The sequence below is a fragment of the Rosa chinensis genome, chromosome 2 (assembly GCF_002994745.2).
Source record: "Rosa chinensis cultivar Old Blush chromosome 2, RchiOBHm-V2, whole genome shotgun sequence".
Classification (NCBI taxonomy): Eukaryota; Viridiplantae; Streptophyta; class Magnoliopsida; order Rosales; family Rosaceae; genus Rosa; species Rosa chinensis.
Window position 1 is genome coordinate 5,039,243 of NC_037089.1, and position 67,483 is coordinate 5,106,725.

The window sequence follows — 67,483 nt, forward strand, 5'->3', positions numbered from 1 at the left end:
GATGTAAATCTAAAGGTTGTTGAGTTTAAATTTTTTGGTCAGCAGCTGACCAGGTGAACACCACTGTGAACGAAAATGTTCACCTAGTCAGTTATTGACCAAGAAAATAATGATCAACCACCCTTGGATGTAAATCCAAGGGCAGATAGAATTATTATTAAGTTAAGGTGTTTTATTTTCCACCCTTGGATGTAAATCTAAAGGTTGTTGAGTTTAAATTTTTTGGTCAGCAGCTGACCAGGTGAACACCACTGTGAACGAAAATGTTCACCTGGTCAGTTATTGACCAAGAAAATAATGCTCAACCACCCTTGGATGTAAATCCAATGGTAGATAGAATTATTATTAAGTTAAAGTGTTTTATTTTCCACTCTTGGATGTAAATCTAAAGGTTGTTGAGTATAAATTTTTTAGTCAGCAGCTGACCAGGTGAACACCACTGTGAACGAAAATGTTTACCTGGTCAGTTATTGACCAAGAAAATAATGCTCAACCACCTTTGGATGTCCAAGGGCAAATAGAATTGTTATTAAGTTAAGGTGTTTTATTTTCCACCCTTGGATGTAAATCTAAAGGTTGTTGAGTATAAATTTTTTTGTTAGCAGCTGACCAGGTGAACACCACTGTGAACGAAAATGTTCACCTGGTCAGTTATTGACCAAGAAAATAATGCTCAACTACCCTTGGATGTAAATCCAAGGGCAGATAGAATTATTATTAAGTTTTGGTGTTTTATTTTCCACCCTTGGATGTAAATCTAAAGGTTGTTGAGTATAAATTTTGTGGTCAGCAGCTGACCAGGTGAATACCACTGTGGATTGAAATATGCTAGGATTTGGGAATTGGGGGTTTCTCTGGTTCTTGAACAAGAGAGACCGCACCGTTGAGCCTTTTGAAAACGACGGCCTCCAGAATTGCCAAGTATAAGTAGTGCCTTATTGGGCTTGTTATTATTGCGCTGGCCCGTATCCTCCTAGTCCTATTCAACTTTCACTATTTTAAAAAGAAAATTTAATACTTACTCACTCCAACTTTTGTTAGTTCACTTAGAATAGGAAAAATAAGACGACATGATGTTTATCGAACAAATTCTATGATCATTTTATGGAAGAGAAATATGTCAGTATATTATTATTTATTTATTTTTGTTGCAATTTGCAAATGTGTCACTATATTATGTTACTAAAATTGCTCTCAGAATGTTACAAAAACACTCGAATGAATTACATGGTTTTAGGGTGCGTAAAAATGTCTTATCTATACTGCATTTAATTATCTTTTCAAAAATTTAACCATTTTAAGAGGAATTGGCTCAATATAATAGACTAGCCTCTTGGCACGCACTACATGCGTGTTATTTGGTTTTATATAATTTTTATTTTTTAGAAAATTATGAAAAAATAAATAAAAACTGAAAAATAAAAATTGATGGTAAATGATTTCAAGTTTTATTGCTAATATCAGTTTTACCCTTCTCTCAATTTTTTTCTTTTTACATATTAATAAATCATGGATATAATAGGTAGTTCAAAAATTTAACTATATTTCAGAAATTAGCTTAATATATAAAAAATATATACTATATACTATACAATTATTAAGAGAAGAGATGTTGTAGCCAAAATCAAAAAGTTTGACAGAAATGACCTTAAAAGATTAAAAATCTTTGAGATTTCATTAAATCAAGGGCAATTATGACAATTACAAAATATATTTTCATTAAGAAAATTCACAAAATAAAAAAAATCTCAGCACTATCTTCTCTTTGCAATAATTGTTTTCTTCCATTATCTTTTCTTTTTCATTTTCAAGAAAAAAATATATACTTTAACACGCAGAGCATATATGAAGGAGGACTAGTATTATATTTAAGAGAAGAGAGTACATAACTACCCTTTATAAATTAAAATACTATGAAAATAAAATTAATTCAAAAGTTGTAAACCAGTAAAATAAAAATAAAATACAAAAAGAAACTACACACATTCTCTAGGTAAAACATTCTCATTTGTGTAAAAAAGCCTCATGTATACTATATCCGAGAGAACAGGCTTTGCTAGTTAAAATAAGATTTTTGAACCTAAATACCCCTTATGTATTAAAATACTATAGAAATTAATTAACTAAAAAGAATAAACAAGTAAAATCACAAATAAAAGAAAAGAAAAATAATAAAGAAAAAGGACATGCACAAACGCCCAACCCCAATTTAAAGCTTTTTTAGGTGATTTCCCCTACACTCATGAGTGTGTAGAAATTTCTCGTATTTAATTATCCAAACGCTACAAATTTATATTCCACGATAACTCACAAATTTGCATTTGAAAAGGACGGAAAAAGAAAAAGAAATTGATATTTGAACCCCACGCATGGTCCAATGTCTATAAGACTTATATGCTTTGCTTTTCATGCTCAGATTAAAAATTTTCCTTTATTCTGAGATTTCATACATTCTTGCTATATATAACAGAAACAGATGTATTGGCCCCCAGCAAATGAGTACAAAGAACATAACAGAGTAATTTCTCAAACTAAACTATAAGGCTGCAAAACTAATTATGTGATAAATATTTGTTACACTGGTTATTCAAACTTTAATTATAAATTTATCTACAAAAGGAGATTTAATACATTCTGTGGGAGAATAGCTTTAGCCCAAGCTTTCAACATCAATCACACACAATCTTGGTACCAGTAAGCCTTTCTCACTCACTCCAATTCCTTAAGGAAATCAACATTATCCACGAAAACCTGCAAAATGTGAGATGAATCAGACCTTGTAAATCAGGCAGGGCAATAAGCACCTATTAACTACGTTTGGTCTGAGTAAGCCAATTCCATAATGTAAGCACCTAAGTTGTACAGCCTCTACATTTTGGCAAGAAAGTTCACGTAAGTGCACCCTATATTTTATACAAACGTATAATCTTTTACTGATTCTTGACCTCTATATTGAAAGCCAATCAAGTATAACTAACAAAACCAAGAAAGGCATGAACCATACCGACTTCCAACCATCAGGGTCCAAGCAAGCAGTGATCTTTGTGTTAAGACCAGGTAATGGCCCCGGTTCCCGGGTAATCTTGCCTCCGCAGAGTTTAATTGCTTCAGCAGTTTTATAGACATCATCTGTGCCTACCGCTATCTGTTCAAATAACAAAATCGCTCTACAAGATTAGTACAAAAAAAGAGTGCCACAAAACCACGTATATCATTGTTCATGTGGTATGGCGAAACTGGACTAGAAACAAGCAAAGGCACCAGATAACAAAATAGTATCCCAACTATAACATGCAACACATTAAGAAATCACACATGCCAGAAAAGCAATTTCTTGTTCATAACAGATTGAAGAAAAGGGTCCATGTTCTACCTGAGCATAAGCATTTCCTTTGTCATATTCAGTGACCCCATAGTTGTATGTCAATTCCAGAACAGCATTTTTGTCTTCAGGGCCATAACCGAGCATTGCTATAGTATACTAGAAGTAATGAGCAGAAGATTATGTCATTAAGGTATAATCACCAATCCCAAAATCAAAGAAGACTCTTCCAGACTTCCAGAAAACATATTTCACAAAATCATCTGCATTAATTGAGAATATATGGTAGTGGCCATTGGAATTTGATGACAAGCCACAATTTGTAAAATTATTGGATGGGGATAATTGTCTTATTCTCATCACGATTCTCATTTTTAGATCTCATACTTAAATATCTTCAATGAAAGAGGCATTATAACCAGGCTTTCTCATCTAGATCGTGATTCTAACAAGTCTTTGGAAACTTCAGAGTACAAAAGGCAATATGTTGATTTAGCCATTTAGGGGAAAATGTAAGTTACCTTGTACTCTGGATTATCTCTCTTGCGAAGAAGCTCCATGCCAAAAGCCTAGATAGCAAGAAAGGAAATAAGTATTGTGAAGTAACAAATGACTTCCAAAACAAATTAGCAGGAGAGACAGCAGATACAAAAGCAAAGCATATTCTGCCCCAAACAATTCTCACCTTCTCGTAAAAAGCTATGGAACGATCAAGATCACCTACACGAAGCATAATTTGACACAAGGGCTCAGGTGTAGGCCCTCTTTCCAAGAGTTCAAACTTATAACCATCAGGATCTTCAACAAAAGCAATTACTGTATTTCCACCTTTCACTGGACCAGGTTCTCGGGTTACCTTGCCTCCCTTAGCTTTTACAAGCTCCACAGTCTTAGCAACCTAACCACAGGAGCACATACATTAAGTCCTGGAAGGTCCCCAGTTAAGAACAATCCCATACCAAAGTCATATATAAGAATAGAATAGGGACTTACATCCTCAACAGCAACACCAAAATGACCAAATGCAGTTCCAATATCATACTTGTCAACCCCATAATCTGAAAGTGTCAAAAATTGAAAATGGACATAAGAACTCTGCATCAGGACAAGTGCTTATTGAAGTAATTCACAACCAGGTTTGCTTGAGCTCCGATGCCTCAGAATTTAGAATTTGGGAGAAGTTGATGAAAATAGTTAAAGATTGTTTAACTGTAAGTGAGTTCGATGACAAAATGGGAATCCTCCGGCCCATATCCTAGAAAAGCATTTGTATATCTTTCCTCTGGTATGTCACGTTTCCGCAGCAATTTCATTCCCAGGCACTCCGTGTAGAACCTGCAGTCAAAACACAATTTGAATTGAATTCTCGTTTCCTACTTTCATAATCATCCTAATACAAGAGGACACATCAAATCAGCTACGCATGATGCACCGAAGAGAAGAGAGTTCATACTTTATGGTCCTGTCCAAATCCCCAACGCGGTATACAACATGGAGAAGCCTCCGTTTGTCCTGCTTGACCCACTCCAGGACATTCTCCGGCGAAGCTGTTGTGCTTGCTTGTGCTGCATTACCAGCAGACACCACCCCCATGGTTTTACCATCACTCCTCAACATCCTAGAAGCTTGCAAACCAAATGACTGCGACTGCGACACAGCTGTTAAACAATTCCAATTCATCAACTAGGTCCAAAACCAACACCATCTCATACTGTACAATCCACACACATTGTCATCAATTCAGCTCAACTTCACTACTATTTCCATGATCTAAACCACTAGATTCTAAGCTCTAAGCTCCAAGCTCCGTATTCAAAATTCCAAACTATATCAACTACGACTATAGTACTATACTAATCAAAACACTGCATCACAAAAATCAAATTCACAGCTTCGAATCCTCAATTAGAGCCGAATTCAGCTCGAAAGTTACCGATTCAGGGTTTGAGAGAGAGAGAGAGGGAGAGAGAGAGAGAGAGAGGGAAGCTTACCGCTACCGAGGTGGAAGAAGGCGAGCTGCCTCCGGGGCGGAGCGAAGGCGGTAAGGGAGAGGCCGCCGAGGCGGGAAGCTCCGGCGAACCTGAAGGTGGAGAGGGAGGGTCGGATGGAGGAGGCGGCCATAGGTATTATCCTCACCATGTCTCTCTGTGCCTGAGAGGCTGAGGCTGTGAGTGACTGAACTGCTAACTCTGCAATTTTGGGTTGTCGTTTTCTTAAGGAGGAGAAAAGGAGAATAAGAGAATAAAGCCCCCAGATGGCAGATGGAGTGGAATTAGAGAAACAAGGAAGATTCGAGTCGTCCTTTTAGATTTCTCAGAGGCTTCTGTTTGTTTTCGAGTTGGGCCGCCTCGGCCCAATTGGTGGTCTTGCTTTGCTAGAAATGAGAGAGCAGACGAAACGGTAACGGGGGAGTTGGGCCCGTCACCCAAATATAACAAGGTTTTGTTAGCTCCACTCTTGGCTGGTTTCTTTCTTGATTTGGGACCTGGTTGTGGCCCACAACTCCATATCCAAATCCAAAGCATCAAAACCAAGAAAGCATGGGGTACTTTTGTTGATTAGGTCTGAGAATTTCGTTCTAGTTCGGTTGGGTTTGATTTTGTTTCTCAAATAATTTGGTGTGCAATGAATATAGAATACGAAATTCAGTTGAACTTCGATCACCAATCTGGCCGATTTTCCATGTGATAGCAAATCGAACCATAGAAAATCTAGTTGTTGCTTACGGTGATTTATTAGTCTCTTTAATGATATACAATGTGTCAATGTACTTACGTATGTATGTATTTCAAGTATCACAATTACATACATTTGCAAAATCACACAAAAAAAAAATATAAAAAAAAACTGCGACAACTGTAAGAGAGACAGACAAGTTAGACAATGAAGAAATTTCAAGCTACACAATGAATATAGAATACGAAAATTGATCCAGGGTCTAATAATTTAGCAAAATATTCCCTTTGATGGAACACATATTGGGTAATGTCATGTCAAGCCGTCCAGGGTTTGGGTCCTAACTTTTTTGGCATTATGTTGTAATCTAGCTAGCTAGGATCATGTATAGGTCAGTGCACTGTGGAAATGGAGTCACGGAGGTCCCTCTTTCTCCATCTAGCCATTTGCGAAAGCAAGGAAGGGTCCAAAATCAGCCAAGTAAAAAAGTAGTGAAAAGAAGTCACAGATTCAAAGGACGACGGCTAACTAACCCATAGTACGCTAACTATTGCATGATTGGCTATGATATATATCTGGATCTCTCCGATTGGCTCAGGTGGTGTGGTTCGTCGCGGTGGCCATAAAAGTTGGCATAGAGTCCAGACGTACTGTGGGGTTGGTCTGTCTCCGATAGCCAAGTTTTAATTTGTAAAGCTCGTGTGACTTGATTGCGGAAAGAAATGAGACCAAGGCTCCCGAGTCACGGCTCGGATCACCTCGGCCTCACGAAAGTTATTAGTCATGCGCGGCGCCCTTCACGCACTAAATAGTAGCTACGTCGATCCATCTCCCTGCCTCTCACTATCTTTTATCTTTTTTCTTTTTATTATTGTTTGTTTGTTCGAGAGTTCTGTTACAGTACGTACCCCAGTTAGATTGGTTGATATTTGCAGTATGAGCTATTCTGGCAATTTTTGTATTCATAGGTTTCAGCAGCACTTTAAAACTTTTATGCTCCTCAACATATTTGTCCTTTATTTTGACTACAAAATTGAGTCTGACTCGCTTATACTTCAACATTACGTCTCTAAATTAAATGACAGATAAACTTTGAAAATACGCTAAATTTTAACCTTTAACATTAAAAATTGAAGTCGACACTAATTGAGATATTAGTAGAGATTGAGAACGATAGATTGTGTCACTATTTTAGTTACACAACGTACACTAATCCAAACCACAAGTTTTAAGCTCATTCATTCATTTTGTACTTATCCATTTCTTTATTTAGAAAGGTCGGCTTAAAACAACGACGCATTTACCTTTTCTGGGTTGTTCCCACTTCCCACCATGAGACGAGAATGATCATGCATGCTCATGTTTTAAAAGTTTCTTATTTCTTTTAGTCTTTTCCTTTGTATCTAGCTCAATTGATGAAGCCCCAAAAGTTAAAAGCAAGGCTGTGGAAGAAAGACGTGTGAATATTTAAAACCCAGAAAGAAAGAAAGAAAAAAAATTAGGAACAAAGCTATGGAAGTTAATCGAGTCCAATCCAGGACACATCGATCAATCTCCCTTTCAAAGAAGGAAAAGGACCGCTATAGGGAAAGTAATGTGATTATGAGTGAACGTGGGTGGCTCTCTCGTTCGTGTTTGAACTTTGAAGATGAAACAGTCATGCACGCACTCTTTTGATAAAGCTAGCGGATTTGAATTATTGCATGGAAAGGGCAAAAAAGAAGATGTCATAGGATGAGATAGGTTATTATTATGCGAGTCGTTTTCATGATGTGTCGAAAATTAAAACATTAGAATTAGAAATATAAGTAAATGAAGCAAACGGGATGGTATAAATGCCTTTATTTTTTGAAATGAGAGGGACTATACATTAGGGATAATGAAGAATATAACTGAGTGGTGATGATCAAGAAGATTTAGAGTCAGACAGCTAATGACCAAGAGCCATGAAATGCAAGATTTGTTCATCAGCCCACACTAATTAAATTTGATTGGACAATAAAATCAGGTCAACCTTGTCAGTTTACATTCTAAATTATTATTTTATTTTTTTATTCTGAACGGCAGTGTAACTCTCAAACTCACTTTTGATGTCAGAGAGATTTGAACTCATGACCTCCACGGTGTTAGTTAGGCTAGCTAACTAACAGGCCACGGCTCACCGCCAATTTCAAGAGTTATGCATTAGTTTCTTGAAAATATTCAAAATTCAAATTTTAAAATTCAAAATTTGGGCTCATTTGGTATCATACTGCATTTCTCAACCAAACTAAACAACCATATTTGTTTGCGTGTTCAAGATTATCAAACATTATGTATTGCTCACTTAAGAGACAGTTTTAAGGAACTGTGAGCGACAAATGCATCTCAACCACATGTATTAAATATAAAACCATAAATTATAATAACTTAAAACTATGCATTGATTTTCAACTGTCAGATTCACTTGTCCCTCACAGTTCCTTGAAAATTGTCCCTTAGGCGAGCATGCATTTGTATAAGCAAGCCATATTTATATAGACATCAAATCAAATAATAAATTTATCTACAAGCATAAAACTGAGAGTAAATGATGGATGAAAATTCAAAAGTTATCTAGAGATTTTTCATGATATGAAATATGCTCTAGATAACAATCTACCGTGTTTAACAATGTCTCTAAATAAAATTTCAAATTCATATTCAAAAAAGCAGACATTGTATAACGCATGGGACGAGACCTTAATTTTGTTATCGCCAATTTTTCATATCATCCATACGCACACTTCATCCAACTACATTTGGTCAAAACATCACATTCCTTCTTCATTCAATCTATTAAACGCCGGTGTGTTTGTTGTGTGGAACTAAAATTAAGAAATGAATTTCGAATGCATTAAAGAAAGGCATCTACACATTTGGGAAAGGCCGGTTTAATGAGTTTGGATTTGATTTGTTAGGTATCTCATTCCTCAAATGGAGGAGGATTTGAAAATCAAGTACAAGATCAGGTAGATTTGGATTTCCCTATTTTCCCAAACAAATTGCACACCATATGCAAATACACCTGATCCCTCCCCCAAAACACGACGACCCCTCACAGCGCGTCGCACGAGCGGCTGTCCACAAAAGCTGAAGACCCCGCACTGACACAGACTCAGAGGAGAAGAGAAAGGGCCTAATCCACAAAACGACGCCGTTGCCCCACCTGCTGTCTTCTCCACGCGCTCTCGATCCCAAACTCAGACCCCAAGCCAAAGCAAAGCACCACATACCCAAAAAATAAAGCTCCAAGCTACCCAAAGGCACCACATTTATGCTAAAACCACTTCTGGGGTCTTCTTCTCCATTACCCCATTAAGTCTCTGTTAGTCCCTGCATTTTACCATTTTCAGTTTCAGTCCCAGTCCCCTATTATATTATTGGGTTTCTTGTTTCGTAACTGTTTATTGAAATCACCAACCGTCACTCTCTCCAATTTGTTGTTGCTTTCTATCCAACAGTTTTTGGGTTATATTGTGGGTCAGTTTCTCTTCATTCTCTGAAACTGTAATTTTCCCGGGGGAAGATAAGGTTTCAGTGATTATGAGCTGGTTTGGTTTTGGCTGCTTGTTGTTTTGAGTGATGGGTTGCGTGTATTCGAGGGTCTGTATTGGAGAGGTTAGTAGTAGTAGTAGTTCAAGAGATGCGAGAAGGAGAGAGGCCCAGAATGCGAGGAGCACTGAGATCCCAGTTTTCTCACCCAACTCTTCAAGTGAGGAAGATGGTGAGACTGGAGATCAGTTCAACCAGGCAAACCATAGCAGAGACGCTGAAATGGGGATCACTAGGCTGTCGAGGGTTTCGGCACAGTTTCTACCTCCAAATGGGTCGAGAACTGTGAAGGTTCCTTCCGGCAAGTTTGAGTTGAGGTACTCGTATTTGTCCCAGAGAGGGTATTACCCTGATGCTCTCGATAAGGCCAACCAGGACAGCTTTTGCATCCACACTCCGTTTGGGACGAACCCCAATGACCATTTTTTCGGGGTGTTTGATGGCCATGGAGAGTTTGGAACCGAGTGTTCGCAGTTTGTCAAGAGGAAGTTGTGTGAGAATTTGCTCAGGCACGGTAAGTTTCAAGTGGATGCTGTCGAGGCGTGTCGCGAGGCGTTTCTTGCCACGAATTCGCAGTTGCATGATGACATTGTGGATGACAGCATGAGTGGGACAACAGCCATTACGGTTTTGGTTAGAGGTAGGAAGATATACATTGCCAATTCGGGGGATTCTAGGGCTGTTATAGCGGAGAGGAAAGGGGAGGAGTTGGTGGCGGTGGATCTTTCGATTGATCAGACCCCGTTCAGGGTGGATGAGCTCGAAAGGGTTAAGATTTGTGGTGCAAGAGTGCTTACATTGGATCAGATTGAAGGGCTGAAGAATCCAGATGTGCAGTGTTGGGGCACCGAAGAAGGTGATGATGGTGATCCGCCTAGGCTGTGGGTGCCGAATGGAATGTATCCTGGGACCGCTTTTACCAGGAGTATTGGTGATTCGATTGCTGAGTCAATTGGAGTTGTTTCCAACCCTGAAATTGTGGTTCTGGAGCTTACACAGAATCATCCTTTCTTCGTCCTTGCTAGTGATGGAGTGTTTGAGTTTATTTCTAGCCAAACCGTGGTTGATATGGTAAGGTATCTTGCTCTCGCTTTCTTGCAAATCAAATGTAGAATCTGTGACAGTTATACGTGTTTGATCCATTGGATATTTATAAGTTTATGGCCAAATCTTATGTTCAGTTGTTTTCTACTTTGTTGTTCGGTATATGAGTTGTTAGGTATATCTCATGTTCAACACAAATTGAAAAATAGTCATTAATAAATATGCGTATGCGCTGAACCTTTGATATTTGGGATTTAGAAGTTATTATCATGCAAGATGTACTGAATTCAAGAATCACAATAAACAAAAATTGAGGATAGGTTCAGAGTTTCTAAATTTTTGTGTACGCTATATTTTCTGTATCCAAGGCGGCTGATCCTAGAGTACGTTTACTGACAGTCACTTCTGAGGTGTTGGTTTGCTATTGCAAACCTGTTATATCAGCTGCTTAGAGTATTAATAAAAAACTAGAGCTGTACTGCTTCATCACATTACTCAATTTTTTAACTCACCTCTGATTAAATGCTATATGAAAGAACTTGTTAAGATGATGGTCAGCTTCAAACAGACTTATCAACAATAGGTCAGATAATGCAAAAATATAATAATAGGCGTTTGATCTAAACACTATTACAATCTTCCACATAACTGTTTTACCCCCCTCTCATAAACTGTGAGGTGACTGGCTTTTTGGGTTTATAAGTTACAATAGTTTGTAACATTTTTCTCTTAACAAGTATTCCATCCTCGCACAGAGTTATTTTACTAATCATTATAATTTTTTTACAGTTTCACTTCTCTATTTATTTTTAGTTTTCTTAATCCTGCTACTATATTTTATAGGTTGCAAAATATAAAGATCCACGTGATGCTTGTGCTGCAATAGTTGCCGAATCTTATAAACTCTGGCTGCAGTATGAAACCCGTACAGATGATATTACAGTGATCGTGGTGCATGTAGATGGGCTAACTGCTGTAAGGGGACTGTCCAGAATATGATGTTTTTTCATATTTATTGTTAAAGTTAGAAAACTGATAATATCTTATTCCCATAGACTGCTGTTGGTCAATCAGTACATCCTGGTTCTGTTTTACGGCCACCTGTTCCTCAAGTTGTAGAGGTTACAGGATCAGAATCTCCTTCAACCATTGGCTGGAACTCAAGGAACCCTCGCATAAAACATGATTTGTCAAAGGCACGTCTTCGTGTGATTGAAAATTCTCTAGAAAACGGGCAAGTTTGGGTTCCTCCGCCTCCAGCCCACAGAAAAACCTGGGAGGAAGAAGTACTACTCGATTTTTTGTCCTTCTTGCTTTCTCTTCATCATAGATTTGTATGATAGAAAAGAAATGGCAAATTTCTCTAGTCATGAGTTCTTATTTGAAGCATGGTTTATGTCAGGCACAAATTGAGCGAGCTTTACATGATCATTTCCTCTTCAGAAAACTTACCGACTCTCAGTGTCATGTTTTATTGGATTGCATGCAAAGGGTTGAGGTCCAGCCTGGAGACATTGTTGTTAGACAGGTTAGGTTTCTTATGTATAGTGTAATACCCTTGTGTATTTTTCTGCTCTCATACAAAATTCATTGTTTTTGGCATATGGATTAGGGGAACATACGGACTAGTGAAACCAACAATTTGGAAAGGATTAATATTACACAATCAATTTTTTTTTTTGAGAAGAAACAGCTTTTTATTAAAAAAGCAAAAATCGAGATACAGGGAGGCGGACAAGGAGTCCGCTTTAATGATCTAAAGAGGGCAGCTAGGGCTATAGGCCTAGCATCTCGTCTAATAATACTAATCAAGGCTTAGGGGCTTATACTACAGCTGCTTGCCAGTTAAGAATAATGGAAGAAAGATTGTAATCCTTGAATTCCTTAGAAATAGAAACCCATAAGGATGCCCAAAACTTGACTCTCTCCCACAGGTCTTCCTTCTCCACCCCTCCATAGTTTTCAAATAATCTTTTATTTCTTTCCATCCAGACCACCCAAACTACAGCTAGCACCCCACAACCCCAAAGGGTTCTGGTCTTTTTACCTTTACCAAACGCTATGGGGTTTTCTCTTAGCAAGTCATTTCTCTCTAATGGAGTTGTCCAGTCCACTCTTGCTTCCCAAAATAATTTTTTCCATAAGAAATTAGCCACTTCACAATGCACGAAGACATGATCAGCACTTTCCCCTTGAGCTTTGCATAAAATGCACCAGTGAGGAGAAAAACAACTTCCTGGTCTTCTCCTTTGAAGAACATCACATGTATTTGTCTTCCCCAGTACCACAAGCCATCCCAAAATCTTCACCTTAGCAGGGACCTTGACCTTCCAAATAAACTTTGCAGGAGGAAAAATTGGATCTGATCCACCACTAATTAAGAAGCTAAGGAAAGATTTGCAAGAGAATTTGAATGTAGTTCAATTTTCTTGGAATGCTTCAACAACATCAGGAATAGTAAATGCATATAAAATGTAGAAAATGAAATTTTAAAAACATTCTCATACTGGTTCTTATAAGCAGGAACCTTATATAAGCCAAGCATAATTATTACATGTGTGATATAGGACAAAGGTAACCCCCTGTTTTATAGAAATTTGATTTTCAACTTGGTGATCCTTAGATTACACATTGCCAAAACATAGCTTTTGCTACTAGTAGATTGGATGAGGAAGTTCAAAGGTTAACTTTAGTGTGAAATTAGTAATTCTAACAGTTACTATATTTTGTAGGGTGGTGAAGGTGACTGCTTTTATGTTGTTGGCAGTGGAGAATTTGAGGTGTCGGCAACCCAGGTTTCAAATATATCTTCTTCTGACTGTGCTTCATTTGGATATTTAATTCATGACGTCCAACAATTTGTGCTGACTGGATACAATTGTGACAGGAAGAAAAGAATGGAGAGGTTCCGAGGGTTTTGCAACGATATACAGCTGACAAACTGTCATCCTTTGGAGAACTAGCACTAATGTGAGTCAATTATTCCTATTTTTCTTTAATCTGTTAATGAATAAGCTGAAAACTATCACAGCTTCTGTAAATTTACAATATGTTTTACACACGTGATGTAGAAATGAACAGGTCTGGGAATTTATGGTTTCACACTCCTACGTGTGCTTTTGTCTCTTTTATTTTTCATCTTTTTAGTTATGGTGCCTGAGAAAATGGGACACAATAGCTTGATGGATTGGATTTTGGCTTGTCTTAATCTTTGTAATTCACCCTATCATACTGCAGGTATAACAAACCACTCCAGGCATCCGTTCGTGCTGTCACCACTGGAACTCTCTGGGCTTTAAGAAGAGAAGACTTTCGTGGAATTCTAATGTCAGAGTTTTCTAATTTGTCATATTTGAAGTTGCTTCGATCAGTGGATCTTTTATCCAGGTTGACAATATTACAGCTCAGCCATATTGCTGATTCTCTTTCTGAGGTTTCATTCTCAGATGGGCAAACAATTGTCAATGAGGTATGCTTTGCTTCGTTGAGGATATCCATTTACTCTGTTGTCCTTATCTTACAGATACTTATCGTTTATTTGCAGAATGAAGGCCTATTGGCATTGTACATTATCCAGAAGGGAAAAGTGAGGATTACAGTTGACGCAAGTTCAGTTAGCAATCCAGTTGTCTGCAGTCTCATGTCTGACAATCAAAAACAAGGTGATAATCCTCAGAGCGGTAAAGAGATCATAGTGGAGAAGACAGAGGGAAGCTACTTTGGCGAATGGACACTTCTCGGGGAACATATTGATTTGTTTAATGCAGTTGCTGTGGGGGATGTTGTTTGTGCTGTTTTGACAAAGGAAAAATTTGATTCAGTCATTGGCCCAATGACAAAGCTTACTCAGGATGATCAGAAGTATGTTGTATTCTCAGAAAGTCTCAGTTCATAAGTTTTAGATCAAACTTTTATTTTGAACTCCGTGGTTAACTTTGGAGCTCTCTGATGACAAATCAATTTTCAATTATAATCCTTCATGTTGTATTTGATAACTCAAGACTGTAGCTTAGCTCTGTTACTATTCATTGATGGAATCTTCTATCCCTTGTTGTACAGATCAAGGGATCAATCTTCGGAAACTTTAATGGAATCTGTTAAAAGTATTGATATCTCTGCTCTTACTAAAGTTCAGCTTGCTGATATGGTATGGTATACAGTGTCCACTTGCGGTCATATTTCCAAAAGTAAATTTGTACTCGTATCATCTAAATGGACGTTATGTCTTTCTTGTTCAGGAGTGGAGAAAATGTCTGTATTCTACTGACTGCAGTGAGATTGGGCTTGTTCTTTTAAGAGATCCAGGTTGGTTTTCTTTTTTTAATCTCATTTTTTTGTTACCTGGTCTTCTACCTACTTGATGGAAGTGGTTCATGTTAAACTGGGATTTCTTTTTCCTTTTTCGGGTGGGGGAGATCATTACTAACCCATTTATTTGGTGAACAGTTTCTGTGCCCTTTTTTACTTGGCCATGCAGTTTCTATGCCCTTTGTTAAAGAGAAACAAAGTTGTTTTTGGTTAGAAAAAGAGAAAGAAAGTTGATTGCATGTACTACACTGAATTAGATGCAATAGTTTTCAGATGAGTTTATTTCTCTATGAGCAGTGCGTAAACTGATGAATATACGTCTTGTTGACATTGATTGCCTATCAGAAAATTTGCTTAGTTTGAAAAGGTTTTCAAAGAAGAAGGTCAGAAAGCTTGGAAAGGAAGCTCAAGTATTAAAAGAGAAGGATCTAATCAAGAGCATAAGCCCTTCAGCTTGTGTGCCACAGGTTCTATCCACTTGTGTTGATCAGACACATGCTGCAATACTGCTCAATACATGCATTGCTTGTCCATTGGCCTCGATACTTCGCACGCCCCTTGATGAACCATCTGCCCAATTTTGTACAGCCTCTCTAATTACTGCTTTGGAGGATCTCCACAAGGTCTGCTGTCTGCAAGTAGCTTATTTCCTCCACTGTTTTTCTTTAACTCTTGATTTTGCTCGTAACATCTCTCTTCTGCATCTTTGCCCTTTTCTGTTTTACTTTTGAATTTCAGAATGACGTTCTCTACAGAGGCTTGTCTCCTGATGCATTAATGTTGGACCACAAGGGACATTTACAGGTAGGTGTACTGCTTTTTAGTCTAAATTTGTTGATAGTATCTGGATTAAAGCTGGAGATTGATGGAGAGAATTGGATGAGATTATCGTTAACTACCACCTTTTTCCTTTATTGTAGGTTGTAGACTTCAGATTTGGGAAAAAGTTGTCTGGCCAAAGAACATATACAATTTGTGGAATGGCAGACTTTTTAGCTCCAGAGGTAGTTCAGGGAATAGGCCATGGTTTCCCAGCTGACTGGTAATTATGTAACTTGGATGATGCATGCCATGTTTATCCTAGAACTTAAGTATTCCATAAATTGATGCATAAAGGCTTGAAAGGAAAATATGAGACGTATTGTGCAGAAAGTAAATAAATTCAGATCAGTTTGTATAGTCAGCAGTGAAATTGGGAAGATTTACAGAGGGCATATTCATATACTCAAAAAATTAGTGTTCGACTCGTGTGCAAGTATGATAATATATTCTTGCTATTAACTGTAACTAGTTTTGTTGATTAAGATTTATGGGAAAATTTTTAGAACAAGAAGCTAGAAGCAAATTTGTTTGGATATTTCAGGTGGGCATTGGGAGTCTTGATATATTTCATGTTACAAGGTGAATTGCCTTTTGGGTCATGGAGAGAAAGTGAGCTTGATATCTTTGCAAAGATTGCGAAGGGACAGCTTAAACTTCCTCAAACTTTCAGCCCTGGAGTTGTTGATCTCATTACCAAGGTATTGCAGAAATCTTTGGGTCATCTCTCCTATATAAATATATAATATATCGTTCACATTCTTACTCCTAATTAATAATGTGTTCAGTTACTTGAGGTTGATGAAAACACCAGACTAGGAAGCCAAGGTTGTGATTCTGTTAAAAGTCATCCCTGGTTCGATGGTATTGATTGGAAAGGGATTAGAGACTCCAGTTTTCCTGTTCCTCAGGAGATCACCTCTCGCATAGCTCAACATTTGGAAAGTCACTCAGACGAGTATAGTGCTCCTCAAGGTTCTCCGTCACACAATGAAGAAGAACTTGACATTCCGGAATGGTTTGATGACTGGTAGAAGGATGAAAATGTACAGGATTTTCAACCTTAGTAAAACAATATCGAGGTGGGGCATCTCTTTTCTGCTGTGAGATTGACTCATGGTTTTGCTGAACAATGAGAACCGCGGTCCCATTATACTTGACTTGATTTACATGTGATATTTCACAGGCTCCGCTTCTAATTAGCCATTGTTGAGGTCAGTGAATAGATTTCTTTTCTTTATTTATTTTTTCTTTTCCTTTTTTTGGATGCAAGTCCCCCTTCTGTAAATACATATATGTGTAAATAAATGAAGATCCTTCAATGCAATCATAGATTTCACGTTGCTTGTGTAATAGCAGCATTGAATTCTTATATCGTTTATTCAAAAGTAGTTTGTTTCTGATTTCCGAGCAGAAATTTTGAGTTTTGTAAAATTGGGCTCTCATTACCAACTGGTGGTCTATTACATCCAAAACTCCGAATAGCGATCTTCTTCTCCTCCGACATAGAGCATCATGTCTGAGCTAGTTATAGTCGAAGACTATACAGCAAGAGTCTTCAACTACATGAAGTGCCAATGGTGAAAATAACATTACGGCCGTTACATTATTGACAAATGTTGTTTCATCGAGGGGCCGTTGCAGTTTTTGGACCTTAAAGAGGGGACCTTGCCACTTTGCCCACTTCTAACTGTGTGCCGGGGGGCTTTTTGGATTATATAAGGCCTCGTTTGTTTTGCGGATTTAAGGACTTGAGAAAGGAAAGTTATTCATTTCCTTTGTTTGGTAACCACAAAGTCCGGAAATGCTTTCCTGACATAGGGGAAAGTTGAGGGTAAACTCATTCCACTCAAACTTCATGGGATTGAGTTTCCCATCCCATTTCCCAACATTAATTGCAATAATTTTGGACAATAATACCCCTGCATTAATTGCTTGAGTACTCTTGGTAGTGTTGAAAATTCATTATAGATTGTTTTTATTTTAAAATAGAAGGGTATTATTGAAACATTGATATATTTTTACTTTCCTTTCCTGCACCAACCAAACATCGGAAGGGAAATCAAATGGTCTTTCCTGGATGCTTTCCTTGCTTTATCAAACACAGGAAATGAAATCTGACAGGAACTTTGGTTTTCCTTCTCCACGGGAAAAACAAGGGAATTGATTTCCCTTCCGTGAACCAAACGAGGCCTAAGGGTTTGAGAGTCAAAAAGAAAGAGGAGGAGGACGGAGGTATTTGATTCTTGACGGTGTTTCCGTGGCTCGAGGGTTGGTAAACAAGGCCAAAGCAGGTGTTAGGTTTAATTAATTGAACAAGATCAATGTACTGATAAGTTACTTAAACTTGACACAGGGCTCATAGATCGAGTCCACTAGAATTAATTATATCTTTAAGACTAGCTTATGAATTATAATAAAACCAAACATATATACATAATTATGAGGCATCGAGCAGACAACTCGTAAAGACAAAAAAAAAACTAGAACTTATTTAACATAAAACATGTAAAGATGATTCATAGGTGGTTTCCTTGAAGACAAACAAAGCAGGCTCAGCTCTTGCGTCAATTTTTCATACAATAATATACAGCCTTGCAGTGATAAAAATATATATTACAACTCTTGCGCCAGCGATTGAGACAGGTTTAGAATCTTGTTTGAGGCTCATCGTATTATATTTACAATCATGGCTGACTTATAAAAGAAATAACAAACTTTCAGGGATTCTGAATTTCACCAGAAAACAACTACAGACTGACGATAACCTCGATTCCGTTTTCGTATTAGTTCGATGCTTTCGAAGAGATTAAGATATTTCATAATCAAAGTCATTTATAGAATAAAATGAATTAGCATGATTTATTTCATGGAGACCAAAGTGGCAATCAATTTCTTGTTGCCTAATTAATGAAGTTCCTTTCTTGGCAAGGAAGCTAAAGCAAAGCATATTTGAAAGTTTGATGAGAATGATACTGCAATCACGCAATGTATAAAAAAAACAGTTTGTGACCAAGGAATCCATAGATTAAAACAAACAGTGTTCGAGGGTGTGCCTGTTCCCTCTCTGAAGTTATAAACAAAACTAGCTAGTACCTAAAATCTATGAACTAATGATTGCTTCCATAAACAGAACATGTATGATGTAGCAATTACACATTTGAAGAATGTTGAGGCTGTTCAGACCTTTTCTCTCTATTGGCAAACCATTGGACTGTTCTTCTGGCAATCGGCAACCAAAGCCGCCTCATTCTTTCCTCTTTCACATTGTTACCAAGCAATGAAGGCTCTTTGGTTCTGTTCTTGATACCCCAGTTTCCAAATCTCGAAAGAGCAGTGATTTCTGACATTGATCTCTTCTCACCTTGATTCATAGAACTCGAGGCATGAGTTGGTAGGGTTGAAGCTGCTAAAGTAGTACTGTTTTTGTTCATTGTGCTGCTGACTTTGTTTTCGAACAATCTCTTCATCTCCATCTCCTCCCTAATCTTCATAATCTCATCATTTCCTGTCGCTTCCTTCGGCGAAAACTGCTCGTTGTTTAAACGAGCTGATGTGGAGAATCTACTGCTTGACATTGTATTAAGCATCTCCGAGTTCAAGAAAATGAGGTCCGAGGAACTCAGATTACTCCATCTGTTCTGGAACACAAAATCAGACACAACAATTTTGTGCTTGTGTCTGTGCAGGACCTTGTCATCATCATCATCCTCCTTGAGAATCCCAGCTTCTTCTTGGATCAACAGTTCCTCTCCTTTATCAACGCCCTTCTCCATTTTCCGAAAGCTACTTCCCACACTGAACCTTGAAGAGCCGCGGTGGTCTTCCTCTCTCTGAACAAAGAGCTCAATGTTTGAGTCTTCTCGCCGCTCTGATTGGCTATCCCACAAGACTCTCATACTGTTGGAGTATGCAATGAACGTGAGGTCCTCAGAACTGACCTTGTGCCTGCAAAGAGGACAGCTGGAGTGCTTCTCAAGCCAGTGATCGATGCAATCAATGTGGAAAGCATGCTTGCACTTGGGAAGCAATCTGAGGACTTCGATGTCTTCAAATTTTGATAGGCAGACTGCACATTCTAGCCCTTCCTTTGACCCTTTAAGATTAGAGAATCTGAAAAAGGGAAGTGCCTCAATCACTGTCTTGTCAATACCAGAAAACCGAGAGCTTGTGCCGATACGCCCCCCTTCCAAGTGATGGTTGCCATGAACAGAAACTCTTCTATGGCAGAACTTGGCATACACTAACAGAACAAAAGTCAGAGCAAACATGAGGGCTAAAATACCTATAACCACAGCAACACTTGGTTGAAAATTAGATTGATCTGTTTCAGAATCATAACCGCCTACAGATTGTGCTTCAGCATCCATGAATGGCACAGAAATAAAGAGAAGCAAAACAATCAAGCTCGAACGAAACATTGGAAAGAAATAATCTTGAAACTGACCCAAGATTCTAATCATCCTTCCCAAGCATTCTGTAAGCACAAAAGGTTTTTCAGCACATATTCATGCCTATATGTGCTCTTAAAAAATTTGAAGTATAGGGAAAAGGGTGAGATGGGTTTGTTTTAATGTCTATTCTTCCTGAAAGGGTATTATATATATATATATATATATATATATATATATATATATATATATATCAATCCGATTGTTGACTTACGATCAGTTTTCTTGGTTTCTTCTTAGGCAGCTTCTGGTGTGTCCTCATTTGATTAAATCAATTTTATATAAATTCAGTGTCTATACGTTAATATAGATACTTGAGAAGTGACGATAAGGTGGGGAGAAGGATTAATTTCATGTAGACAATGTTTGGCTTCTTATGGTAGGCTAATGGGCATTGCTTGCTTAATGATCCTGCAATATATTATTAGTATCACATGCAACATGATATCATAGTGATTTAAAATTTCAATCATTCATTAAGAAACCATTAAAGTAATGAAGTTGAAACGTGGTTTTAGAGGTAGAAAACTTCGTTAGAGCTTTTCACAGGTAATGTTTGTCCCCAATGTGTTCCGGGTTGAGTGTGGTGTTGGATTAGGTCGTCTTCCCAACATTGTGATTTGACCGAATTTACAGAGATTATTAAGATTTTTAGTGGCAAATGAAAGTCAAAATTATAGGTAGCGTATGGTGCATGCTGCATGCATTAGCAAATACAGCTAAGAAAGTCAAGATGATCGAGTTGGATTGAGGGATTTGGTTTAGGTGATCTCATTGCACAGGACAGCATTTTAGCCATAAAATTAACTTGGCTCCAACCAGTAATATTCAGACCTGAAAAGTACATATAACCAACCCTGAATTTGATAAGCACTTCCATTGAGTTGAAAATTGGGTTACTGTCTCATTAGTGTTCCATGGAACTGAACCAACTTCTCGAAGGGAAAAGCAAACCCTAAGATGTTTTTATATTTTATTTTTGGTTCGAAGATGAGGTGCCTCATATATTCTGTCAAAGATTCAGGTTTTTTACATTACCCATTTGGGAAAGTGAAGCTGTATCACATATAACAAATCTGCAAGCGTTTCAAGGACTGCACATGGAGGATGATGAGGCAGTAGGAAAATGCAAGAGTTAAATGACAGCGGCATGGCAGATAGTACGGAGACTAAAGAATAAGATAATGAAAATGAACCCCCCAAACCCAAACCACAACCATATTCTTTAAGCTTCTTATATTTTGACAATGAGATTCTCCATTTGTGGGATTATTCAAGGCCTGCTCTATACGCCACAAGAACACATCCAATGCACTTGGTAACAATATTCAATAAAAACCACTTGATAAGAATCGATAATCTTTGCAGGAAATATACAAGTTGTTGGTACCATAAGATTATATACTAGATACACTGACAGTTGCATACCGCTTGAATCCAGAGAGTTCATGATTTCTTGCAAGATCATTTTGAAATTCAGAAGCAATTTATGTGGAAAGTAATGACACCTTGCTCAAGAACTACTAGAATGGAACTGAAATGTAAGGCCTTACTATCACAATAGATTGATAGAAGAAGGTTATCACTACAGAAGTAAAGAGATGAGCATAAAAAACCGTTGCCAGGTTTTCCTGGCCAAGTGTAACTTATTAGTCTAGTTAAGCGTAAACATACTGCACAGAATCAGCTCTGAGCAGAGGCAGCAGGATTGCCATTTGGGACTGTCGCCAAACCTGTGCCGCTATCTGGATTAGAAGGCTCTTCACTTGCATGCCGAACAAAATCATCAGGGGACATGTGGGAACCGTGGCAAGCACAAACTATTTTGATTTGGTTTGCGCTGTATCTGTAAGTGACGCCAGAAATCGTCCTACCATTGGGGCCTGGACCTTTGGTAGAAACCCATGGTAGATTTGGGCGGGAACCAGAACCCCCAAATTTTATGTCCGCAGCAATTCCTGGTTTTATAGCTGAAAAATCAAGAGAGAAATCCTCTGCCATTGAGCGATCAGGTGCATCTTTTGTCCTTGGGTTCGTGCTGCTTACTTTCATGTCTTCTTCTGCTTGAGAAGAGGAGCCCTCTTCAGTGACATGCTGTTTTCCATCACCTTTTGCCCGTTCTAATCTCCCATCATACTGTGCAGCCTCAGATGTATTATGCGAAATTACTTGCATCACAGCTACATCAATACAAGAAGCATAATAAATTAGTTTTCAACCATCACCACTGAAAAGTGAAAGCAATAGTCAAGGACAGAGGAATGCTCCTGGGTACTGGGTACCTATACAATATGTATACAGGACACCTAAAATTTTCAGTCCACAGTTACCTGGGTTTGGTGGATTTCTGCCAGCATAGTGAAACTGCTGAGTATGAGGACCCCAAGAATTATCCTTATCCAATACTGGAAGCTGGACAGGTGAATAGCCAAACATAACTGGCAAGTTTCCAGGATTCATGGGTTGAGTCCCTGACCGTTCACTATTTGCAATAGGCATCACCTGCATCATTCCAGGAATCAGATGGCCTGATGTGCTGGGTGGACCAACAGGGTTAGAATCCTTCGGGAGAGAGTAGGGCATATTCATCATGTTTACTGATTGCACAGAAAATGGACTGCCATACGCCATGTTCCCAACCTTGTAATCATTTTCTGATGAAATATTAAACCTCTTCTGCCCATTTGGATCCACATTACTTGAATCAGCAAACCTGCGAAGCTCTTTTTGAGCATCAGAAGAGTCACCAGATCCAACAAATCGTTTAGAGCCATCGTCATGTTGGGATATCAGCCTTGAGGCTGAGCCCTCTACTTCAGAATCTGCCACGTCTTCATTTTCAGCAGTAGAGCCATCTTCTGTTATGGAAATATGGGATGCTCTTGTCTTGTCATGCATATCAGTGTAATGAGCTTCTCTCTCATGCTTCTTCTGTTGGTTCATCTCTTCAAACAAAGTCTTGCGTTTATTACCAGCATCTGTTTGTCTTTCCTCTATTTCATCAGGCTTGTTATTCTTTGCAGCCCAGACTCCTCTCCCATTCAAGTTCATTGATGTGTCTGCATCACCATTGGCCTTGGAGAGGTCATTAAAGAAGTTTTCCTTAGGTTTCACTGAATCACTTCTTTGAGAGCTACTACTTGACTCTTGCTTCTGAGCCCCTCCATGAAGAAAGTCTTTAAAATCATCTGCTAGTTTGTTGTCTCTATCACCTTCTTCCGCTCTAGTATTTGAGGAGGCACCATTTTTACCCTTGGACTTCACAGAAGATCCCCCACCACAAGATAGACCCAAGCTAAGCTCAAGTCCACTCTCATCCTCCATTTTTTCTGAAAAATTATTTGAAGATTTCTCTTCTGTCCTGTACTCTATGCAGGCTATACTTCACAGTATTGACACCAAAGCAACGGTTCTAAATAGTGAGTCCTGCAGAAAAGGCAATCTCATTACAGGATTCCGGTAATAGTAATGTTGAGAGCATCAGCCCTACTCCACTTCCCATACATAACAAAGACAAAGATCAGACAATGGCTTTTATCTCTGCTTCAGATTAGATCATTAGCCCGACAATCAAGTCCAAGCTTCAGAGTAGACTGAAGCCAGTAAACAGAACTTATTGATACTATATGAAACAAGAGCTGTTACAGAGGTCCTAGTCTAACATTTTCCACCCAGCTCCGGCAGATGGTGATTGCAGTCATTTCAGAACTATATATAATCACATAACTGACGAAAAACTCGAGAGGTCTTTTTGCCACAAACAAAGCAAGACATGCCTTCAGAACACAAACTAAACCAGTACATAAACGACAATTTACACAAACTTGTGCGATTAATTACATTCGCAATTTTACATTTTCGTGCATAAAGTGCGAAAACCAAGACTGCAAACATTACATTTTCCATTATTTCTTGTCCCAGGAGACAAATATATATATATATATATACACACACACACACACTCCAAGCAACTTACTTTAACAAACTACATACGGCTAATATGAGCTAAAACTAATCATTATGGGAAATAAAAACCATAAGTAGCATAAGACCCAATTTAGGGGAGAAACCCAGATCTGGTCATTATCATATTATGCCTGCTCTTTAAAACAGAATACAAAAACGATCGAACAAATACCCACCAAATTGAAAGACTGGAACTTTAACATAAAATTCAGTAGATTGAACATGGAGTCAGATAAGATGGGATAATCAGCCAGTTACTGTGATTAGATCTTAATGAATAGAATTCCCAAATTTCACCAAAAAAAAATAATAATAATAATAAAATAAACTTGTAACAATTAGCTACAGATTTAAACAACAAAGCTGAAAACTTTGCAAGAGTATTGATAAGGAATACAAATAAGGAAAGAGAAAGAGAGACCTGAATGCGAAGAAGAGAGATGATGGAAACCCCAATCAAGCTGGTTTAGTGGTTTCTACAGAGAGCAGTGAAGGAAGAGAGAGAGAGAGAAGCGACTTGTTCAATTTGGTACCAAAACCACCTCTTTAATTTTTTTTTTTTTCTCTCTCTCTCAATTTTTCGGGTTTATTTTTTGGCGCACGTGAATATCATGCAAAAAACACTAAAAAAGACAAAAATTTAACAGGTTAAAAACATGGCAAAATTTAATTCTTCGAATGTCAATTGTAATTAATTGTTGACACCAATCAATAATATCGTTTTCATCGATGGTACCACTTTTCATCAATTGTACAACTTCTTCGCAAAGTGGTACCATAAGTTCTCAAGTGATAATTAATTTAACAGGTAAAAACAGGGCAAAATTTAACTCTTAGAGTGTCAATTGTAATTAATTGTTGACACCAATTAACAATATCGTTTTCATCGATGGTACCACTTCTTCGCAAAGTGGTACCATAAGTTCTCAAGTGACAATTATTATATAAAATATGATACGTACGAAAAATGTTAACATATCATACATTTATTCTTTTTGTAACGATATATTTTTATTTTATTAACAGATACCAATTTACAGATGTTTAAAAATAAAATATATATTACACCGACATTTTGGTGGAGTCATAAAGTTTTCTTACAAACCTCGAACAAATTATAGAAATGTCATTTTCAACAGATTTGCTAAAATATTATATATTTTTACCGCATTTAGCTCATAAATAAATATCATGTTCCTCTGTACTTGAGACTCGTGCTCTCTTTTCTATTTTCAGTAAGATGCTCATCCTCGCCGTGAGACCCGAGCTCTTATTTTCGATGCTACAAAATCATGCATGTATAAGTAACGATCTGCAACGGAAGCGCATATATATATATGAACGAAGAATCTGGGATCACGTACTCTTGTATAATATAGCTAGGATGATGATACAGGTTCTTTGTGTCTAGCTAGCAGTTACTTGGTGAATTAATGTAGATAGTTCCAAGTAATCAAGTTCAGTTTTGGCCACAAGACATATTGATTTTTTTTTTTTTGATAAGCACTTTGATCGATGATGATGTTGCAAGTATATATAAGAGAAAAAGGATCAGAAGCAGTACGAGGTGTTGCAGTAGGAAGTCATTATTAACACCAAGTGTTACTGGTACGTAATACTACTAGTATTGTACAGTTGGATCAATACAATATATTGGTCGAAATTGTTTGTCGACTTCCTTGCATTTATGTTGTTCAGTGCAAGCTAGTGTGGTTGTAAGGCTTGGTTCGCTCTCCCTTGAGTCATTTCTAGTCCTCATTTTGTTGGCCGCTTCGTATGTGTTCTTGATGACCATGACCGGGGCCCCTCGTATGGAGAATGCTCATCGGATCTGTAATTTTTTAGGTGTCCGAAGTGGCAAGTACTTTGTCTCTGAGTTTCATAATGCGCGCCAGCGACCGGACCACGGCCGCAGGATGAACCAGTTGTGCTAGGGATGCACAATGACTTGGTCATGTTGCTCTTCCTCGCTCTCACCCCTCGAGGCTCGAGCTTACAGATCAGTACACAACAACTACACATGGGGTTCATTTGTGATTTCTACTATACTTCGTGTAGTAATGCTGGTACTACCCAAGGTTTTAAGTTTCTCCGAAACTGCTGAAATTTTCGTCGAAAAATATATTAAAAAATTCACACCAAAATTTTGTCTAAAATTTCTCTGAAATTCTTTTGTCATTGACAAAATATGAAATCTTAATTTATTTTTTGAAAAAATTTCACAAATGGTCACTCAATTATGACTCATTCAACACTCTAGTCACTGAAGTTTCAAATATATTACTTTGGTCACTCAACTATTACATTGTCAATCACTTAAGTCACTTTGTTAATTTTTTTCATTAAAAATACTTTTTGGGTGACTTAAGTGATTGACAATGTAATAGTTGAGTGATCAAAGTGATATATTTGAAACTTCAGTGACCAAAGTGTCGAATGAGTCATAGTTGAGTGACAATTTGTGGAATTATCCCTTATTTTTTTTCCAATCAAGTTGAAATTGGATACAACAAAACCCTCTTTGCTTTATCTGCTACCAAAGTACTCATGCTCCAACTCTCCAATCACATCATGATTCTATTTGCAATGAGGCAAATTATGGAAATGACAGGGGGAGTGGCAAATCATGGCACTACAACCAATATAGTAGTGATGATCATTCTACTGGTGCAAATCGTGAATACAATTCTAGAGCTAGGGATGCACAAGGAGACGCGATAGCCATTTGTCTCTAAATGAGTTTGAATCACGTACTTTCTTCAAGTCTTGACTCAATGGACATAGGAACTCAATATAGTGATAACCCTAACTCATTCCATTCTCATTATCCTCATCCTCATCATGAAATGAGTTCTACCTCATAAAGTACTTACGAAATTGGATCAAGCTCACAAGGTGGAAGCACATATGGTTTTTTTTTTTATCATTCTTCGTCCCAAATGTCGTATGCTTCATACAATGAAACACCATATTGGGTAATTCCACAATATCCGATATATGGATTGCATGTGGGAAGAGATCAACACACATACATTACCTATGTGATAAAGTACCAAAATCATTTTCAAAATTTATGTACTTGGGAGCAATATGCCAGTATTGTATGAAACTAAATGGGAGCAATTCAACCACATGGATCGAACTACATCGTAGTAGCTCTTATTACTAATACTTTATATTGATTTTGTTGTTCTTGCATTTTCATTCAAGGGGTTTTAGTATTACATTCCCCCCGTTGTATTTTTCTAATTATTAGTGAAAAAGGCGTGATGGCCAAGCTTCTCACTGGGTTCCAGCCATAAAAAAATAAAAAAATAAAAAAGAGTAAATCACATTCACATTGTCAATATACAAAACATTTATAATTACATATAGATAAAAACACTAGTTTAGCAACTCACTACAGTTTTAGTTAATTACTCGTCTATATTAAATATCGCAATTCTATTATTTATGTATAATTTTAGAGAAGTTATAATGTAAATAAGTTTATTATAGTTTAGTTTAGTCTATATAAAAGTTTCATTCATACAAAGTGATATCCCAGAACTTAATTAATTAGTATTCTCCATGACCTATCTCTCAATTCCAGAGAAACCCTAAAGTCGGATCTCCCGCTCTCTCAAAATCGATCTCGTTCGGCGGCGCCCGGACGTTGGTGTTGGCCTCCGGGCCTCGCTGATGTTTTGTTATTGGCTGCCAGACGGAGTGTTGATGCTATTGCTCTGAAAGTTTCTCCAGAAGGCTCTGTGCTCCTAGTCTTGGCATGGTGGTCTTGGTAGTGGTCTCTGGTGCTCAGTGGTTATGTGCGTGGGATGCCGGATTGTGGCGAAGCAAGATCATGGTGGGATGAGATCGGTGACTGCGGGTCGAGGTGGATTGGATTCCCGATCGGGCTAGTTCGGGATGCTGCGGGTCGTGGAAGCTTGGGTTGACGTAACTCCGTGCAGCTCGTGGTTTGGGAGGTGTAGGGGCAACATTGATCGGAGTAACACCGGTCGTGTACAGCGTGGTTGGGCGGCGTAAACTTGGTTTCCGGTATTGTGTTGCTGCTGGGTGAGGGACAGGGGCTGAGCCATGTCAGGCCAGTCTTTGTTGGGCTTGGAGTTGGGCTTTTGGGGTTATTTTTGGGCTACTAGTGTACATACCTCCAACAATATGGAGTATTTACTACATCACCAAGCATAAGTAACACCCTCTTTGAGACACCCACAGGCCATGGTGAGGCCCAACCGCTACTTGCATCTTGTAGCCCTATGTTCAAGCTACGCTACTGTATCCGGAAGTCGCAAATCCGCCGCCGGGAAGCCACCTTTTCGGCCTTGCCAAGTTGCCTCCATAATATGCATTTCTATACTAGAATAGTTGTTTGCTTGTCCCACATCTAAGAAAATGTAAAGGAGAAGCATTCCTTCACCTATAAAAGGAATGCCTCATCCCACTTAAACACCATTCAACATAACTCCATTACATTTCTTGTAATCTTGTTGGGCCGCAAGGCTCGACACACTAGTATAAGCTTTCAAGTGGACGTAGTCTCCCGCTAAGGCGGGAGGTGAACCACTATACTTCGCTTGTGTCACTCTCTCTCTCTCTTTACTTATCGTTAATTAGATCCCCAACGGATCCAAGCATTAACATTGGCGCCGTCTGTGGGAAGCCAACACAAAAGCTTCGTCACCTACCACGAACTTTGACCCGAAAATGTCGAGTCGACGCTCATTCAACATCAAATTGGGGTCGGTCAACGCCCAACATGGACGGTCAACGCCCAGCGGGGTCGGTCAACCCCCGTAGGCAAGGTCAACGCCCATCAAGGCTTGATCAACTTTTGGTCAACGACCATCTCAAAAAAGGTCAACGCTGAACTATTCACTTGGTCAACGCTGAACCACAACAAAAAAAAAAAAAAAAAATTGGCAAGTCTTCTCTGGACACCCAGAAAGCTTCTCTGGGCACCATGGCCATTCTTCGGTCATCGGCATCAGCGGCGCACCACCGCTACCTATGCCCAGCGGTCAGCAACCAGCAACCTCTGCTCCGCCAACCGGCAGTCACCGCTAGGCAACCTCCATTGCACGACCCAGTCATCAGCGGCAAATTTCATCCGCTGAGCTCCGAGCCCCGCCGAACTTCATCTCCGCTGAACAGTTCCGCCAAGTCCTCTGGACGCACCATGGACCGCTAACAGAGCCAGCGAGTCTTCCGCCAGCAAACTCGCCTTCTACTACCAGTAGGCCATCCTCCGCCGAGCTCCAGGTCCGCCAAACTCGAGCTCCGCCTAACTTTTCCTCCCCTGAGCTGCTCCACCGCTGAGCACCAGCGCCGAGCTTCACCAGCTTCCGAGCATCACCGTTCCGCTGGCCATAACTCCGCCGACCCGTTCCGCTGGACATAGCTCTGCCACCGCAGGATAGCTGCACCACCGGCCAAACACCGCTAGCCTCCACCAGCGGCAAACCCAACTGGCGGACACTCACCGCTGGCATTACCGCTGAACACACCGCTACAGCCCACCACCGGCCAAGTTCCGCTCAGCAAGCTTCACGGCCACCCCCAGCAGGCCTACCGCCGAGCGAGCTTTGCTAGCCAAGGCTTCACCGCTCCGCTAGGCACTGCCAGCAAGCTTGACTGCTACCACCGCTAGCATCCTCCGCCGGAAGATTACTCCACTAACTAAGCCGCTCCGCTGACCAAAGCGTCAACGACAATACCAAGCTTTATGGGCAGCCTTCTCTCCTTGGCTCGTTACTCCATCATAGGACTTCGCCAGGTGAAATACAGCCGAGCACCATGCTCCGCTCCGCCGGAAAACCCACTGGCCAACTCCGCCGAGCACCACGCTCCTCTCCGCCGGACAATCCGCTAGCCACCTCCACCGGCAGCGGCGAGCTCTTCTGCTGAGATTTCACCTCCGCCGGACTGTTCACCGCTGAACTTATCCGCCAACCTCCTCCGCTGACCAAGCTTCGCTGGAGCAAAATCTTCCGCTTGGCAACCGCCGCAGAGCTCCTCCGCTGCGATTCACCGCTTAGGGTAGGCACCGCTGAGCGACAACTCCGGACGACCTCCGCCGAGCCCAAAGTCATGGCCATCTCCGCTAGACTGTGCACCGCCGGACTGAGCACCATTCAGTTCTGAGTCTCCATTCAGTGCTGAGTCTCCGCTCAGCTGGCCAAAACACCACCGCTAGCACAAACAAAAACCACCACCGTTGGACTATAAACCCAACGGAAACTCAATCCTAGCGGAGGTTCAATCTCTCGGTCATCCAAAATTGGACACCCAACTGACCAAGCTCCAGCAGCGAGTCTTTCGCCAGCTAGTTGCCAGCAGCGGCCCCGCCTGTTAGCTCCATCAGCAGTAAAAAGCTCCGCCAGCCAGAGCCCCGCTCATAGCCTGCCCGGCCAGCGGCTCCTCTCCGCCCAGCTCCATCGAATGCTCCGTTGGCACCATCTCTGCTGGACACCACCACCAGTGACGCTTCCCCAACACCAGCGGCTAGCTAGCTCGCCGGCGGCGATCGTCAAGCAATCAGCTCTAGTGCCTACTGCACTAGCGCCAGCGGCAAGCCCATGTAGCGGTAGCGAGCTTCTGATCAACCAGTGGCAAAGCAAAAAGGCCTCAGTCAGCGGCACTTCCTTCCGCCGAGCTCCATCAACAACAACTCTCCTCCGCTAAACACTATCAGTGGCAAGTTCTTTCTCTAATATCCGGCAGCGGTACCTCTGCTCCGCCAAGCATCACAGCTGGGCAACCTCCAAGCCATCACAGATGCACTTTCGCAGCAGCACCAGCTATTTAGATAAGTCTTCTTATCCATTTATCTGGTTATTCACATGTAGGGCAATTGGTCAACAGGTGCATAATTGACAATTCCATGCCACATATAGCTTATGCGTGTCTCATGCAAAACTATGCCTTGACATGCACATGCTTTATACGTTGATTTCACGTGCATGCATGAACTTGTCATCAAGTTATCAGTACCTATACGTGTGCCACCTACTGGGGTAGTTATCACACAAACTACTTTGCCATATTTAATTATTTTAATAGCATGGCCACATATAATTGAACATGGATTATATTTTCTATACGCCTACACACGGCTATAGCTTAATTACTAGTATACATGCACATGTCAGCTACCACACTAGTACACATGCTTATATGTTCATTTAGTTGCTGCCTTGCGGTGTATGTGACATGCCATGCTAGATATGCCATGCTTCTTATATCGATCTCAAACGATCTCTAAGCATGCTTACAAAAATACATAATGATATTAGCATCCACATTACAAGTACATGCTATACACATATGCCATGCTTCTATTTAATTGCAACCCAATTAAATAAACATGGGACATAAACAAAATATTATTACTTGCTCTATGTGTTTATCATTTTTCATACAGATACAAACTTTACGAGTCTATGTTCTACGACCAACCGCCAGGCGGTAAGGCAACGCCTCATAATGACAATGACCGCTACGCGGCATTGCAGTCAAGTTTCTCTTTCGAGAAAACAGCTAGGGACTAGTTGACACAGCCCACGGCAGCCATTGATCCGGCAGTTAACCCCGACGCTTGGGTATCTAAGATTGGGCTCGCTACCCAACACCCTCTGCTCCGCGCAGCTCCCCTCATCAAACAATTTTCTGACCATCCGGAGGTCTATAGCCAGGAGTGGGGGACTCCTCGCAGGGCCCAGCAGGGGCCCACCCGAAAAGGGCAAAAGCGTTCGCTCCAATAATTCTAGATGGACGACGCACTTGCACTAATTATGCTTGATATACGGCACAAAGCTACGCTTTGGTATCAACCCGCAAGGACACCCTCCTTGACTGGGGACTTCGGGGACTTGTACATACAGCCCAGCATAATTAGCAACGGTCACGCTCATGCCTCAGGGCATCACCTTCGAGCTACCCGTTAATGCCTTCCCGGCACCCACGAGCTTCGACTCATGCCTTCTCGGCAACCCACGAGCTTCCCGCTCATGCCTTCCCGGCAACCCTTGAGCTTCCGCTCACGAGCTTTCCGCTCACGAGCTTTCCGCTCATGCCTTCCCGGCACCCACGAGCTTCCGCTCATGCCTTCCCGGCAAATCACGAGCTTCCCGCTCATGCCTTCCCGGCAACTCACGAGCTTCCCGCTCATGCCTTCTAGGCAACCCACGAGCTTCCCGGCAACCCAGAGCTTCCCGCTCATGCCTTCCCGGCAACCCTTGAGCTTCCGCTCACGAGCTTTCCGCTCATGCATTCCCGGCACCCACGAGCTTCCGCTCACGAGCTTCCGCTCATGCCTTCCCGGCACCCCCGAGCTTCCTCTCATGCCTTCCCGGCAACTCACGAGCTTCCCGCTCATGCCTTCCCGGCAACCCAGAGCTTCCCGCTCATGCCTTCCCGGCAACCCTTGAGCTTCCGCTCACGAGCTTTCCGCTCATGCATTCCCGGCACCCACGAGCTTCCGCTCACGAGCTTCCGCTCATGCCTTCCCGGCACCCACGAGCTTCCGCTCACGAGCTTCAGCTCATGCCTTCCCGGCACCCCCGAGCTTCCGCTCATGCCTTCCCGGCAACCCACGAGCTTTCCGCTCATGCCTTCCCGGCACCCCCGAGCTTCCGCTCATGCCTTCCCGGCAACCCACGAGCTTCGGCTCATGCCTTCCCGGCAACCCACGAGCTTCGGCTCATGCCTTCCCGGCAACCCCGAGTGTTTCGCTCATGCCTGCCCGGCAATCCTCGAACTTTACACTCATGTCTACTCGACACACCACACGTTAATGGAACATTGAATTCTTCTACCATTTGTCGCTTGTGACAAATCGGATTCTTTTCACGTTCCATTAATACGAGCGACAACCAAACAAACACAAGCGTTCAAGCATTCAACACTCACGAATTACAAACGCTTACCTCCGCAACACTCATACAACTTACATTTCTCGTATGCAATCCATATGCTCACACGACCATACGCGTTCTCGAGTTTGTACGTCATAAGCGATCGTACTCGGCGCCATTCGAGTGTATACATCAACATGTATCATGCACCCCGTACGTTCGTATATGCCAACGCATATAAGTGCAACTCACATTTGTTGCCCAATGCAACGAGAATCCTACATATGCCTGTTTTTTTTGTCTTTGTTTTGCAGGTTCACGAGTCCCTTCTTGCTTACGGAGTTCGGGGACTTGTAGGGGCTCCGTGCCGCCCGGTTACTTATGCTCGATGACATCGTGGTTATAACTCCCCAACCAAGAAGCTCCTCTTACTTGGGGACTTCGGGGACTTGTACATACCTCCAACAATATGGAGTATTTACTACATCACCAAGCATAAGTAACACCCTCTTTGAGACACCCACAAGCCATGGTGAGGCCCAACCGCTACTTGCATCTTGTAGCCCTATGTTCAAGCTACGCTACGGTATCCGGAAGTCGCAAATCCGCCGCCGGGAAGCCACCTTTCCGGCCTTGCCAAGTTGCCTCCATAATATGCATTTCTATACTAGAATAGTTGTTTGCTTGTCCCACATCTAAGAAAATGTAAAGGAGAAGCATTCCTTCACCTATAAAAGGAATGACTCCTCCCACTTAAACACCATTCAACATAACTCCATTACATTTCTTGTAATCTTGTTGGGCCGCAAGGCTCGACACACTAGTATAAGCTTTCAAGTGGACGTAGTCTCCCGCTAAGGCGGGAGGTGAACCACTATACTTCGCTTGTGTCACTCTCTCTCTCTCTCTTTACTTATCGTTAATTAGATCCCCAACGGATCCAAGCATTAACAACTAGGGTTTTACATAGTTTTTGCTGTTTAATTCCAATAATTCCCTATTTGTTTTAGGGAGTTATGCTTCTAGTTTTTTTTAGTAAGCGTGATTGAGTCTAGTTTACTCGGCCTATTTACTATGTATTAGTTAATAGTTTATAGGCTCTCTTTATGAGCGTGGAACTGTCAAATGATTGGACCTAATCTATGTACCACTGTGCTACTACCACAAACTCTTTTTCTACCCAGAGATGGTAGAGGGAGGATATGTAATGGTCCTTTCTGGCCTGAGATTTATTAATATATCGACATGATATTCTTTAAAATATATATATATATAAAATTTTCTTTCAAAAATATTATTTTATAAATGCAATTAATGTGATTTTCTTTATTTTTAACCGAAATTGAAACTTTCTCCGAAATTTCCTTAAATTTGAAGTACCGAAATCGAAACCAAAACCGAAATTTGAAACCTTGGTACTACCAAGGTTTTAAATTTCTCCGAAATTTCTGTAATTTTGAAGTACCGAAACGAAATTCATATGCTATATCATTTCTGTCAAAAGTTTCCAGAAATTTTCCGTACATTTCCACGAAATTCTTAATTTTTGAAATATCTACACACACAATATATATTTAAAAATTTACACCGAAATTTTGTCCGAAATTTCTCTAAAATTTCTGCTAAATTTTTATGTCACCTACAATGAATTTTTACTTCATACTTTTATAGAGAAAATATGAAATTATGATTTTGTCTTTCTTTGCAATCAAGTTGAATACAACAAAAAACCTTTTTGTTTTTATCTGCTACAAAGTTGAATGCTCCAACCATAACATGATTTTCTTTTTGCTTCGTCTCAAATATTGTATGCTTCATACACTGTAACATCATATTAAGTAATTCCACAATATCCAATATATGGATTGCATGTGGAAAGGGAACAACACGTACACATACAATAACCATGTGATGAAGTACGAAAATCATTTCCAAAATTCATGTACTTGGGAGCAGTATTGTATGATACTAAATGAAAGCAGTTCAACCAGCTAAATCGAACCACATCATAGTATCTTTTATATTCCTTTTGTTGTACTTGTTCATTTTCATTCACGGAGTTTTGATTTATGTTCCCCGCCCAGCCCCGCCCCACCCCTTTGTAATTTTCTACTTATTAAAAAAAGTAAATCATATTTACATTATCAATATACAACACATTATCAATACACATAGATAAAAACACTAGTTTAGGCGTTTAGCAACCTACTACAGTACTAGTTAATTACTCGTCCATATAAAATATCATAATTCTATTATAAATGTATAATTTTAGAGATGTTACATTGTAAATAGGTTTATTATAGGTTAGTTTAGTCTATGTAAAAGTTTCATTCAAAAATATCATTTTATAAATGCAATTAATTTGATTTATTTATTTTTAACAGAAATTTCCACCGAAATCGAAACTTTCTCCGAAATTTCCTTAAATTTGAAATACCGAAATCGAAAGCGAAACCGTAATTTGAAACCTTGAGTACTACTACTAATACCAGTAGTATTTATTCAAGCAATATCCAAGTTAATGCCGATTATAGGTGGAGTGTTGTGCGAACTTCATTTGCAGATTTGGTCATGGATATCTTCTCTTCTGAAACGGCCGAATGGAGAGAGTTATTATTGAGGGAAAGAATCCCGTGTAATTAGAAATGGAGTAATTGTAATATCCTAGATTAGGATTGTAGCTATTCTGATATCCTAAATTGAGAATTTGAGTTGTATTACCATAATGATCCCTAGAATTGTGGATCGAGTATTAGCATGGTGTGTATAAGGTGTAGGCAACTGTACTGACGAGAATTAAGAATTAAAACTTTCTTCATCACATCGTTTTCTTTATGGTATCAGAGCACTGACTCTGAGGCATAATCTAAAAACAATAAAACCAAAACCAATCCCTCAATGGCAGGAGACGACGTTTTGAAGATAGAGCAGAACAAGGATTCAACCTCTGCTTCACAGAGAAACCCCGAACCATGGGAGAACCCAAATCACCCCCTCTTTCTCCATCATTCAGATCAACCTGGTGCAATTCTTGTGTCACAACCACTGATGGAAGATAATTATACCACATGGGTCCAGTCTATGAGCATGGCCCTAACTATCAAGAACAAGAAAGGTTTCATCGATGGGACTCTCAAGAGACCAACACACAATCCTAATGAGCAGCAACAATGGGATCGATGCAATACCCTTGTCAAGACTTGGCTACTTGGAGCAATGTCAAAGGAAATCTCGAGCAGTGTCATTCACTATAAAGAAGCGAGAGGTATGTGGACAGAACTTCAGGAGCAATTTTCTCACACAAACACAATTCAACTATTTCACACATAGAATGCTAATCATGACTGCGAACAAGGTGCAAGTTCAGTTACAGCATTTTTCACAAAGCTTAAAAGTCTTTGGGATGAAAAGGATGCCCTCTGTACTTTTCCACTGTGCCAATGTGAAGCAGCTGTTAAAGTCAAAACCTATCTAGAAACACAGAAGACTATGAAGTTTATGATGGGACTTGGAGATGGCTATGCAACTATTCGAAGTAATGTAATTGGAATGGATCCACTTCCAAATGTAAACAAGGCTTATGCCATGAGAAACAGGCAGAGGTCTCTAATGGGAAGACAACTACACCACCTGAAGCGTCTGCCTTCTCTGTGAAGAAATTTCATTAAGCTGCTAATTCAACAGAAGGAGAGATGAAATGTGAGAAGTGTAACATGACAAACCATAGCACGAAAAATTGCAGGGCACATCTCAAATGCACCTATTGTAATGGTAAAGGGCATACCTATAAATATTGTCGTAGGCGGAAAAATGCAATGGAAGGAGGGCAGCGAGCAAGGGCCAACCATGAAGCCTCTTCTAATGACAAAAAAGAAGGGATGACAACCTTTCCCTTTTCACAAGAGGAGTGTAATCAAATGCTTGGCCTTCTAAGCAAATTTAAGACTGTTGCTAGCAACCAAGATGAGTATAATCAGCTGCTATGAGCCTTGAACAAGCCTAACACATCCGCAGTCAATCTTGTTGGTAACGTTCCCAATTATGAGGAGCTTTCAGGTATAAGTTTCAGTGTTTCTCGAGTCGGTAATGAACCAACATGGATACTAGATAGTGGTGCAAGCGATCATAGCGTTTTCCATCCTCATTTTCTTACATCACTCAAACCTGTTCATAATCGTCTTATAAAACTACCTGATGGAAAATTTGCTCATGTTACTCACATTGGGACAATTGTTTTTTCTCAACATTTCATCCTCCATAATGTTCTTTGTGTTCCATTGTTTTACCTAAATCTCATATCTATCAGCAAACTTGCATTTGATTCCTTTTATATCACCATTTTTCTTAGACAAGTTTGTTTCATATAAGACCTACGATCAGGGAAGACGATTGGGACGGGAACTGAGAGTGAAGGACCTTACTACCTCAATCTACCACAGAAAGGAACATGCAATGTGGTGCGCACCAAACCTCAAAACGTATGGAACCAAAGACTAGGGCACCCCTCAAGCAAAGTATTTCCATTGTTTCCTTTTCTTGCAAATAAAACTTGCGATGCAAATACCTGTTCTGTCTGTCCTTTGGCCAAACTGACCAGACAGCCTTTTCCATTAAGTGCTACATTGAGTGAATCTTGTTTTGATCTCATACATGTTGATATCTGGGGTGGCTATCATGTCCCAACATTTCTAGTGCACAATACTTTTTAACTATTGTTGATGATCACTCAAGAAGCACATGGGTTTATCTAATGAAACACAAGTCAGAAACACGCACTCTCCTTGTACACTTTGTTCACTTAGCCAAAAATCAGTTTGGGGAAAGAGTCAAGGTCATTAGGAGTGACAATGGGCCAGAGTTTAAACTCACAGACTTTTACTCATCCAAGGGCCTTTTACATCAAACTAGTTGCCTCAACACGCCACAACAAAATGGCATTGTTGAGTGTAAACATAGACACTTGCTGAATATCGCTCGAGCGCTGCTTTTTCAAGCAAATTTACCTAAGCCTTTTTGGGGGGAAGCTATACTTACTGCTGCCTAATTAATTAATAGAACACCAACACCACTTCTTCAAGGCAAATCACCCTTTGAAAAACTTTTTCACAAAGAGCCAACCTATTCACATTTACGAGTTTTTGGATGTCGGTGTTTTGTGTCAACTCATCCTCTTCGTCCTACCAAATTTGATCCTACGTCCACTGAGTGTATATTCATCGGATACCCATATGGGCAAAAGAGGTACAAAGTTTACAACTTGGTGAGTAAGAAAACTCTTGTATCAAGAGACGTGATTTTCTTTGAAGATGACTTTTCTTTTCAAAACAATCCTCCATGATTTTCTCCTTCAAATACTATCCATAATAATCCCTCAAATCTCTCTCCATCACACTCTGGGGTCTTTTCTTCTTTGAGTCAATCACCACAGTTTGGGGGTGACATCATTTCACCCCATTTACTTTCAATTTTGAATTTTTACCCCCTAAACTTTTCAATTTCAATCAGCCGTGTCCAATTTCTACTATTCCGTTCAAATTGGACATTAAGTTTGACCCTTGAGGGCTAAAATGGTCATTTCAACATAAAAATAATAATTTTTTCTCTCTATTTTTTAGTTTTTTTCTTCTTTGCTTTATTTTTTATTTTTTATATTTTGTCTTCAACCTATACACCACAAGTTATAATAGGTTTATAAAAACAAAAAAATACTCTAGGTGGTTGAAAGCTGCTCACTGGTCTACGATATTTGTGACATATCTCCGATAATGTGAAGAATTTAGGATATATCCCCAATAAAGTGAAGAAATATCTGTAAAAAATAATTTTACACTTTATCTGTAAATAAATATATGTAAAAAATGATTTTACACAGATATTTCTGCACTTTATTGGGGATATACAGATATTTACAGATAAAGTATAAAATCATTTTTTACATATATTTCTTCACTTTATTGGGGATATATCCTAAAATTATTCAATTTATTGGAGATATATCACAAATATAGTAGACCAAAAATGATTTTACACAGATATTTCTTCACTTTATTGGGGATATACATATATTTATTTACAGATAAAGTGTAAAATTATTTTTTACAAATATTTCTTCACTTTATTGGGGATATATCCTAAAATTCTTCACTTTATCGGAGATATATCACAAATATCGTAGACCAGCGAGCGGCTTTCAACCACCTAGAGTATTTTTTTATTTTTATAAACCTATTATAACTTGTGGTGTATAGGTTGAAGACAAAATAAAAAAAATAAAAAATAAAACAGAAAGAAATTTTATTTTTTTTTATGTTGAAATGACCATTTTAGCCCTCAAGGGTCAAACTTAACGTCCAATTTGGACGGAATAGTAGAAATTGGACACGGCTGATTGAAATTGGAAAGTTTAGGGGGTAAAAATTCAAAATTGAAAGTAGAGGGGGTGAAATGATGACACCCTCAAACCTCAGGGGGGTAAACTGAAATTAATCCTTGATATTATCACCCCAAATCTCTCACCTAATCCTCATCAAAACTCCTTATCTTCCGCTGACTTGAGTCACTCGGCCACATCTTCTACACAAGATCATGTCATTGATACATTACCAGATCCTATTCCCCAAAATATGTCCACATCTCTACCACCAGACAGTACACAAGCCCCACATTTACATTCCTCACCACCACCTCCATGACGATCTTCTCGTCCCACCAAGCCTTCAACCAAGTTGCAGGACTTTCATATTGAGGCGGCTCTTCCCTCACATACTATCCCGTCGTCTTCTTCGAACGAGGTTGAGATTCCTTCCTCAGGTACATTCATTCTCTCTCCACTGTCCTTGCTAATGATAAGCTTTCCCCTGCTCACAAAGCCTTCATTGTCAAGCTTACTATGCAGCGAGAACCTAATTCTTTTTCACAGGCTGTTCAAGAGCCAAAATGGCGAGAGGCCATGCAGAATGAGATAAACGCCCTTACAGAAAATCGAACATGGAGTTTGGTACCTCTCCCTGCTCACAAGAAATCCATTGGGTGTAAATGGGTGTACAAAATAAAGTACAATCCTGATGGCACGGTTGAGAGATATAAGGCATGACTCGTCGCTAAAAGGTTTAGTCAAGTTGAGGGTGTTGATTACAAAGAAACATTCGCACCAGTTGCTAAGCTAACTACAGTTCGCGTTCTGTTAAGACTTGCAGCTCTACGAGGTGCATCTGCATCAATTAGATGTCAACAATGCTTTCCTGAATGGTGATCTCTATGAAGATGTCTACATGCAACTCCCACCTGGTTTCGGACGAAAGGGGGAGTATTGAGGGAAAGAATCCCGTGTAATTAGAAATGGAGTAATTGTAATATCCTAGAATAGGATTGTAGCTATTCTGATATCCTAAATTGAGAGTTTGAGTTGTATTACCATAATGATCCCTAGAATTGTGGATCGAGTATTAGCATGGTGTGTATAAGGTGTAGGCAACTGTACTGACGATCACATCGTTTTCTTTAGTTAGAACTAAGCTTTAGCCAGGAAGACCAAGAAAAATTAGGCAGGGCTTGGAATGGAAAGTTGCATTGGTCGGGTAGAAATTTGGACAAAGACTCCATTTACTTTCGAGTTGGATCCATTCCTGTGAACCAACCTGTTTGAGCCCAAAACTAATTTTGACAAGATCCTTTAGTGGATTTAGCACAGCGGGCCGATACCTGCGGCCCAAAAATAAGCCTGCTTGGGTTTGGGTTACAGCTTCTCCCATTCCGTAATCCATAAGGAAAACGAAACCTTATTGGAATCAAGTAGCAGAGATTGAATAGGAAACTTCAATCAATAATCCTTCTATAGCAAGGAACAGTCAAAGCCCTAGGTATAAATACTAGGGTTCAAGGACAGAAGAAGGACCTCTCTCGAATCAATCAATCCCAGCGATTACAAAGCCTCCTCGGAGCAAACCTTCAACCTCGTTGAAACCCGGTGACCGCGCGCCAGTCCTAGTCTCTCCAAGAGCCGACTGTCAGCATCACCAGATTAACCGGCGACCGTGCTTCCAGTCCTAGTCTCCTCGTGAGCCGACTGTTAGTGCTACTGCCACCGATACAACCAGCGAAGCAAGGGTAACGCCCTCGCAACCCAGCGAAGCTAAAGTCACGCTTTAGCAAAACCCGTGCTTTCACCAAACTTCCCAGTGATTGCTCTGCTCAGCCTTCAACGTTGAGTATCAATATGGCAAGAAGTCCTTCCCAGTGACGCGAAGAGATCACAACCAAAGTCCTTATCCGTAAGGCAAGAAGTCCTTTCTCGGAAGGCTAGAGAAGAACCTTGTGGTGAGGTTGGTGCTCTCCTTGTCCACAAACGCTTGAAGAAGAAGTCAGGTCAAGGGACTCCCCCGACGACTGCACCCCACGGTGCTGGCACGCCTGCGCACACACGCTCAAAAGAGACAGTTTGCAAGCCAACTGGTTTTGGAGCCAAACACAACCCCCTAAAGTGAAATAGGCACAAGGAAAGAGTAATAGGTCAGACCAACCTACAAAAACGAAACGGTCCCTCCGTAACCAGTCATCCATAATATCAAATAAATCATTTTCGTCTTTGGTAAATTTACCAAGGGCTGTAGTCATAGTGATCCTCCCATTCAACTACTTCAACCATTTTTGAACACCTCATAGCATTTTCCAAACGTTCGAGGCTTCTATCATTTATGTATGATTTGATTTCTCGTACATTGCTCTTTTGAATGGGTTTCGAATACTGCTTGTGGTTATGTCTGTGAGGGGCCGCTGTCATACGATTTCATTTTAATTTTGATGGTGATTTATATATTTACAATCCTAATTCTGATTTTGTGACTCTAGAAGTATGGCAAGATCGTCTGCAGGCCAGCAAAATAATAAGGTTGTGATCTGGTAGGCAGGCGTGCGGATTTGGGAGTAGAGTAGACTAGATGACCAAGAGTTGGAGGAGGTAAATTGAACAAGACATGGTGGCGTAAGATATGATCCTCTCTCTTTTTTTTTTTTTTTGTGGGGAGTGGGGGGTGGGTTTGAGTTTGGGTTACTCTTATTGGCTATTCAAGATAATGTGCTACAGTCACCTCCACCTAATTCACTCGTGGAGTTTGATATACAAAATCAGCGATTACGACGATATATTCTTCACTTGCTAAGATCATTTGGTCGCCAAATTAAATCGTGCTAGGTTTCCACTCAAATAATGAGAACATCTTGCATATAAATGTCCAATGTCTTGGTATTGTCATGCAAAACTTGGTGCAAGAAAGTTGGAGTCTTTTGCGGAACATCCCTTAGACATGATGGATTTCTATGTCAACGTTACGTTTGTCCTCCCATTTTGGCCTATTCCAATTCCTAAACTCTCCATCAATTAGTTACTTTGCTCTAAAGTAACTACGTGTGCAATTAATGTAGTTCTTAGTTGCTGCTTTGTTTCAAAAAAAAAAAAAAAACAATCTATGATCTTTTTTTTGATTTGTCAATCACACGGTGTCCTCAAAGGCTTCCTAGGCCCAGAGACTAATCCGTGCTCGGGGGATCTTGTCAGAACGCTTCCTCCCCCCTGGCCACCAAGAATATATTGGGATTTAACCTATGATCTTGTTATTAGCTGAATAATCATGCATTTCGTTTAACGAGTGTCATGGAACGTTTTAACATCAGTATTAATTAAGCCAATAAGGCTTATGGTTAAATTTTCAAAAACACTGTAAATACCCCTCTCTTTATATAAGTCCACTGCTAATCAATTAAATAAAAGAAGGGTAAAAGAGTAATGGTACAAGCTGCTGTGAGGATTATACAGACGGCGAGGATTACACAAACCGTTAACTCGTTAAGGGTCTCCCACTAAAACCAAAACTGTTTTGCAGTTTTCATTTGTGAGAGTTGGTTATGGATGGCTCAAATGATGAGCCACGAAGAACTACCGATCCGAATCCACTTCGCTATCGACGAAGTCTACGACGATCCCTCGCAACTCGAGGAGGCCCAGCTCCGTTTACACCACCTCAAGACCAAGTTTCACAAGGTCTTCGGGCACCTTCCTCAAGTCTGCGCTCGCTCTCCAGGTTTGTTATCTATCTCTCTATCTCTTTGTGGTTTGGTTCTATGTGATTGAATTGGTTTTGATTTTGTGATCGGACGGCGGTGGCGGCAGGGAGAGTGAATTTTATTGGAGAGCATACAGACTATGACGGATTCTCGGTGTTGCCGATGGCGATACGGCAGGATATATACTATTGTGGCGATTAGGAGGAACGAAGGGGAGAAGGTTCTGAGAATTGCGAATGTTAATGCTAAGTATGAAATGTGTACTTATCCTGCTGATCCTAACCAGGTACAATTCATGTGAATTTTCTAGATTTTTTCTTCCTCAGAAGTTTATTTGAAGTTTGATCATTGTTATAAAATCTTCAACGGTCAATTTTGTTTTTTTTTTTTTGCAGGAAATTGATTTGAAGAATCGTAAATGGGCCCATTAAATCATTTGTGGGTCAGAACTCGAGATTTTGCTTGATTGTTGTTTTGGTCTCTGTTATGTTGTGATTTGCTTAATAGAAACGAAGGAATTTTGCTATGCTCTGAGTGTTGTGACATTACTTTAATTCATCTCCAGTAATAGAGTGTTCACCAGATTTGCGAGTGAAATCAGTCGGATGCTACACATTTGTTTACTGTCTTCTCTTGGTGTTCTCTGTTATCTGTATATTGTGGCCACAAGGACTTTGTTTGATTTTACAGCTAATGAGTTAAAAAGTATTATTGTTCAATTGTCAGTATTAATTAAGCCAATAAGGCATAATTGTTCATAGAAATTTTTTTCCAGATGTTTTCTTTGCACCTTTTCAGGTTACATGAAGATCAAGATGACTAAATTCTTTGGTTCCAGGTAACTTTTATACTCCATTTTTCTTCTCCATCTAACTTAATTTGGTTTCCCAATTGCATCAATTTTATTTTCCTTTTCCTGTCATCATGCGGTTGGTCGAATTGAGTTTTTCTTCAATTCATTTTTGCAATTCTGTTCTAAATAGTTTAATTAATCTGTAGGTAAGACTTAAATTTAAGGAGGCTGACTACATGAACATGGGACTGCAATTTGGTTCATTGTGAGGATTTGACATTCACTGAATACCAATTCCTATTTGTTTAGCTGCTCTGTAATAGTTGTTCAAGTAGGCAATTCCTCATCAATTTTTCATTTTCTTTTTTACCTTTTTGTCACAACAATTCTGCATAAAGAAATTCAACCTGCTCAAGCCTGAGTGTAGATCAAACGATTGCCCTTAGCTATTAGTGACGCAACCATTTTACTCTAGCCATAACTCTTTTTTCTCTAACTTATTTTGTAGTTGCATGCATAAGATCAGTTCTATTGTTTACATGTTATTCAGCCAATTTAAGAATAGGGCAAACATATAATCAAATGATGGTCTGGAATTGAATAATAAGGTTTTGTAAGTTTTGATCTATTGTTTAGGTGTTGTAAGTTTCAAACTATGATTTGATGACAATTGATTAATTTATATTGTCTTTGTTACTTCTTTGCTTTCAGTTGTTTGTTGCAGCCAATCGAGTGCTGGAAGACAGATTAAATGGAATAAATTGGAGGTTCAGGAATCCAACAAAGCTTTTCTCTGAGAGTCAAGTAGTGTGCTGACACTTTGAGAAGCTTAGAGACTGACAATCCAATAGTAATCGACTTCCAATGTTGTTCGATGTGTTAGGCATGAAGCCTACTAGGTTTAATTTACTAGCAAGTGTAGTCCTTCTAAGTAAGGTTATCTATGAGGATGTATTCTTTTTACTTCTTTTAGAGAGTTACCATGCAAGAGGTTTGAACACAATGGTGGAGAGCTAAATCACCGGTCAAGAGTACTGTTTTGTTCTCTCAATGTCCGTTAGAATTAATGATACTGTGATTTTTTGTTCGACAAAAACAAAAACGAAGATCAGCATGCAGTACAGGAAAAAGAAAAAAAAAGGAGAGTTAATAACAGACAAAAGTAGAAAGTAAGAAATTATCGGAAGAAAAACATAGTAAAAGGTAAGAAATCACTAACAACATGAAAAGGCATAAACAAGACTATCTTGATTTTTTTTTTTTTTGAAATAGAAGTTGAATTCATTAGATCAACAGCAGTATGACTGAAGTCTACCAAAACTTACATAAGAAGACTATCTTAATTTGATCACATTTTAAGAGAAAAAAAATAAGTGCTGAAATGACAGGAACAATGAGACCAAAAAAGAAAAATATACTCATAAAGAAGGCAAGGCAAGTAAATTAAGCACATTAGAAGTCTTTACCATTTTGAGTATACATTTTATTTTAACTCCACCGCTACCCAAAATAAAGAAGCCCGCTCACATCAATTGTCTGACCGGGAGAATTCCACAAATGGTCACTCAACTATGACTCATTCGACACTTTGGTCACTAAAGTTTCAAATATATCACTTTGGTCACTCAACTATTACATTGTCAATCACTTAAGTCACTTTGTTAATTTTTTTCATTATAAAAAATACTCTTTGAGTGACTTAAGTGATTGACAATGTAATAGTTGAGTGATCAAACGTATATTGGGTTCCAACCATTAAAATTATATATATTTGTATATACCAGCGCATATTTTTGTACAATGGATTGCTCAAGGCATATTTGTTCCAACCATTTATGTTTTTTGTTGATGGATTCCTAAAGACATATACAATATTTTATAATATCTGTATGGGGTAAGAGTTAGCTAATATAAAACACATAAATAATATTGCACTCATGAATAATATTTCAAATATGCGTAGCAAAAGAGGAAGGACAATACGCACGCGCGAGCGCGCGGCCCTTCCGCACGTGCATCGCGCGTGCAGGAAGGCTAGTATCTATAAAATACACATTAGCTTTTGATATCTGATTTTACATTATTTGAGGGATGATTAGATAAACTGAGTATCAGTCTTGATTCATATATAGTTGATAAAGATTCAAACAAAGTTAGGAGTTTTGGTCATATTGAACATTCATAAGAGTTCTGATCATATTCATCATCTCCTCTCTGTTCTTCTTTTTCGAAATTGGTTCATCATCTCCTTATCCATATTCAAATTAGATATTAGATAATTGTCTGATATTCATTTAGTTAAGCAAATCTTCTCACATCTTAAATGATGTAGATCATGGATAATAAGATGTATTTTGGATACACTTTTACCTTTTTGTTTTATTTTTAATTTATATTTCATCATTTATCTTACCTAATTTACTTTGGAAAAAAATGACCTTAATTTTTTTTAAAGGACAATTACATTTGTATTTTTTTGTATGACCAATTACACTTGTACTTGCAAGTTTCAACGTTACAAGGGCTTTGGGTCAACAGTCACAGAGAGTGTGATCAGGTTCATGACTCCATGTGATTTGGCTGGAGGAAAAACGACATCCACTAGAGTTGAATACTTTGAAGATTCTTTGTAAAATAATATTCAAGACCAATTATACTATTTATTTTATTAAGATAGAGCTAGTCCATGCATGTCCTTCTCTTAATTTTCAACTTGTTTTTGGTTTTTGTGTAGAAATAGAAAAAGATAAACGATACAGATAAGTAAGGACTTTATTGTTGATTTGTTATTCTCATCTATGAAAAAACAACTGTTTATAAAATACTGAGCTGTTTTTCTTGGGTCTGACATCATTGGGTTGACCAATCAGCTCTTTATAAGTTGCTCCATACTTTGTATTCTTCCATACCTCCTCATTCCCTTCTGTAAGTTTAAGTTCTGATATTAGAGAGAGAGGGAGATTTTAGAGAGAGAAAGAGAGTGAAGAGGAGAGAATGGCAGGAGGGTTTGGAGGAGCAGAAGTTGTACATGAGAGGGCTCAACACTATGAGCATAGAATTACTTGGTATTTCATCTTTACTTGCATTATTGCAGCTCTTGGAGGCTCTCTCTTTGGCTATGATCTTGGTGTTTCAGGTCAGTCTTCATTTCATTGCTTTACAATTTGTGGCATCAAAGATTGATCAGATTCTCCTTTTTTGTGTTTCATACACTGTGTTCTGGGCATCTTTAATTCAATGATATCAGCAAATCTTGTGACCATGTTTGTCAGACTGAGGTTTTCTCTTTTTTCATTAGCCTTTTAAGTTCAAAACCAATATGATATATGTTCATTCTTGCCATTGCCATTGCCTCTTAGATTAAACAGAACATTGAGAGGTTGAAGAAATGTGTTCATGGAAATATGTAGAGAAAAAGGAAGTTTTCTTTGTTTCCATACAAAATTTGATGCTTTTAAGGTAAAATCTTTAATGATTCTGCATTTGTTCAGAGAAATTAATGGGAAACGTTTTCTTTCCTTTTTCTTTTGAATTTCATTATTATCATTTTCCAAAAACATATCATCAGTGATGTGCTGCCTTACCTAACATTTGATCATATCTGTTTTGTGATTTACTTGTCCACAAAAGAGGTAAAAGCCACAGAAATAAAACTTCCTCTAAATTTGGATAAGCAATCAATGTATACCATCTGTCCATTACAGTTGAAAAGTTACATTTGATTTCAAAATCACTACAGTAATTTCACTCGGTATGCTAAATTTCAGGTGGAGTGACTTCCATGGATGATTTCTTGAAGGAATTCTTCCCTAAAATCTATAGAAGGAAACAATTACACCTCAATGAGACAGATTACTGTAAATACGATAACCAGATCCTGACACTCTTCACATCCTCTTTGTACTTTGCTGGCCTGATTTCAACATTTGGAGCTTCCTATGTTACCCGAAGCAAAGGCAGGAAAGCCAGCATCATTGTTGGATCAATCAGCTTCTTCTTAGGAGCGGTCCTCAACGCTTCTGCTAAAAACATATTAATGTTGATCTTGGGACGAATATTTCTTGGTGTTGGCATTGGATTCGGAAATCAAGTGAGCCTAAACTAATGCATTTCACCAAAAAAGAGTTGACACCATATTTCTGATGAATTCACTGACAGCTTTTCTTTGTTGATCTATGTATAATCCAGGCAGTTCCGTTGTACCTCTCAGAAATGGCTCCTGCAAAAATTCGAGGTGCAATTAACCAACTTTTCCAGCTGACCACCTGCTTGGGGATTTTGATAGCCAACTTGATCAATTACTTTACTGAAAAGATTCATCCATGGGGTTGGAGACTGTCGCTTGGTTTAGCTGCAGTGCCGGCAATTCTTATGTTTGTTGGGGGTCTCTTTCTTCCTGAGACCCCAAACAGTCTTGTAGAACAAGGCAGATTAGAAGAAGGAAGAAGGATACTGGAGAAAGTGAGAGGTACAACAAAAGTTGATGCAGAGTTTGCTGACCTGGTTGATGCCAGCAATGCAGCTCGAGCCATTAAGCACCCGTTCAGGAATCTACTTACACGAAAAAATCGTCCCCAGTTGGTGATTGGGGCATTGGGAATCCCGGCATTCCAACAGCTCACTGGCATGAACTCTATCCTCTTCTATGCCCCCGTCATATTTCAGAGCTTGGGTTTTGGCTCAGGGGCATCTCTGTACTCATCTATCTTTACCAGCGGAGCGCTTGTTATTGCAGCACTTATTTCAATGCGTTGGGTCGATAAGTTTGGCAGAAGAGCCTTCTTCTTAGAAGCTGGCACCGAAATGATATGCTGCTTGGTAAACTCGGTTCTAATCAAGCTCATTTTTCTTCCCTAATTTGTACTACATATATACTCACTAGATTGTTCAATATACTGCAGGTTGCTTTGGCGATTACTCTAGCACTGAAGTTTGGACAAGGAGAAGTCCTTCCAAAAGGAATTGGAATCTTCCTTGTGATTGTGCTTTGCGTATTTGTTTTGGCTTATGGAAGGTCTTGGGGTCCTCTGGGATGGCTAGTTCCAAGTGAGCTATTCCCCTTGGAAACAAGATCAGCAGGACAGAGTATTGTAGTGTGTGTCAACCTCCTCTTCACAGCTTTGATAGCACAGTGCTTCCTCGCTTCGCTATGCCATCTTCGATACGGGATTTTTCTGTTGTTTGCAGGCTTGATAGTCATCATGAGTAGCTTCATTTTCTTCCTCCTGCCAGAAACAAAGCAGGTCCCGATAGAAGAAATATATCTTCTCTTTCAGAAACACTGGTATTGGAAAGGAATAGTAGGAGATGGGGAGCAAGTTGAACCCAGTGGGAAGTCAGGAGCAGTAGTTTAGAATCTCTAGCACAAAGACATTGTGCAGTGCAGATTTCTTGGTCACAGTTGATTTCTGAATTCAGTTTTAGTTTTATAAATAATCAAGAATTAGTTTCAACAGATGTGGAATATGTCATGTGTGAATACCAGTGCGTGACTTAATCCACCTCACCTCCTATTAAGCCTTGGGGTCAATTTTATATCACATCTGAGTATCTGACTATTTTTAATAGTGAATATTTTATTTTTTTTATTTGAAGTAGACAATATTTGAGAAATCAATTCCTAAATGCATTGTCATAAAAAAAAATTCCTAAATGAATTTTGTAAAACAGAACTTTGTCCTTGGTTATGAACACCTTGACTTTCCGTAAGAGTTGGTTAATATAGGATAAGAAGTTGGGAACAGATTTGGTGTTAAACCGAATTAGTCAAATCCTTTCCTTAAAAACTTGGATATCCTTATCCTAATGGACGGTATCCAAATGGATGTGTTCTGATATTACCCTCTTATCCCATTTCGTCTTTAGAAGAATGCTTTGCTAATTGGGATCAATGACGTGACACCTAGCTATCTGTGTTACATTAGTATTCTTCCCAATCAAGCAAAAGAAAGAAGAAAAAGAATTAAAAGACCAAAGGAAAACTTGGATATCCTTATCCTAATGGACGATATCCAAATGGATGTGTTCTGATATTACCCTCTTATCCCATTTCGTCTTTAGAAGAATGCTTTGCCTAATTGGGATCAATGACGTGACACCTGGCTATCTGTGTTAACATTAGTATTCTTCCCAATCGAGCAAAAGAAAGAAGAAAAAGAATTAAAACACCAAAGGAATAGCATTTTGAATTCCAAGGACCAGTGTACGTACCTAAAGAATACTCACTCACTCAACATGTTTGCATCAAATGAAATTGTTGTGAAGTTGAGGACCAACAGGCTTCTTAGCGGCAATTGAAATGTGAAACGGAGGCGAAATAAGCGAAGGCATGTAAGATTATGAGGTAGAATGCATCACCAAAAATTCTATACACCATTGCATATGCAAAAATACATCGACAGAGTGCTAAGATGCATATCATGCTAATAGCTTAGCAAGTTCATCAACTCTCAGGCTTCCCTGTGGTACAATGCTATCTAGAGGTTCACCAAAATCTCTTGTTTTTGTTCTGTGAACTTTGGAATCCTTCTTCTCACTTCCCTTCTTCGCATAAACTGTTATCTCTTTCACTTCCAACTCAGTGGCTTCTTGCTTCTGTTTTCTTACTACTAGCTTCTTACTCATTTGAGCTGCAACTCTCCTAGGTCGATGCTTAAACACTGGCCCAGGTGGAGCAGAATTGGCGAGAGCAACTGCCCTCTGATATATGATGTCAGCATCCAACGACGAATCGTCTAAAATAAGTGCACTCCCACTCCCAACAGCTTCGTTCAAGAGTGATAGCACCTTCTCTTTACAGGCTGCACTCAACCTTGCTTGCTCATTGAGATTTTGCGAGTCTATACAAGCATCTTGTGGAGTCTCATTACTACCAGGGGCAACCAACTTCGTTTCAGTGCTTTCAACAGTCACTGGCATGGTCCCGGTCCCCACTGATGTAGTTGCTGATGCTTCATCAGTATGGCACGTACTATCCAATATGTTTTCAGTTCCAGATGTACTGGAAATTGTTTTGGTCTCATCATCAGCATTGCCGCAGGAACTGATATAGGCCTTCATTTCCAATTCTGCTTCATTATTTCTAAAGCCCTTGATGTCTGAGATGGAAATCGTTTCTGCCTCATCATGAGCATCCCTGGTATCCTGTGGTATGGTTGAACTGCTATAGGCCTTCATCTCCAATTCTGCTTCATCATTTCTAAAGCCTTTGATGTCCGAGATGGTTACAGTTTCATAAGTGCCTCCCACAGTGGAAACTGTATCAATTGTGGCACATGGCTCAATATATGGTGAAGGGGATGGATCCTCAGTTCCCTCAGCACCCACAACTTCAGAACTTGAAGAGGTGATACTAGTGTCGATCATTTGAGGATTTTCATCATTGACTGAAGCTGTAAAAGCACATAACGTCAATGCTTCTTCACCTTCCAAGGAAGGTGCAATAGAAGATGAATCATCAACATCAGATTCTTTGACTTCCTTAAGATTACTCTCCGGATTTAGGAAAGAAGACTTCCATTCCTGTCCTCTCCACACAAGAATGTTCTCGCGTTCAAAGGAAATTAGCACACAAGGGACAAGATCCTGCATTTAAAGAGTTACAAAAATTTGCTTTACATGCTTCATTATGAAAATCATGATAAGATTCATGACCTAAAGCAACTGAAACTAAATTAGCAGACCTTTAGTTTAGCACCTATTTTACGGTAGTCACTCCCATTCATCCCTTGACAATCTATTCGCACTAGTTCACACTCTTCAAAGGCCTCTCTGACATTGTCTACCAGGTCAGAGTATACTCCATTTTTTCCTGTCAAAAACAAACTGGTCATTATCAGTTTCCGAACAGACAAAATTGAAACATTCTTATCCTCATTCCAAACATTAGGTCTAACAAAATTAGGCATAATTGTTGTACCTAGCTTGCGTATTGGTATCAGATTCCTCCCCTTCTTGCGCATTTCAGTTGCTTCTTCAACTGTTAGTCCCTCAGGAGCCCTCTGAATCAATCTAGGATACACAGGAGTGATAGGTCTCCAAAGCATGAGAGGAAACCGCGGCCGAGTTTTATAGTTGTAGTTTCTCCCCCGGAAAAGAAAAATCACCCCACCTCTTCTATAAATGATTTTCCCTCCAGTTCTTTCCTGTCACATTATATGCTCCAACAATAAGGAACTTGAAGCAACAAAAACCAAAACAACCTAGAAACAACTGAAATGCATAGATAGTAAAATTATAAAAAGATGATGACACAGACTACTGTGAACTCATGCCATATCTTCACAACCTATTCCTAAAACGCCGTATCTTTAACTAAACACGAAATATAAATTCAGAAGAGCTAACTAACCTCTAATTGCTGGCACACATTTTCCATGTCGACTGTACACACCCCTTTACATTTTATCTTGCACACTCTCCGCCGCTTCCAATGAGCATGAATATTATCCAGCATGTTGTGTGTCAATCCATCTCTACCTACAAACAACAGTCAATTTTCGACTCTAGTAAAACTCGTAACTCTGCATTTGAACTACTCGATCCAAAATCTCACAATTCCTAGAGTGGAAAGGAAAACAAGTATATACCCATATTGAGTTGCCTTCTGGTCTTAACACAGCTATTAACCAAGTCTTTGACTTCCTGATCGGTCAACGGCTCACCCAATATCTCCTCCCTGGACTTGACATACTTGGGACCCGACCCGGGTAAATACGGACCCGGCGACTGCACCGGCTTAACCCCTTTCTTATGCGGCGGCGGTAGCTGGAACGAATCGAACTCCTTCAGTTTCTTCTTGCTCGGAGGCAATGGGGCCCGACCCGTCCACGGCCGGCCCATCGTGGTGGGGCCGAACGGCGCGTAGGGCGGCTCCCGGAGCTTAATGGGCTTCTGCTTCGGGGTCTCGGTGTAGCTGTACTTGAACTCAAACGGCGCGCCGTCGATGACGTACGAAAGCCCGTCGTCGCCGACGGAGATGTTAGCTTTCCGGTCGATTTCCGGCTTCTCTCTGGCGATACTCGAGAGCTTCGTGGGTCTGATGACTCGCCGAAACGCCGGGTGCGAGCTAGGGCTAGGGTTCTTGGAGTACTTGGATTTTCTGCCGGGAATTGAAGGGCTTGAGGGAGACGAAGGCGTGCCTATGGATTTGAATGTTGGTTCGGCGTCGGAGGAGGTGGAGGAGTCGGCGGCGGCGACGGTGGCGATTCTGGTGGCGGAGTCGAAGCGGCGCTCGCGGCGGACGTCGTCCTCGATTTCTTGCTGGGCGCGGCGGCGCTGGTTGAATTTCTCGGCGTTGGCGTTGTTCCACCTCGCGAATCGGACCTCCGTGGGCGGGCGGGTCTGGAGTGGGTTGTGGGCCGGGTTCGGGTTCACCGGTGGCGCGAAAATGGGGCACGAAGTCGGCAAATTTAGCGCCATTTCGCTGTTGGGTACTCCAAAATTGTAGCGCCCAGAACTTAAAGCTTGGAGCTTTAGAACAACACTATAATCATGCTTGAAACGACGCCGCTTTGATAGTTGAGATTCCAAGTTTGAGGTTTTTGCTGGGAAATTCTCAGATAGAGAGGTTTAAGCCTCAACGGCCAAGCGCGAAGCTAGAAGAAGCTAAGGGATGCCCCAGGAGACGACGTCGTTTGGACCCCACTACATGTGAATGGTTGAAATGTAATACTGAGCAACATTAGGGGTATTTCTCAGTCCAGTCTGCTTCTACTTCCATTGCTTGAGTGTGTAAGATTGATAAGAGCAGAACCCAAAGTTGACCAAAGCCTAAAGAGGTCTCTTCTGGGCTCACCCAAAACCCATTTCAAGGTACTCTCTCTAGTACTTCTTCATTTGATTTTCTTATTTGGCTAAGTTAAATTCCTTGTCTGGCAAATGGGTTAAGATGTAATGGGGAATAATGATGTAAAGTCTTGATTTTTTTTTCATTTTTTTTTTCAGCTGTTTGAATTGTACATACAAGAATGGGTGTTGCTGCTCTAACCCAGAGACTATGCAACTTTGAAATCCGGAGACTGGTGTTGATAATCGGTGTGGCGGTTGTTATTGTAGTTGTGAATCAATGTTTTGAGCTTCCTTATGGTAAAAGATTTTACTTTTCACCTGCTGATACTGGTTCAGCTTCAGTGGTCACATTGTTGGGTAATGTTACTGGTTCAAATGATTTGGAGTCTGGGAAGTTTGATGTTGTTGGTGTAGTGGGGATAGTGGTTAATAATACTGGTGGTTTAGAGTTGGAGGAGTTTGAGTTGGAGAAAGATGCAAGTAATGTAACTGTTGAGAAGAGTTTTCCGGTGGGAATCAATACAAGTGAAGATGATATATCTAGTGCGGAAAAGACAATAGATTTTAGACATGATTCTGTACCGAGGGACAGTAGAATAGGTGAGAGTTACAAGTTAGACAATGACTCTAAAACAAGCTCAGCGAGTGAATTTCAAAACGAAGCTGGGATTGTGTTGGTTGTATCTCAAGGAGCCGCCAGAAATAGTCCGGGAAACATAAATGCAGTTTCAAAGGGTAACTTCGAACAAACTACTGATATTCAAGTGGAGGATAAGAAGACTGAGCCATTGCAATCTGTTTCAGTCACCTTGCATGATAATTCGTCAATGACTAGTATTTCAACACTAAGGAAGTGGAATCCACGACCAACATCAATATCCCAGATGAATTTGTTATTGCTTCGAACCCCCATTTCTTCTAGTTCTATGGTATGTTAAATTTGAGGTTCCAATTTGAGCAACAAGGAATGAGTTTTCTGAATTCTCACTGTACTTTTATTGGCAGTAGAACCCACGGCGGTATTCCACACGTGATCGTGAACTTCAATCTGTAAAACTGGAGCTTGAGAATGCTCCTATCATAAGGGACAATCCCGGGCTCAGTGCATCTATTTTCCGAAATCTTTCCATATTTATAAGGTAAGCTTGTTTTGTTTCAATAAGTTGAACTATCCGCAAGGTGTAAGCATTTATGAACTGTTTTGCATTTTCCTGCTGGCCTGTCAATTGCTTAAACTATCTCTGTGGTTTTGATTTTGGTACTTTCATCTGCTCATCATTGAAGCTTCATATTAATATTTAACGATTTTCTTCGTGATTTTTGGGCATTGCATGAGCACCCACTATATAGATATAGAATTGTGATTTTGAATATATGCTTGTTTGTCTCAGTTTGAAATGTAGGGGATCAAGTAATCTATAGCATTTATACATATTCTATTGCAGGAGTTATGACTTGATGGAGCAGAAGCTCAAAGTTTATGTTTATACGGAAGGTGAAAAGCCCATATTCCATCAGCCTTTGATGCGGGGGATTTATGCCTCAGAAGGATGGTTTATGAAACTAATCGAGGGAAATAAAAGATTTTCTGTGAGGGACCCCAGAAAAGCTCATTTGTTCTATTTACCCTTTGATTCGCATATGTTGAGGTTGAAACTTAATGGCACTGGTAAGCAGGGTCTAGAAAAGTATTTGAAGCGCTATGTTGGAGTAATTGCAAAAAAGTATCCATTTTGGAACAGAACAGGAGGAGCAGATCATTTTCTTGTTGCTTGCCATGACTGGGTAAGTTGCTGATTCATCAATCTAATTTCCATTTTGTAGTTCTAAAATCACCAAAGCTTGAATCTTGTGATAATATTGCACAAGTCTTTAGTCTTGTCAGAAAGATGAGGCCCTATAAGGCTATAACTCACTACTCAGCACCTGAGGCGTCATGCATTAGTGCAGACCAACTCTTGGTCCATCATCTGTGCTTCCTAATTATGCTTTACAACTAGGTAGACGATTGACCAAGTAGAGTTCTGTTGGGTTAGTTTTAGTTGTAATGATCATAGAGGTTCATACAATCCCCGACTGAGAAAGCTTCTCTGTTGCCTTTTCAAGGGGAGGGATAATGGAAACTAAAATTTTTTTTTGAAGTGTGACATACTCTTTCATTATAATATCCCCTACTCTTAAGCCTTAATCTAATACAGCTTCTACTATGGAAATTCAGGCCCCCAAGATCACAAGCAAGAACATGGGGACTTGTATCAGATCTCTTTGCAATGCCAATGTTGCTAGAGACTTCAAAATTGGCAAGGACACCAGTCTACCTGTTACATATATACGTTCCGTGGAGGATCCTCTGGCAGATCTTGGAGGAAAACCTGCTTCAGAAAGATCTATTTTGGCCTTCTTTGCCGGGGGCATGCACGGCTATCTCCGACCGATTCTCCTACACTACTGGGAAAACAAAGAGCCAGACATGAAAATCTTTGGCCCGATGCCACGAGATATTGAAAGCAAAAGACTTTACAGAGAATATATGAAGAGCAGCAAGTACTGCATCTGTGCCAGGGGTTATGAGGTACATACGCCTCGAATAGTTGAGGCCATATTCCATGAGTGTGTGCCAGTCATCATATCAGATAACTATGTGCCTCCTTTCTTCGAGGTATTCAACTGGGAGGCATTTTCGGTTTTTATACAAGAAAAGGATATCCCTTACTTGAGAAACATTCTGCTTTCTATCCCGGATGAGAAGTACCTGATGATGAAATCGGAAGTAAAGATGGTGCAACAGCATTTCTTTTGGCACAAGAAACCTGTCAAGTATGACTTGTTTCATATGATACTTCATTCAGTTTGGTACAATAGAATTCTTCAGATAAAGAAATAGAGTTTTGGGTTTTCTGGTCAGCTCAATTTGTCTGTAAATTTGTATGTATGATGGGTTAAATTTGGTGGTTAATGTAATTTCGAGTTTAAAAGTATAGATGATCCTGTTGTCCAAAATGTCGGTCAGCAGTGCACAATCAGTGGCAGTCATGTAATTGGAGTAAGGACTAATGGCAAAAGCGTAGGGGTTAGTCCTCCTCAGTGAATACTATAATAGGTAAAGACCGTAAAGCTGGAAGCATCCCTATGGTGGCAACTTGCAAAGGCACCGAGCCCTAACAAAAACAAATAATGTCAGCCGAAAATAATGAATGCTTTTCCCTATCAATAATGGCGCTCATTAAAACGTACTTAATTCCATTTTTCAAAGCCAAACGGAAACTTGTGTTCTTTGTCACTTTGCAGGCCTTGAGCTGAACTGAGCTCAACTCACTCTTCTTCTTTTCTGGGTTCTGTTTCGCTTAAAAGAACAACCAAGGAAGATCAGCCTCAGGTCAGTTCTTAATCTTTCATGGTAATTCCTTCTAGCTAAAGCTTTTGAGTGTTTTACACTGTAGATTAAGCAGCTCTGATCGTATAAATTCATATATAGATAGGTATCATCAGAGACATTTTTTTTGTGTTCATAGATATCAAAATAAGCAGATTAGTAGTAAGATTAGGGAAACTATCAAAGAATGAAAGGCTCTGATAAGCCAGCTTTCAATTTGTGTTGTCTGCAGTTGTTTCTGATCAGGAAATGCTAATTCTTTGAACTCTCTTTGTTTCTGTTTTCACTATAAGTTCAATTCCGGACACATTTCAGTATCTAATGGGATGCCACTAAAGTTCTGTTCATTTACATGTCTACTAGTTCCAATACTAATGCTTCTGTATTCGTTGTTCCGAATGTGATTCTGGGTTGTTTAAAATGCCTATGATTGTATATAATACCCACCTATTTTCGTGACTCTGTAATTTTATTGTTCCAGGATCTTATGCTGGGCTTGGGAAACAAGTTATATATTCCTAAGATGATTTGGTAGTTTCTGCATTATAGGGATTGCAAGGATTAGTGCCCGGTATGGACTGCTCTTTTCAATTTCTGAAGCTATTGCATATAGAAACCCGGAGGCGGCTTTTAGTTCTTGGGGTAGTAGCTGTTACTTATTTATTGTTTCAGTGGCTGTTGCTTCCCTATGAAAATGCTCTCCGGTCTCTATTGCCTCAAAGTCAGGTTCTGGATCATGTCACAGGTAGCTCCCTCGCAATCCATTCTTCTGCCAAGTCTGTGATGGTTCGCAATCCTCTTACAGTTAATTCTTCGGATTTGATCGATGCTCCTAGATTTGGTGGGGTGGAGAGGTATGCTGATAACTCTAGTCTTGGAGGAGAAATTGTGCATGAAAGTGAACCAAATGAAGAGGAAGGATTTAAGGAAATTGATTCAGTATTGGAAGAGAAAGGGATAGATAATGCTTTTGAACATGCTGTAGATGGAAATGTAGATAAAAATTCTTCATCTGGGAATGGTGTAGATATTGTTGCAAGTCTAGCCATGGTCAGCATTAGCAATGAAGAAAATGGTTCTAATCTAGTTAAGGCCGATGAAGCTAGCGATGACTTCCCGGAGCCAACTGTGTTATCAAAAGATGAAGTTTCTACAGAGAATACTCTGGAAGAAAATACAACTGAGGCAGCAAAGAATTCTGAGGGCGTCAAAACTATATTTCCATCCTCTCAACTCATTTTACCCGCAACAGCTTCATTCATAAACCGGACCAATGTAAGTCACTTGGTGTTCAATGCAAGCTCTTCTGTTGGTTCTGCTTCCCTGGAAAGTGATGTTGTGACTATAAAAAATGGTTCTTTGACAATGACAAGTCCTGGGAAGAAGATGATGAAGTGCAACATGCCACCAAAATCAATAACATCAATACATGAGATGAACCTTACACTGGTGCGGCACCATGCTAAGCCACGTGCATTGGTATAAATATAGCAAACTTTTGCTGTTGCTAATCTAATCGTACTCTCAATGCTGAAGTTTATGTAGGGGATCCTAATCTTGTATTTGATTGCAGAGACCACGGTGGTCCTCTGTGCGTGACCAGGATATTCTAGCTGTGAAGTCACAGATCCAGCATCCTCCCATGGTCAAAAATGATCGAGAACTTTATGCCCCTCTCTTCCGCAATGTTTCAATGTTTAAAAGGTAAGTGGAATTAGAAGTACGGTTTCAGTAAGTTCTACCCAAAATTGAAGTTTTGTTTTCCACTTTGAAGAAACTGATGCCTTTTCTCGGTTACAAGAAACTCTTTTTACTGACATTTTGCTGCATTCTCAGGAGTTATGAACTTATGGAACGCACATTGAAAGTCTATATCTACAAGGAGGGAAACAAACCCATCTTTCATCAACCAATACTAAAGGGGTTATATGCTTCTGAAGGATGGTTCATGAAACTGATGGAGGGACATAAGCGTTTTGTTGTGAAGGATCCACGAAAGGCTCATCTGTTTTATATGCCATTCAGTTCAAGGATGCTAGAGTTCACTTTGTATGTTCGCAACTCTCACAACCGGACAAACCTACGCCAATATTTGAAAGCGTATTCTGAAACAATTGCAGCAAAGTATCCTTACTGGAACAGAACTGGTGGAGCAGATCATTTTCTTGTTGCCTGCCATGACTGGGTATGCTCTCTATGCATCTTTCCACTTTCTTGCTTTGGCCTGGATGAATAATATAGATATAAATATGATAAGATACTAGAATGAGATTCCACAAATGGCTGAGAGATTAATGTCTTAATGCCAAATGAATCTGTTCAAATTGGTGCGCGCCGTAGCACCATTATCAGAATCATATGTTTTCTCTATACAACTGTGCTCTGTTCATCTCGGAACGAACGTATTTTCTTCCTACATAAGTGTGCATTTATGTACTTTTAACATGATAGATTGACTTTTGTAGGCTCCATATGAAACTAGGCACCATATGGAACGTTGCATCAAAGCCCTCTGCAATGCTGATGTTACTCAAGGCTTTAAAATAGGAAGGGATGTCTCTCTTCCAGAAACATATGTTCGTTCCGCAAGAAATCCTCTTAGAGATCTTGGAGGCAAACCTGCTTCCGAGAGGCAGGTTCTTGCCTTCTATGCTGGAAATATGCATGGCTATCTCCGTCCAATATTGCTGAAGTACTGGAAGGACAAGGTCCCAGACATGGAAATCTTTGGTCCAATGCCTCCTGGAGTTGCAAGCAAAATGAACTACATTGAGCATATGAAGAGCAGCAAATACTGTATCTGCCCCAAAGGTTATGAGGTCAACAGTCCCCGGGTGGTTGAAGCAATATTCTATGAGTGCATTCCGGTGATCATATCCGACAACTTTGTGCCGCCATTTTTCGAGGTATTGAATTGGGGGGCTTTCTCTTTAATCCTTGCAGAGAAAGACATTCCAAACTTGAAAGACATACTACTTTCCATACCGGATGAGAGGTACCTTCAGATGCAACTAGCAGTCAAGAAAGCTCAGAAACATTTTCTGTGGCATCCTAAACCCCTCAAGTATGATCTCTTCCACATGACACTTCATTCAATTTGGTACAATAGAGTTTTTCAGATCAAACCCAAGTAAGGTTGCCGAAGTTTCGACATGTGCATTGTGAAACATCAAGAGCAGCATAGGTGGAAATGAGGCCTTTTTTTTCTCTCTCTCTCTTCTCCTCCTTCCCTATGAAGTGGTTTTAAGTTGTGTGCTAGCTAGCCTACGAAAATAACTGTAACTGCTATATTTTCACCTTGTAAATTGTAGTACTTCTAATCAATCAGTGTTAGACTAAAAACGGCACCCGAATCATAGTTTTGTACAAAAATGACACTCGGATCGAGTACATTGTGTGAATTTGAAATCTTTGGTGTATTGTTCATAGAACCCCTATTCCCTTACTGTGCCACCGATGAAGTTGGGGGGGTTCTATAATAGTGCTTTAGATTTTGCTCGATTACATTGAACTAGTGTAATAGTATCAAATCAAAATTTCAACACTACAGAGCACTGTTAAACTTGTGGTCGGACAAAAGTAACAGTTGATTGGATTTCCTTGCAGGCTTCCATCAAGAACGATAAAAATTGTCCCTCCGGGGCTAAACCCCTTTATTCGACTAATTGGACTTCCAACACGCCACGTGTTAATTCGTGCTGCTTCCACACCTTGGTTCCTAACTGCAGTGACATAGACGTCTAATCGCGTGGGCCCCCCACCCTGCAATCCTCGCTGACTGTTTTTAACAGACTCCAGAAGCCCGTAATCTTGCCTCCTAAGTTACTCGAATGCATTAAAAAACCTCCGAAATCGAGAGTCGTTAGATTAGTCACAACTCATGTTCCGAATCTGGAGTTTTAATATAGTTTATAATGGTACACCCCAGTCTTGTTGGTTCAAAATCTGGTTTTCACAGTTGGTGTCAGTTAAAACCTTTTAAAATCTGTTAAAGCTTGAAAAGAATGAAACTTGTGGTATGGGTCAGAGCTCTTTTTCTAAAGCCGAAATTGGATAACGATCATGGATTGATTGCACCATTTCATTCCATTGACCACTTTTCATTCGGTTGGTGCGCGCTGTTCCCAGAACATGCACCAACCTCTCTCTCTCTCTCTCTCTCTCTCTCTAGCTCTCTCTCATTCGTTTATAGCTCACACTTTTTCAGAGCTTTCAACTTTGAAAATCTAAACCTTCTTCTTCCCTCTATAAATTGAATTGCCTTCTGTACAAAAACCTGTTTCTGGGATCCAGCAGATTTGTCGCTGTTTCATTTGTAAGTTGCTCTGTCTGATATAATGGTTACATTTTGTTTCAATGATGACGGGTTGCATTCATATGATTTACTTACTCATCTGGGTGTTCATGGTTCTGTTCTAATTCTGTCAAAGTTTCATTCTTTTTGAGTTGTTCTGCACTCGTCTAATATCAGCCTTGATTGTTTTGTTTGCTGCATAATTCAGGATTCGAAGAATTAATGGGTGATGTATATATTGAAAATGAAATATCTGAAATGCCTTTAACAGTGAGTACTCTTAGTCTTTCCTATTTGAGATTGTGCATTATTGATGCCATGCTTGAACATTATCATGTTTATATCCAAGTTCAGCAGCAGCTTAATATTCATGAGCTGATTGTTATGCATCTACGGATTAGGATTTCAGACACATATATCTTAGTTTCATTCAGAACTTGTGAAGATCTAATGTATGTCCTTGTATCAGGCCTATAATGATACCATGATGAACACGAATCTAGTCATTGATAGTCTGGGGTTCTTCTCATCAATGGATGACATTTTTGACCGTCTATTGATATTGGCCCGTTATATTGGTCATCGATGTATTCAATTTGTAGGTGAGCTTTCTCATTTACTGATTTATCTATGTCATGTCACACAATGCCTCTGATATTCAAGTGTTTTGTATCTTTTTACAACTGTCTGTAATGTCCAAGCTAGTTCAGTTCAGTGGGACACTTTTCCACATTATTCTCATTCAATCATGTCTGATGTTATTGCAGAGGATCTTGCCCTCAGAGAAGCTGATAGATACTTGGAGGATTTGGTGAACTTTTCTGCCCGACAGCATTTAAAATCATTGAGACATGGAATTTGTAAATCATTTTCTGAAGGTTCTTCATCGTCTTCAAAACCTTATATTTCTGATCGGGACCATGAAATCTGTGAAAGAAGAGTCTCAGGCTCTAGGGATGAATTCCTTGTAGATATGAGATCTGAGATTGTAGAAACCAACTCCAGTCATGTGGCTTTTCCATTCATTTGTAAAGGGTAATACCACTCTATCCAATAGGTTTATGCAAATATTAATGTTTAAAATTTTCTCTAATGCAGTAGAAATTGAAGTCCGGCAATTGACCTAGTTTTTATGAGAAAACATCATGATCCATCTACTTTCAAGGGAACTGATTGCACCTCCTTCCCTTTTTAAGTACTAGTGTCTACCATCACGAATGACTAACTGTAGTTCTTTGCATTTCTTAAGTCTTATTCTAGTTATTGTCATTGTTAACTTCTTGTTGCTTCCACTTGATGTAGGTTGATGCTGCCATTGTATGGTTTACAGTTTGCTTGGAGGTTGGCAATGTCTAGTTGGAGAAGTTCTTTCTTATATGCTAGAAGTGCTCATCTGCGAGTTCGTAGGTATTAAGTAGATTTTTGTTATCAACTGATGGATTCATATGCCATAGAGTCTATGAATGGCTTCTTTTTGTTTATATTTCACGCTGGATTTCGATATACTTGGTGTATCTAATTTGTTACCTTTACATATCTTTCTTCATTGTTTTAGGTATTAATAGAGTTTAAAGGTTCCTTTTTACATTTGTAGCATCGCATCTCGTGTACAGAGAACATTGCGAGGTTCATCTGATGATATTGGATGGTTGCAGGGCATTCCTAGCATGCCTTCTGTAAATGATGGTACAGAAAGATTCTTGGAATTGCTTGCCGGAATAAGGTAGTAGAAGATTTGTTAATGAAATGTGTTTGATCTTGTTATATATTATAGTCTTCTCTGTTTAGTCTTATCCGGTATCCAGCTTGCTAGTGGATTGATATGTTTATATATTGTACTTATGTCATCCATTTTACTTTAGGAAGGGAAAGCACGAACTGCCCAACTCATTTGTTTATCTACTAATTCCGGGTATAAGAAGATTTCCTTTTCTTTCTTTTTCCCACTTGTGAGTTGTGACTTTGTTCTTCCCATTTGTTCAATCTACATTTAGTGTGGGTGCCTATAGTTACAGGAATTAACTTTGATATTTCAGGACTCTTTAGCAATCACAGTTCATTGTATTTTGTTGGAACTAAGAGATTCTTTTCAAAGATGGGTCTAGCATGCCATATTGCGAAAATTCACAGCGAGGTAATGAATGATTACAGTATTCATTGTAAAATGAGATTGACCTTGGTATGGTTAAGTATTGACTAATTACTGAATGTTTTTAAGATCACTAATGATTGCATATTCACCTTCTCAATTATATTTTCTTCTACATGGATGGACCTTGTGAAAAACTGAAAATATTTTCTTTTTTTGCTTTCCTTTCTCTTGTGCAAAGGTATCTGTTGAGCACAATGCGTGGGAGCTGAAGCAATATATCGAGGAGCTTTACTGGGGATCTGGAAAGCGTGTGATGCTGCTAGGGCACAGCAAGGGTGGTGTTGATGCTGCAGCTGCATTGTCAATCTACTGGAATGATTTGAAAGACAAAGTTGCTGGTTTAGCACTGGTACAGTGTCCATATGGTGGCACTCCTTTAGCTTCTGATATTCTTCGTGAAGGCCAGGTTGCTGACAAAGAAACCCGCAGGATAATGGAGTTTTTGATATGCAAGCTAATCAAGGTAGGGTTACCTTTTACTATGCATTTAACCATTTACTAAGCAAGGTCATGAGGTAATTGATTTCTTTGTGCATGAACCTAGCACGTAGAAATTACAAGTTGTGTGTCTAGAGACCATCATCGGTGAAGCTATCTACGTCTGGAACTCCTATGTGTAGTTATGCTTATAATGGGTTTTCAGAGATCATGAAACTCCTCCATATCAGCCTCACAAGGGCTTAAGAAAGGAAATTTTGGTACTTTGTGTTAATTGTTTCTCAAGCCACTGCCTACGCTTCTTATAGGTTTCATTTTCAATAGCCTATACCCTGCTTTACAGATTCAGTATAAGCAATCAACACCTAGTTTGCCCTTCTGCAGTTTGTACATTCAGTTAGGGTAAAGTTGGCTGGCTTCAGTCCTCAAACATTTGAAGTATATGTGCTACTCTTGTTTCTTTTGTGTTAATTATAGTTAGGAAACGGGTGGACAGAATATAACCAGTAACACATTTCATATATGTATTGTAGGGTGACATACGGGCACTGGAGGATCTTACATATGACAAAAGGAAGGAGTTCATCATGAAGTACAAGCTTCCTGCAGAGCAAATTCCTCTAATTTCCTTCCATTCTGAGGCTAGCATTGCCCCTGGTGTCCTTGCCACAATGACTCATATAGCTCATGCTGAACTTCCATGGCTTCCCCTTCCAAAATTTGGCAATGAAGAATCGGACAACATTGTTCAAGCAAGTCGGCAGATGCCTGTAGTGATTCCTTTATCTGCGGCAATGGCTGTGTGTGCACTCCACCTACAACTCAGGTATGGGGAGAAGAGTGATGGATTAGTGACATGCCGAGATGCTGAAGTTCCAGGTTCAGTTGTAGTCAAGCCAGATCGAAAGCTTGACCATGCATGGATGGTTTATTCTTCGAGGAAAAAGAATGCTAGTGAGGCCGATGCCTCTGAAATGTGTGAGTCTATTTTAACTCTGCTTGTGGAGCTCGGAAAGGGAAAAGCTTTGAACTGATCAATGCCTAGTTAAAGCCAGAAAATCGTTTGCTTTACCATTTCCTTTTTACTTTGCTTTAATTCATTTGCTGTTGAATCAATGGCAGCGAAATCGTGCTATGTAAAAATTTGAACTTGAATTATTCTACTGTGAGGAACACGTACAGTCCATCTTCTTAGCATTACATATTGTTATAACGGTGGCACAACTACTTGTTGCAAGTTGCAACAGCCCAAACCATATGTTCATTATGTGGAACAAAGTAAATATAAAGAGAGACAAAAAATAAGAAACCAAAAATCAGAAGCTGTTGATAGTACCGTAAGTGTAATGTACTAGTCGTAAGATGATTCAAATGATATGTTTCTTCTTCTTAATTATCCTCACTCCAACTATCTACTTATGCCAACGAAATTTAAACCTATGAGTTTCACGGTGTTGGTTTTACAAAACCACAACTCAATATTATATGAATCAAATGACATAAACTGTAGAGCTTGCAGGCCAATTCTAAAACCAAGATCGAGAATCCATTAACTCTTTCAAGCATGGGTGACACATGAACTGCATGTGAAGGAGATAGACCAGTATATTTATAGAGAGCAATGAGAATATTCATATTTATTATGGTTAAATTCAAAAAAGAAAAAAGAAAAATGATCAGCTGGCTCCACATATCAATGGATCAAATCCAGGTTGGGTTCTGCTCTCTGCACAACTCCTCAAACGTGCTCTTCAATTCGATCACATATCCTTTACAGCCTTACTTATGTTAATGATGACCCATTAAGTTTTATGGGCTCCAAATGGCTTTGCAACATTATTTTGTTTTAAGTTTCTCGAAAATATAAACATACACAAACTTCTTTTTTGACAAAAAAAGAAACACAAACCTAACTTTCTAGTTTCTTGACGCTTTATTAGTTTTTCTCTTGAAAATATCAGTTTTCATTTTCATGAAATATAAGATCACAAAGTTTCCTTTATTTTTATTTTTATTTTTTGAAAATAAGGTCATAATTTTTTTTTTTTTTTTTTTTAGAAAATGAGATAATTTCATTCAAATATCCATGGCCAGAAGGCACGTACATCGAATGCTGGCTTACACCAAAATCATACATGGTATAAGCTGCCAGGCACAGGACATGTGACCATCACTGTTAACAAATGCGCTCACTTATTGAGCCTACATATAGGAGATCAAATCCTCACTACAAAACCTCTCTTTTGAAAAGTAAACCTAGTCGCCTAGAGACCTCAATTGGTGTACAACTAGAGAGAATTAAGAAGCAAGTAGTAAAAGACGCAAAGTCAAGTACTAGGCAAGGAGACCCGGGAACCAACAGCTTTCCACGCCCTTGTCTCGAGAATCCTCCGTCGTAACTACTCAAGAGGATTTGCGAGAGGCACGAAAATGCGTAGTTCCCTAACAAAATTAGAGAGTAATACAAACCTAAGATTCCCAAAACAAGGAAATATTATAGTAACTAAAAAATAAAATATAAAACTAGGTCAGAAGTAGCCCAAAATAAGGCCCAAGAGAGCAGCCCAAGGAAATGAGTCCAGCCCAAGGCCCAACAAAAGATTGACTCGAGCCAGCCACCAAAACCATCCTCCGCCAGCGCCGACGACACCGCCAGATCTGTAGTGGCCGCGACCCCCACGAGATCGCGCAGAACCGCCTAGCCACGCCGCCACCACGATCGCTCCAGATCCACCATGCCCCCCCCCCCCCCCCCCCCCCCCCCCGCAACGATCCTCCCAGACCACCAAAACTGCGCTGCCACTCCAGCACCCAGAGAACCGTCATAGCCACGCCACCATCACATGTTAAAGAGAGCTCCCAACGAAACCCTGCCGCCAGAAGTCGTGGAAGCTCCGACGACCCACCAAAACTTGCACAAACCGATCAGCCATGATTCCTTTGCCAAGCCTCGAGCCACCCCCATTCAGAAGACTACACGGCCATTGCTATTCAAAACCCGCCCGGCAACAGCCCAGTCGGCATGGCGAACCACCACCGATGAGCGCCGCCGGACGAGAAGGCTAAGAGATCTTGAAAAAAAAACTCTAGGCACGGTCCGAGTTTTTATTGATATCAGTGTGGCAGGTCATAAATTTTCCTTGATATTGGATATATTGCATAAATATTTACTTCATTGTTTTTTTTAGTAGAAGGAGGTCAATCATTTTTATTCAATATGGAAAAAAGCAATATTACACAGTGACCCGCCCCTGTGGGACCGTCAGAAAAAGACACCGCTAAACGCAATATCACTCTACCTATTGAGTGAAGCTCAGGGGGGAGTAAACTAATAAGAAACTGACAATAAAATTTTTCCACATAATCCATCAGTAAACTTGCTGACAATCTCAGACCAATAATCCCTGCAGTTCCTCGCAGGCATTGATCCCAATAAAAAATTAGGTATTGAGACGCAAATCGTCCTGGATCCCAAATCTTTATAGAAAATCCGCCAGGATCCCAAATCCGGATCCAGAACAAAGAGAGCCCACATATTGCAGCCCTAGTCAGCCCAATTGTGCCCAAGCCC

General features: G+C 39.7%; 9 protein-coding genes and 1 long non-coding RNA gene across 16 annotated transcripts; 6 read left to right on the forward strand and 4 right to left on the reverse strand.

Moving 5' to 3' along the window:
• Nucleotides 1-2,415: 2,415 nt before the first annotated feature.
• LOC112190264 (probable lactoylglutathione lyase, chloroplastic) lies at nucleotides 2,416-5,655 on the reverse strand. 2 transcript variants are annotated; one of them, XM_024329689.2, is made up of 9 exons: nucleotides 5,314-5,638; nucleotides 4,776-4,980; nucleotides 4,533-4,657; nucleotides 4,316-4,380; nucleotides 4,008-4,220; nucleotides 3,844-3,891; nucleotides 3,374-3,481; nucleotides 3,005-3,145; nucleotides 2,463-2,751 (listed from the first exon to the last, which is right to left on the reverse strand). In XM_024329689.2, exons 1-9 carry the CDS (start codon nucleotides 5,459-5,461, stop codon nucleotides 2,710-2,712), a joined length of 1,095 nt encoding a protein of 364 aa, XP_024185457.1. In that variant the 5' UTR covers nucleotides 5,462-5,638; the 3' UTR covers nucleotides 2,463-2,709. The 2 variants fall into 2 exon arrangements, with proteins under 2 accessions (XP_040371432.1, XP_024185457.1); XM_040515498.1 differs by lacking the exon at nucleotides 3,374-3,481 and having other exon boundaries at nucleotides 2,416-2,751; nucleotides 5,314-5,655.
• Nucleotides 5,656-9,056: 3,401 nt separating this feature from the next.
• LOC112186699 (protein phosphatase 2C and cyclic nucleotide-binding/kinase domain-containing protein) lies at nucleotides 9,057-17,143 on the forward strand. Its single transcript, XM_024325200.2, has 15 exons — nucleotides 9,057-10,642; nucleotides 11,459-11,590; nucleotides 11,671-11,901; nucleotides 12,018-12,143; nucleotides 13,348-13,410; nucleotides 13,503-13,585; nucleotides 13,853-14,084; nucleotides 14,160-14,476; nucleotides 14,675-14,762; nucleotides 14,854-14,920; nucleotides 15,269-15,546; nucleotides 15,662-15,727; nucleotides 15,844-15,965; nucleotides 16,287-16,443; nucleotides 16,531-17,143. Exons 1-15 carry the CDS (start codon nucleotides 9,602-9,604, stop codon nucleotides 16,774-16,776), a joined length of 3,249 nt encoding a protein of 1,082 aa, XP_024180968.1. The 5' UTR covers nucleotides 9,057-9,601; the 3' UTR covers nucleotides 16,777-17,143.
• Nucleotides 17,144-18,715: 1,572 nt separating this feature from the next.
• On the reverse strand, nucleotides 18,716-20,466 carry LOC112183530 (E3 ubiquitin-protein ligase ATL42). Of its 3 annotated transcripts, XM_040513965.1 has the most exons (3): nucleotides 20,408-20,431; nucleotides 20,190-20,219; nucleotides 18,716-19,985 (listed from the first exon to the last, which is right to left on the reverse strand). In XM_040513965.1, exons 2-3 carry the CDS (start codon nucleotides 20,203-20,205, stop codon nucleotides 18,895-18,897), a joined length of 1,107 nt encoding a protein of 368 aa, XP_040369899.1. In that variant the 5' UTR covers nucleotides 20,206-20,219; nucleotides 20,408-20,431; the 3' UTR covers nucleotides 18,716-18,894. The 3 variants fall into 3 exon arrangements, with proteins under 3 accessions (XP_040369899.1, XP_024177682.2, XP_040369898.1); XM_024321914.2 differs by having other exon boundaries at nucleotides 18,716-20,219; nucleotides 20,408-20,466; XM_040513964.1 differs by lacking the exon at nucleotides 20,408-20,431 and having other exon boundaries at nucleotides 20,190-20,335.
• Nucleotides 20,467-21,573: 1,107 nt separating this feature from the next.
• On the reverse strand, nucleotides 21,574-24,721 carry LOC112186426 (ninja-family protein mc410). The gene is made up of 3 exons (XM_024324856.2): nucleotides 24,581-24,721; nucleotides 22,524-23,619; nucleotides 21,574-22,373 (listed from the first exon to the last, which is right to left on the reverse strand). Exons 2-3 carry the CDS (start codon nucleotides 23,515-23,517, stop codon nucleotides 21,877-21,879), a joined length of 1,491 nt encoding a protein of 496 aa, XP_024180624.1. The 5' UTR covers nucleotides 23,518-23,619; nucleotides 24,581-24,721; the 3' UTR covers nucleotides 21,574-21,876.
• Nucleotides 24,722-42,832: 18,111 nt separating this feature from the next.
• Nucleotides 42,833-44,951, forward strand: LOC112188949. 3 transcript variants are annotated; one of them, XR_002931638.2, is made up of 5 exons: nucleotides 42,833-43,090; nucleotides 43,180-43,359; nucleotides 43,469-43,911; nucleotides 44,073-44,131; nucleotides 44,578-44,951. It is a non-coding gene; the product is annotated as an uncharacterized LOC112188949 (long non-coding RNA). The 3 variants fall into 3 exon arrangements; XR_002931636.2 differs by having other exon boundaries at nucleotides 42,834-43,090; nucleotides 44,073-44,951; XR_002931637.2 differs by lacking the exon at nucleotides 44,073-44,131 and having other exon boundaries at nucleotides 42,834-43,090.
• Nucleotides 44,952-46,756: 1,805 nt separating this feature from the next.
• Nucleotides 46,757-49,454, forward strand: LOC112187078 (sugar transport protein 14). The gene is made up of 4 exons (XM_024325717.2): nucleotides 46,757-47,002; nucleotides 47,634-47,956; nucleotides 48,055-48,684; nucleotides 48,768-49,454. The coding sequence occupies exons 1-4, from the start codon at nucleotides 46,861-46,863 to the stop codon at nucleotides 49,218-49,220; spliced, it is 1,548 nt and encodes a 515-aa protein (XP_024181485.1). The 5' UTR covers nucleotides 46,757-46,860; the 3' UTR covers nucleotides 49,221-49,454.
• Nucleotides 49,455-50,183: 729 nt separating this feature from the next.
• Nucleotides 50,184-53,435, reverse strand: LOC112187073 (CRS2-associated factor 1, chloroplastic). Its single transcript, XM_024325711.2, has 5 exons — nucleotides 52,455-53,435; nucleotides 52,217-52,344; nucleotides 51,785-52,010; nucleotides 51,549-51,676; nucleotides 50,184-51,450 (listed from the first exon to the last, which is right to left on the reverse strand). The coding sequence occupies exons 1-5, from the start codon at nucleotides 53,284-53,286 to the stop codon at nucleotides 50,284-50,286; spliced, it is 2,481 nt and encodes an 826-aa protein (XP_024181479.1). The 5' UTR covers nucleotides 53,287-53,435; the 3' UTR covers nucleotides 50,184-50,283.
• A 51-nt stretch (nucleotides 53,436-53,486) lies between these two features.
• LOC112187075 (probable glycosyltransferase At3g07620) lies at nucleotides 53,487-56,569 on the forward strand. Its single transcript, XM_024325715.2, has 5 exons — nucleotides 53,487-53,679; nucleotides 53,812-54,584; nucleotides 54,664-54,794; nucleotides 55,101-55,440; nucleotides 55,874-56,569. Exons 2-5 carry the CDS (start codon nucleotides 53,835-53,837, stop codon nucleotides 56,537-56,539), a joined length of 1,887 nt encoding a protein of 628 aa, XP_024181483.1. The 5' UTR covers nucleotides 53,487-53,679; nucleotides 53,812-53,834; the 3' UTR covers nucleotides 56,540-56,569.
• Nucleotides 56,570-56,904: 335 nt separating this feature from the next.
• LOC112187074 (probable glycosyltransferase At3g07620) lies at nucleotides 56,905-60,429 on the forward strand. 2 transcript variants are annotated; one of them, XM_024325714.2, is made up of 5 exons: nucleotides 56,905-57,031; nucleotides 57,578-58,507; nucleotides 58,602-58,732; nucleotides 58,865-59,213; nucleotides 59,494-60,429. In XM_024325714.2, exons 2-5 carry the CDS (start codon nucleotides 57,602-57,604, stop codon nucleotides 60,160-60,162), a joined length of 2,055 nt encoding a protein of 684 aa, XP_024181482.1. In that variant the 5' UTR covers nucleotides 56,905-57,031; nucleotides 57,578-57,601; the 3' UTR covers nucleotides 60,163-60,429. The 2 variants fall into 2 exon arrangements, with proteins under 2 accessions (XP_024181482.1, XP_040370677.1); XM_040514743.1 differs by lacking the exon at nucleotides 56,905-57,031 and having other exon boundaries at nucleotides 57,563-58,507.
• A 143-nt stretch (nucleotides 60,430-60,572) lies between these two features.
• LOC112187077 lies at nucleotides 60,573-65,173 on the forward strand. Its single transcript, XM_024325716.2, has 10 exons — nucleotides 60,573-61,343; nucleotides 61,531-61,592; nucleotides 61,792-61,924; nucleotides 62,090-62,357; nucleotides 62,625-62,729; nucleotides 62,917-63,045; nucleotides 63,185-63,234; nucleotides 63,359-63,456; nucleotides 63,653-63,937; nucleotides 64,446-65,173. The coding sequence occupies exons 2-10, from the start codon at nucleotides 61,545-61,547 to the stop codon at nucleotides 64,944-64,946; spliced, it is 1,617 nt and encodes a 538-aa protein (XP_024181484.1). The 5' UTR covers nucleotides 60,573-61,343; nucleotides 61,531-61,544; the 3' UTR covers nucleotides 64,947-65,173.
• Nucleotides 65,174-67,483: the final 2,310 nt, after the last annotated feature.

What these genes read in the sequence shown, in the direction of transcription:
- LOC112190264 (XM_024329689.2), bottom strand. Translation starts at nt 5,461, where the DNA reads ATGGTGAGGATAATACCTATGGCCGCCTCCTCCATCCGACCCTCCCTC. An exon ending in GATTTGGACAGGACCATAAA is followed by an intron (nt 4,658 to 4,775) that starts GTATGAACTCTC and finishes TTTTGACTGCAG; the next exon opens with GTTCTACACGGAGTGCCTGG. An exon ending in TTGGTGTTGCTGTTGAGGAT is followed by an intron (nt 4,221 to 4,315) that starts GTAAGTCCCTAT and finishes TCCTGTGGTTAG; the next exon opens with GTTGCTAAGACTGTGGAGCT.
- LOC112186699 (XM_024325200.2), top strand. Translation starts at nt 9,602, where the DNA reads ATGGGTTGCGTGTATTCGAGGGTCTGTATTGGAGAGGTTAGTAGTAGT. An exon ending in TTTGGAGAACTAGCACTAAT is followed by an intron (nt 13,586 to 13,852) that starts GTGAGTCAATTA and finishes ATCATACTGCAG; the next exon opens with GTATAACAAACCACTCCAGG. An exon ending in CTTTGGAGGATCTCCACAAG is followed by an intron (nt 15,547 to 15,661) that starts GTCTGCTGTCTG and finishes TTTGAATTTCAG; the next exon opens with AATGACGTTCTCTACAGAGG.
- LOC112183530 (XM_024321914.2), bottom strand. Translation starts at nt 20,205, where the DNA reads ATGATTAGAATCTTGGGTCAGTTTCAAGATTATTTCTTTCCAATGTTT.
- LOC112186426 (XM_024324856.2), bottom strand. Translation starts at nt 23,517, where the DNA reads ATGGAGGATGAGAGTGGACTTGAGCTTAGCTTGGGTCTATCTTGTGGT. An exon ending in CAGAAATCCACCAAACCCAG is followed by an intron (nt 22,374 to 22,523) that starts GTAACTGTGGAC and finishes GTATTGATGTAG; the next exon opens with CTGTGATGCAAGTAATTTCG.
- LOC112187078 (XM_024325717.2), top strand. Translation starts at nt 46,861, where the DNA reads ATGGCAGGAGGGTTTGGAGGAGCAGAAGTTGTACATGAGAGGGCTCAA. An exon ending in GCATTGGATTCGGAAATCAA is followed by an intron (nt 47,957 to 48,054) that starts GTGAGCCTAAAC and finishes TGTATAATCCAG; the next exon opens with GCAGTTCCGTTGTACCTCTC. An exon ending in CCGAAATGATATGCTGCTTG is followed by an intron (nt 48,685 to 48,767) that starts GTAAACTCGGTT and finishes AATATACTGCAG; the next exon opens with GTTGCTTTGGCGATTACTCT.
- LOC112187073 (XM_024325711.2), bottom strand. Translation starts at nt 53,286, where the DNA reads ATGGCGCTAAATTTGCCGACTTCGTGCCCCATTTTCGCGCCACCGGTG. An exon ending in ATGTGTGCCAGCAATTAGAG is followed by an intron (nt 52,011 to 52,216) that starts GTTAGTTAGCTC and finishes ATAATGTGACAG; the next exon opens with GAAAGAACTGGAGGGAAAAT. An exon ending in GATACCAATACGCAAGCTAG is followed by an intron (nt 51,677 to 51,784) that starts GTACAACAATTA and finishes TGTTTTTGACAG; the next exon opens with GAAAAAATGGAGTATACTCT.
- LOC112187075 (XM_024325715.2), top strand. Translation starts at nt 53,835, where the DNA reads ATGGGTGTTGCTGCTCTAACCCAGAGACTATGCAACTTTGAAATCCGG. An exon ending in CCATTTCTTCTAGTTCTATG is followed by an intron (nt 54,585 to 54,663) that starts GTATGTTAAATT and finishes TATTGGCAGTAG; the next exon opens with AACCCACGGCGGTATTCCAC. An exon ending in AATCTTTCCATATTTATAAG is followed by an intron (nt 54,795 to 55,100) that starts GTAAGCTTGTTT and finishes ATTCTATTGCAG; the next exon opens with GAGTTATGACTTGATGGAGC.
- LOC112187074 (XM_024325714.2), top strand. Translation starts at nt 57,602, where the DNA reads ATGGACTGCTCTTTTCAATTTCTGAAGCTATTGCATATAGAAACCCGG. An exon ending in ATGCTAAGCCACGTGCATTG is followed by an intron (nt 58,508 to 58,601) that starts GTATAAATATAG and finishes ATTTGATTGCAG; the next exon opens with AGACCACGGTGGTCCTCTGT. An exon ending in TTGTTGCCTGCCATGACTGG is followed by an intron (nt 59,214 to 59,493) that starts GTATGCTCTCTA and finishes TGACTTTTGTAG; the next exon opens with GCTCCATATGAAACTAGGCA.
- LOC112187077 (XM_024325716.2), top strand. Translation starts at nt 61,545, where the DNA reads ATGGGTGATGTATATATTGAAAATGAAATATCTGAAATGCCTTTAACA. An exon ending in GCTCATCTGCGAGTTCGTAG is followed by an intron (nt 62,730 to 62,916) that starts GTATTAAGTAGA and finishes TTACATTTGTAG; the next exon opens with CATCGCATCTCGTGTACAGA. An exon ending in TTGCGAAAATTCACAGCGAG is followed by an intron (nt 63,457 to 63,652) that starts GTAATGAATGAT and finishes TCTTGTGCAAAG; the next exon opens with GTATCTGTTGAGCACAATGC.